This window comes from Salvelinus namaycush, chromosome 16 (genome assembly GCF_016432855.1).
Source record: "Salvelinus namaycush isolate Seneca chromosome 16, SaNama_1.0, whole genome shotgun sequence".
Lineage (NCBI taxonomy): Eukaryota > Metazoa > Chordata > Actinopteri > Salmoniformes > Salmonidae > Salvelinus > Salvelinus namaycush.
Genome location: NC_052322.1, coordinates 21475755 through 21547843, shown reverse-complemented (window position 1 = coordinate 21547843; position 72089 = coordinate 21475755). Strand labels below are relative to the sequence as shown.

At 42.3% G+C, this 72089-nt stretch overlaps 3 protein-coding genes and 1 pseudogene across 3 annotated transcripts; 3 read left to right on the top strand and 1 right to left on the bottom strand.

Annotated features, from left to right (window-relative positions):
- Window positions 1-100: 100 nt before the first annotated feature.
- On the top strand, window positions 101-4073 carry LOC120060699 (annotated as a pseudogene).
- A 3620-nt stretch (window positions 4074-7693) lies between these two features.
- Window positions 7694-8859, top strand: LOC120061566 (myoD family inhibitor domain-containing protein 2-like). The gene is made up of 2 exons (XM_039011477.1): window positions 7694-7907; window positions 8600-8859. Exons 1-2 carry the CDS (start codon window positions 7694-7696, stop codon window positions 8857-8859), a joined length of 474 nt encoding a protein of 157 aa, XP_038867405.1.
- Window positions 8860-13513: 4654 nt separating this feature from the next.
- Window positions 13514-23800, top strand: LOC120061565 (2-epi-5-epi-valiolone synthase-like). Its single transcript, XM_039011476.1, has 5 exons — window positions 13514-13833; window positions 21512-22145; window positions 22571-22813; window positions 23010-23262; window positions 23414-23800. Exons 1-5 carry the CDS (start codon window positions 13514-13516, stop codon window positions 23488-23490), a joined length of 1527 nt encoding a protein of 508 aa, XP_038867404.1. The 3' UTR covers window positions 23491-23800.
- Window positions 23801-30198: 6398 nt separating this feature from the next.
- LOC120060698 (microphthalmia-associated transcription factor-like) lies at window positions 30199-69662 on the bottom strand. Its single transcript, XM_039010098.1, has 10 exons — window positions 69458-69662; window positions 48440-48707; window positions 34653-34856; window positions 32830-32925; window positions 32499-32613; window positions 32195-32284; window positions 31925-31981; window positions 31632-31707; window positions 31240-31387; window positions 30199-30721 (listed from the first exon to the last, which is right to left on the bottom strand). The coding sequence occupies exons 1-10, from the start codon at window positions 69562-69564 to the stop codon at window positions 30341-30343; spliced, it is 1542 nt and encodes a 513-aa protein (XP_038866026.1). The 5' UTR covers window positions 69565-69662; the 3' UTR covers window positions 30199-30340.
- Between the last annotated feature and the right edge of the window lie 2427 nt (window positions 69663-72089).

The window sequence follows — 72089 nt, the reverse complement described above, 5'->3', positions numbered from 1 at the left end:
TTTACATTGACCCCCCCCCCAATTTGTTTTACACTGCATCTACTCGCTGTTATTACCTATGCATAGTCACTTTACCTACCTACTTTACTGTGCTTCTCCTGTCTGTCCTGCCCTCCATGAGCCCCTCTACAGCTCAGGGTAAGTGTCTACCACCAAGCCCCTACCATTAATCTATTCTTAGCTTGTTGTTGTTGTTCTCCTCCACCATGGCTGCTTGCAGCTATACTTGTTGTTGTTGTTGTTGGGCTAACATATTTAATTTATTCGGCTGAATGAATTAATATGATATGTACTTGTGTATTTCTCCGAGGTTTAGTGAAAGGGTGTGAGTATAGTACTAGCCTGCCCTCTGGTGGTGAGTATCCAGCCACTTTTCAGAAGAACCTGCTCCACAGCCAGCAGTCCACCACTAATGGGAATCATAAATCACAGCCCCTAAAGAAGAAAGACAGGTGATTAGCCATTCTAGAACAGTGTTTATTCATTATCATCTGACCAACCTCTTCCTGAAGGGTAACATTGAAGATTTGTCTCTCTGCAGTGGTCCTGTGGATGATCACACACAAAACACTCACCCTCTATATGGACACGGCATGTGCAAATGGTCTGGCTGTGAGGCGGTCTTTGGAGACTTTCAGGCTTTTCTCAAGTGAGTTTCTCCTCATCTATTAATTTTGTCAGAGAGACAAATGAAAGTCCGTATCTTAATGTAATAACAACACTGCGTTGTAGTGGTTTTGATTAAGGCAGCTCTCCGCACCTCTGATTCAGAGGGGTTGGGTTAAATGTGGAAGACACATTTCAGTTGAATGTATTCAGTTGTACAACTGACGAGGTATCCCCCTTTTCCGTTCTGAATGTTATCTTGACTTATCATGGGAATGTGTTTTTCTCCCAGACATCTGAACAGTGAACATACACTGGATGACAAGAGTACAGCACAGTGTCGAGTGCAGATGCAGGTTGTTCAGCAGCTAGAACTGCAGGTACAGTTGACGTTTGCTTAAATAAAGCCCATTCATTGTACAGGATCGACTTTACATCTTTGTTTTTATATCTTCTCAATGCAGTTGAAAAAAGACAGAGAGCGTCTGCAAGCCATGATGTCTCACCTCAAATCCTCTGAGCAAATGTCAAAACCAGCAACACCAACAGTAAGTCTGTGGAGTATTAGTGGCCATGTATTTAATTCAAATCAGGTTACCAACAGTCAGACAAGTATTAGCCACAATGGTAGAATAATCACTTTAAATGTTGCATTCCCTACAGCTGTGTTCTTCTTACTGAGTTTAAATTAATCATTGCTTTTGATTTTCAGGTGGATCTTATGCCCAACGTTGCCTTCTCCCAGGTGACATTTCCCAAGGTGCTTCCTCCCATGAGCTTGTCTCAAAGTGCCACTGCTCCTTCCACACCCCTGACACCTCCCCCGACCTCCTCTATCATCACTCCCAACACCCTGCTCACTGTGAGCCCTGGGAGGAGACGGTACTCAGACAAGTACAGCAAGAACATGAATCAAGGTGAGTTAGCAGTGGGAGGCTGAATCTAATGAGGGTGGTGGGCTACATATTCTTTGAACTACTGTTATGCCTTTAATGGTTTATCTATTTGTTTGGCTTTAAGCATTGATTTTATTCAAATACGTTTCTAATTCCTTTTAACAGATATTGTTCAGAATAAAGAGTTCTACATCAGTACGGAAGTTAGACCACCATTTACATATGCAGCTCTAATAGACAGGTAAGGAAAACATGTATTTTATTTCACCCTGGTTTACCCTCTGACTAAATGTTAGCTATACCAGTTGTTTTGTTCCTCAAATACCATAAGTAGTGATGATTATCATTTGCTAATTGTATTTCTTTGTGTTTGCATAATTTAGGCAATATTTGAATCACCCTATAAGCAGCTGACACTAAATGAAATCTACAATTGGTTCACACAAACGTTTGCATATTTCAGACGCAATGCAGCAACATGGAAGGTATTTGGCTATGCCAATTTATGGGGTTATTTACATGTATAAGAATATCCTTGTGCTATGTTTAGTTGCTATGCCATCAGTGGAGGCTGCTGAAGGGAGGACGACTCCTAAGAATGGCTGGAATGGAGTCAATGAAATGGTATCAAACGCATCAAAGATGTGGTTTCCATGTGGTTGATACCACTCCATTGACTCCATGACAGCCATTATTATGAGCTGTCCTCCCCTCAGCAGCCTCCACTGTATGCCATATTCATGAGTCTTTAGAAATGTTTAATGGTATTAGAACAACTCTTATGGAAGAATGTTCTTGTCCTTACCTTGAAGCTGTGTGTGGTGTTAATACTGTATGTTCTTCTTCGTGACTCTGCAGAATGCAGTGAGACACAACCTCAGCCTCCACAAGTGTTTTGTGCGAGTGGAGAATGTAAAAGGAGCTGTGTGGACAGTTGATGAGATGGAGTTTCAGAGGAGAAGGCCCCAGAAGCCTGCCGGTGAAGGGTACATTTAACATGCTCGGTCTCTTCAGTATAGCTCCCTGTATGTCTCTTAACATGTTAAACCGGCATTTCTGTTGGTGTTATACTTGTAGAAACCATGTAATTAATATAACAATGTGTTGTGAGGATATTATGTTTTTCCTCTATTTCCCAGTCAGTGTTTTTGTTAAATTAAATAAAGTGTGTTTGTGTAACTGCAGATCTTTCAGAAGAGAGAACACTGGCCATGGTCACAGCTCAGCTTCCCTTACACCTAAGGTAAGTACACGCAATACTCTTCAGATTACTTTAATTGAGTGCTAAACCTTTATTTTTGTCATTATGCTATAAACCTATGGCGTGTGTCTTTTCAGGCTGAATGGCTAGATAGTAGTATACCTCCATTCAACCCAGCTTCCATAGGCGCTCCCTCTCTGAGCTCTCTGCCCTATATGTTCCAGCAGGAGGAGATGAATACAACTCTCTGGTATGGGAATGGATCCTACAGTGACAGCAGTGAAGAGCAGTACCCTATGCACCCCCTGTGAGTGTTTCATCACCATTTAAAAACTAGATCTGGTAAAGGAGAAATGGTTTCTCAGTTTCAGAAGTCACCATAAGTATCTTTTTTCCTCATCATGACTTTTCTTCTCAGCGTAAAAGAAGAGCTAATGGACGAGGAGGCATATGAGAATGTGCCCCATGACTGTTCTGAGACTGAGAGCTCTGATGAGCACAGCTCAGATGTGGACCAAGACGAAGATGGCGGTAGCCCAGAAAGACCCAACCTGCAGCTGGCTCATGTGCCTTCGCAATGAAAGAGAGAATGCATTCCAAACTGTCAATTTCCACTGCACTCCCACATTGGAAAACTATGAAATATACCAAATGACTTGGTAGAACTATTTCATATCAAGTGACTATTTATTGAGGATATTTTATGCTCTGTTGTACTGGCATCGTTTGTACTGGGTATTATCCACCCGAGCTCACACTGAAGACAACAGAACCTATTATTGTAACACCGCTTGTCCTCAAATAATGTATTCGTATTGGCTTATTGTGAGGCAGTACAACCAATGATGAAGCCCTATGGGGAGCTGGTTCAGTGATGCAGAGTTATGTTTTTTCTTCAATGTCTTTTGTTTCACTCTTTCATGAATGTGTATATTTAATAACCAGAGCATTGGCAATATTTATGGACAGCACTTCATGAAGATGAATGTTTGTTTTCTCCCACAAACGTGTTTATTTTTTACCTATGTGAGTACCAGACAACCTCCAGATAGTAATCCTGTGTTCCGTTGTGACATGACATCATTGATAATTGGTTACTTTTACACTGCCAAAAATATGATTTACACTACCGTTCAAAAGTTTGGGATCACTTAGAAATGTCCTTTTTTACATTTGAAATAACATCAAATTGATCAGAAATACAGTGTAAACCTTGTTAATGTTGGTAATGACTATTGTGGATGGAAAGGGCAGATTTTTAAGTGAAAATCTACATAGGCCCATTATCAGCAACCATCACTCCTGTGTTCCAATGGCACGTTGTGTTAGCTAATCCAAGTTTATAATTTTAAAAGGCTAATTGATCATTAGAAAACCCTTTTGCAATTATGTTAGCACAGCTGAAAACTGTTGTTCTGGTAAAGAAGCAATAAAACTGGCCTTCTTTAGACTAGTTGAGCATCAGCATTTGTGTGTTCGATTACAGGCCCAAAATGGCTAGAAACAAACCTTTCTTCTGAAACTCAGTCTATTCTTGTTCTGAGAAATGAAGGCTATTCCATGTGAGAAATTGCCAAGAAACTAAAGATCTTGTACTAATCCCTTCACAGAACAGTGCAAACTGGCTCTATCCAGAATAGAAAGAGGAGTGGGAGGCCCCAGTGCACAACGGAGCAAGAGGACAAGTACATTAGAGTGTCTAGTTTGAGAAACAGACGCCTCACAAGTCCTCAACTGGCAGCTTCATTAAATAGTACCCTCAAAACACCAGTCTCAATGTTAGCCTTCTAGGCAGAGTTGCAAAGAAAAAGCCATACCTCAGTTTGGCCAATAAAAAGGAAAGCATTCCGGAGTCGCCTCTTCACTGTTGACGTTGAGACTGGTGTTTTGCGGGTACCATTTAATGAAGCTGCCAGTTGAGGACTTGAGGCGTCTGTTTCTCAAACTAGACACTCTAATGTACATGTCCTCTTGATAAATGATACACTTGAATTAACACAACGTGCCATTGGAACACAGGAGTGATGGTTGATGATAATGGGCCTCTGTAGATATTCCATTACAAATCAGCCATTTACAACGTCTACACTGTATTTATGATCAATTTGATGTTATTTTAATGGACAAAAAATTAGCTTTTTCTTTCAAAAACAAGGACATTTCTAAGGGGTCCAAACTTTTGAACGGTAGTGTATGTATAACCTCTGTTGGGATATAATTATTTGTGTAGCCTACTAATCTTATTTTTCCCCACTGGCCCAAACATTGCTTTTTGGTCTTATTTACCATTGTATTTGTACATTGCCAGATTTGTGCACTAAAAGCTGTCTGTAATAAAAGCTGTATATAAAGTGTGTGTGTGGTGAATATACAGTTTGTAGTATGCATGTGCAGGTTTGAGTTATGACCTGAGTTTGTTTTAACAGTGTGGTAATGGCCATACTTCAGTGGTCAATATGTGTATATCTAATGGATGACAGGCAATGTGAAGAAGAAGCCAACTCTGTCAGGAGAAGCATCTACTGTATAAATGAATGAATTTGCCAGTTGGAAACCCATCCCTTACTGGATTAATTGACACAAACAAACAGTATTATAATTCTTTCAGCGTACAGTCTGCACCGCATAAAGACAAATCAATACATAATAGTAATAAGGTTATCCAAGCAATAATAACCCTAGAAGTAAAAATACAGATACAACCAGAGAAATGAATCTGAAGGGTGTTTGAACCTGGTCTGGCACAAAGATAAGATTCAAGTGTGAGACAGGCCTACACAAAATCTATATACACATGCCCTTTGCTCTATATCTGGAATATTTTTTATAATTGAATAACTGAATGTACTCGCCTCATTCAGTTCAGACCATATCATCAACCAGCCTGTATGTGTAAACACTGCACAGAGATGGGTATCCTATAAATGGCATCTATGTAGGCTATCATGGTATAATGCTATCTGGCTCACTAGACTGAGGTCGTTGGAGTGATAAAATATGATTATACTTGACCAAAGATCATCCTGTCAAACGTTTTTGCGCTGCCTGATTGGCTATGGCCCGGATCAATATGGGGTGTGTCTTGTCCTGCAAGTTTACAGAGCACTGAAATGCAAGCTGTGCTCCATCCACACAGGAGGGTCCAGAGGCTTTACAAGTATTGGATGGTTCTTTCTATTTGTGAACAAAGGGAAATACATTTTTTGTCGGCCTTCCAGAAGTTTGTTTCAGGTAAAGTTTATAATTTAGAATAAGTATTATCTTACCACTATTATGCATACGTGTAAGGAATGGAATATGATTAGCAAATATTATTTAGGCGTATAAGTTATATCATTAGGTTGCATAGGCATGTGGTAATTTTATTAAACTCTTCAGATGACCACACAACCAAGGACCTCTAAAAATGAACCAGATCATGTCAAGACGGGAAGGGACCAGAGTCCTTTTCTGGAGGGTAAGTCGTTTCAACATTTGTTTTTGTTTATGGGCTGACTAATCTATTTGTGAAAGCTTGTGTATAGAAAAAGAGCAGAGGTTTTAAAGATCTATTTGTCTGGTGAGGGTCATCTTTGTATTTACCGGGTAATGGTAGTGCCAGGTATCATAGAGTGGAATACACTGAGTGTATAAAACATTAGGAACACCTGCTCTTTACATGACATAGATTGACCAGGTGAAATCAGGTGAAAGCTATAATCCCTATTAAATCCACTTCAGTCAGTGTAGATGAAGGGTGAATCCGAAGGAGGTTAAAGAATGATCTTGAGACAATTGAGACATGAATTGTGTATGTGTGCCATTTAGAGAGTGAATGGGCAAGAAAAAAGATTTAAGTGCCTTTGAACGGGGTATGTTAGTAGGTGCCAAGTGCACCGGTTTGAGTGTGTCAAGAACTGCACCGCTGCTGGGTTTTTCACGCTCAACAGTTTCCTGTGTTTTTATATTTTTATTTTATTATATATATTTTTTTCTAACCCTTATTTTACCAGGTAAGTTGACTGAGAACACATTCTCATTTACACCAATGACATGGGGAATAGTTACAGGGAAGAGGAGGGGGATGAATGAGCCAATAGTAAACTGCGGATGATGAGGTGGCCATGATGGTATGAGGGCCAGATTGGGAATTTAGCCAGGACACCGGGGTTAACACCCCTACTCTTACGATAAGTGCCATGGGATCTTTAGTGACCACAGAGAGTTAGGACACCCGTTTACCGTCCCATCCGAAAGACGGTCCCATCCGAAAGACTGTGTATCAAGAATGGTCGACCACCCAAAGGACATCCAGCCAACTTGATACAACTGTGGGAAGCATTGGGGTCAATATGGGCCAGCATCCCTGTGGAACGCTTTCGACACCTTGTAGAGTCCATGCCCCTGACGAATTGAGGCTGTTCTGAGGACAAAAGTGGGTGCAACTCAATATTAGGAAGGTGTTCCTAATGTTTTGTACACTCAGTGTATATCCAAATTGCCAGAGTGCTAAAGCTAAGAAAACGCGGTCCCATTCTACCTTGAATGCTGCAGACTTGTATTATTTAAAGGTCTATCTGTACATTTCCTTATGGTCATGTTCAAGGGAGGAAAGTGGATCCCAATAAAAGCTAAAAATCAATAGTTTCCCCTCATTAAACTGGGACTTTCAGCCTGTATACACGCCCTGCTTTGTGAGTCTCGCCTCTGAGAGACATGTTGAATAATTAACATATGTTTTGATAATGTTGCCAAGTATCTCTACTGATCAGCACACATGCCGGGGTGTTACAGCTACATATCCGCATCTACAATATTGGCCTACAGTAGCCAAATACATTCACTTAACATGTTTACTCACCTGGTTGCTCAGATTTATGAGTCCCCTAATTTCAGAGTGACCTAAGGTTTTTGGAGCTATATTTGTAGGGAATCATGAAGATGAGGTATTGACTTTATGTACTATACTGTATTTAAAGGAGACGTGTCTCGGCCTACAAATTCTGGGGTGATGAGCAGCAACACGGTTGTGGTGAGTGGAGTGCGGAGGCTGAGCACCATCTCAGAGCACGAACCAGACAAGGTAGATACTGACCTCAGCTCTCAGGATCCCATGGGAGGCCGGGAGTGGGGCGGATCCAGTTTCTCACTGTGTTCCAACAAGCACATCAACAACAGTAGCGACCGCTTCTCCTCCTTCGAATCCCATCAGCCTGACGCCGGGGGTATTGTTGCTCCTCCTTTCTGGAAACTAAGCTTCAATGGTGGATTTTGTCTAGAGTGTAATTCAATTATCGTAACGATTTCAAGTCTGACAAGTTGAAAAGCCAGAAATATAACAACCATTGTTGATAATGCAGTATCATCTGTATAGTCATAAAAACATTTGGGCTCTACTAGTACTTACATCTGCAGCCTTCCTCTAGGGTGATGTAACATCAAATCAAATTGTATTTGTCACATGCGCCGAATACAACAGGACCTTACTGTGAAATGCTTACATACAAGCACTTAACCCACAACGCAGTTCAAGAAATAGTATTTAGAAAATGTTTACTAAATAAACTAAAGTATAAAATAAAAATTAACACGATAAAATAACAATAACGAGGCTATATACAGGGGGTACCGGTACTGAGTCAATGTGGAGGAGTACAGGTTAGTCACAGTAAAGTAGGTAGGGGTAAAGTGACTATGCATAGGTAATAAACAGCGAGTAGATGCAGTGTAAAAACAAATTGGGGGGGGGGTCAATGTAAATAGTCCAGGTGGCCATTTGATTAATTGTTCAGCAGTCTTATGGCTTGGGTGTAGAAGCTGCCAAGGAGCCTTTTGGACCTAGACTTAACGATCCGGTACCGCCTGCCGTGTGGTAGCAACTGTTTCACTGATTTAATATTTCTCTCCCTGTCCCCAGATGATTGTGCTGCCATTCTGCTGGCCTGCCTTTACTGCCGGTTCTATGACATCGTAGTCATGGTGCCAGACACATGTGAGAGAGCTGTAAGCCGCTGTTTCCCCTCGTTCAAATACCTCAACGCGTCCAGGGAGCAGGAGCGGGGCAGTGGCTGGTGCAACTGCAACGTAGAACTGGACTGCAGCTGCTGCAACTCCTGTCAAGAGGGAGCCGAGTTACTGGAACTCGCCATGGAGATCTCTGAAGTCTGCTACCGATGAAAAGATCCCCTCAATCAAATTACTCCTTTTGATATGAAGGCCTAAAAGGACTAAAAATACACCTTGTCAATGTTTGTTCTATCAAAATATCAGTAACTAGAGTTGTCCCATTTCTTAGTTTCAGAGGGAACATGAATATGTTTACAAAGATGGACAGTATGGCTAAAGAGAGTGTTAACAGGTGTAGAGTGCTTAATAATGATCCCCCTATTGAGCCCCATTAAATATTAACCACCAAAACGCTCCATTCCGCAAACGCTTCAGTTCTGTAACCATGAACAGAAATAAACAGATTGTGCCTAAAAACACCTGCTTCTTTCATGATTGATTTTTCAGCCTTAAACCTGTCACATAAACAGCCAACAACATTGATGACTATATTTGGTTTCATTCCCACCCCCCTAGTTACAAGGGGAGGAGTGACCGAGTGCACACTACAGGAGAAAGGTAGAGAATTGGGACGCACTGCATATCCTTCCAAAATGACAGAACCAACTGTATCCCACTCAGTAAATACTCAGGTCATAAAATCACATGAAAACTCTGATAGTGACACGAGCCAACAAACAGAGTACAGCCTGCTGCAAGTGAACGGGGCATGGAGCAGACAGACTGGTGGACAGACTCAGAAGGAGGGACGGTTATCAGCTGCTAAAATGTGAGTAGTAGGTTATACTTTGTATTTACATTTTGTATATTTTTTGAGGAAAGATTTAACACGTCTCATAAGCATGACAGATCATCTTGCTGAATGGCAGTGTAAAAAAAAGGGGAGTATACTTCTGGTTCCAAATCTTAGGAATCAAATTAGTTAATACTTTGATTAATGTTGATTTAAACAATATATGTTATTTTAGAAGAGGGAATATTTTCATCTCATAAGATTTTTTATATTTGTTGCCTCAATGTGGGTCAGAGGTCCTTTTCATAAATGACTCAGTTAACTGGAAGACATGGGATATCTTTCTATTTTGGGCACAGCTGACATTTCAGCTTGTTTAACCGTTGGTGTACAGTAGACTAGTAGACCACATTTCAGCTTGTTTAACCGTCGGTGTACAGTAGACTAGTAGACCACATTTCAGCTTGTTTAACCGTCGGTGTACAGTAGACTAGTAGACCACCAGTAGAAAAGCTGTTTAACAGTTTGTAATTTTGTCTGTACACTTTACTTTGCATCCCAACTAACCTACTGGGAGTCTATGTTCTTGTTGACAGTGTAAGTGTCATAAGTGTGCATTAAAGACTTTAGATGTTAAGTGCGTATTTATAGAAAAGTTTGTGGTCATACGCACATCTTTAACTTAGGTGCTGGGCTAAGGAAGGCCCGCTCACTGTTTATGCCCCCAATTCACTACTTTATTAACAACAATCTTCGACCAAGGTAAAGACAGTTTCAGGTGGATATTCAAGGGATATTCGCGCTTTCAAACCTCAATAGCTTTCAAATCACTTGAGCCACACACTCCAAATAACTGTCATGACGTTGGAAAAATTGCGCACAACATTGCACATGTCTTATTTTACGATTTGGACAATAATTCGCTTTGCAAAGCTAATAAACATGTGGAAATGTGAGCAGCATTTTGTATTCCTAGTTTAATTAGTTAGGGAGCATAAACAAATACAAACTTGTTTTACATTTGAATTTCAATAGCTCCTTGGTCATGTGACCTACTGACTTCAAACAAGGTTCAGAATGTACGCTCATTGGGCCTACACATTAAACACCCTTTAGTTTGTCCATTTCCATCTCAAACATTTTTTACGTGAAATCTTCCAAATTTCAAATGTCAATAGCTCCTTGGTCATTTGACCTACTGGACTCAAACAAGATTCAGAATGTCCACTAACTCCCCTTCTATATTGCGCACCCTTTAGTTTGTCCATTTCCATCTCAAACGTTTTTACATGATGAGCTTTGAGGGTACTATGGTGTTGAACGCTGAGATGTAGTCAATGAATAGCATTCTCACATAGGTGTTCCTTTTGTCCAGGTGGGAAAGGGCAGTGTGGAGTGCAATGGAGATTGCATCATCTGTGGATCTGTTTGGGCGGTATGCAAATTGGAGTGGGTCTAGGGTTTCTGGGATAATGGTGTTGATGTGAGCCATTACCAACCTTTCAAAGCACTTCATGGCTACGGACGTGAGTGCTATGGGTCTGTAGTCATTTAGGCACGTTGCCTTAGTGTTCTTGGGCACAGGGACTATGGTGGTCTGCTTGAAACATGTTGGTATTGTAGACTCAATCAGGGACATGTTGAAAATGTCAGTGAAGACACCTGCCAGTTGGTCAGCACATGCCCGGAGCACACGTCCTGGTAATCCGTCTGGCCCCGCAGCCTTGTGTATGTTGACCTGTTTAAAGGTCTTACTCACGTCGGCTACGGAGAGCGTGATCACACAGTCATCCGGAACAGCTGATGCTCTCATGCATGCCTCAGTGTTGCTTGCCTCGAAGCGAGCATAGAAATTATTTAGCTCGTCTGGTAGGCTTGTGTCACTGGGCAGCTCGCAGCTGTGCTTCCCTTTGTAGTCTGTAATAGTTTGCAAGCCCTGCCACATCCGACGAGCATCGGAGCCGGTGTAGTATGATTCAATCTTAGCCCTGTATTGACGCTTTGCCTGTTTGATGGTTCGTCGCAGGGCATAGCGAGATTTCTTGTAAGCTTCCGGGTTATAGAGTCCCGCACCTTGAAAGCGGCAGCTCTACCCTTTAGCTCATTGCGAATGTTGCCTGTAATCCATGGCTTCTGGTTGGGGTATGTACGTACAGTCACTGTGGGGACGACATCCTCGATGCACTTATTGATAAAGCCAGTGACTGATGTGGTGTATTCCTCAATGTCATCGGAAGAATCGCGGAACATGTTCCATTCTGTGATAGCAAACAGTCCTGTAGTTTAGCATCTGCTTCATCTGAACACTTTTTTATAGACTGAGTCACTGGTGCTTCCTGCTTTCATTTTTGCTTGTAAGCAGGAATCAGGAGGATAGAGTTGTGGTCGTATTTACCAAATGGAGGGCGAGGGAGAGCTTTGTACGCGTCTCTGTGTGTGGAGTACAGGTGATCTAGAATTTTTCCCCCTCTGGTTGCACATTTAACAGAGAGATTTGGTAGAACTGATTTAAGTTTCTCTGCATTAAAGTCTCCGGCCATTAAGAGCGCCGCCTCTGGGTGAGTGGTTTCCTGTTTGCTTATTTCCCTATACAGTTGACTGAGTGCGGTCTTAGTGCCAGCATCTGTTTGTGGTGGTAAATAAACAAAGTATAGCTGAGAACTCTCTAGGCAACTAGTGTGGCCTGCAATTTATCACAATATACTCTACTTCAGGCGAGCAAAATCTAGAGACTTCCTTAGATTTCGTGCACCAGTTGTTTACAAATATGCACAGACCGCCCCCCCTCGTCTTACCGGAGTGTGCTGTTCTATCCTGCCGGTGCAGCGTATATCCCGCTAGCTGAATATCCATGTCGTGATTCAGCCATGATTCCATGAAACATAGGATATTATAGTTTTTGATGTCCTGTTGGTAGGATATTCGTGATCGTACCTCGTCTAATTTATTGTCCAATGATTGCACGTTGGCGAGTAATATTGACGGTAACGGAAGCATTCCTACTCGCCTTCTGCGGGTCCTGACGAGGCATCCGTCCTCTGTACCTGCGTCGCTTCCTCTTGCGAATAACTGGGATGTTGGCCCTGCTGGGTGTTTGGAGAATATCATGTGAGTCTTGCTAGTGGTTGAAAAAATCTTTGTCTAATCCGAGGTGAGTGATCGCTGTCCTGATATCCAGAAGCTCTTTTCTGCCGTAAGATACGGTTGCAGAAACATTATGTACAAAATAATTTACAAATATCTGTGCAAGATACCTCAAGAGACTATTAATTATGTCCCGCCGTTTACCCCCGCTTCATCGACTTTCCTCACTTTGACATGAGGAGGTCAAAGCCACCCTAAAGGTGGTTTGAGTGCGACCGCGAAGGGTAGCATGCTACGGTCAGATATCATCAAATTGACATCCATTAGAGTCACGCCCAGTGGTATCATCAGAGGCTTTTTTGTTCAACAAACTGGACATCAGTTGCCGCTACTAACCTTCAGCGGACTTTAACTGGGTTTTTACACCCAATCAACATCAAGTGCCAGCGCAATATTTATAGGCTTGAGAACCAAATACCCATTGCAGTATCTAGCGGCACCATCGACCGGGTGTCGGAAGAAGCAACAGAAAATAATCATCCCCTTTCAATCATTTGCTTGCACAGTCAGCCCTCCGGGACAGAGCCATAGGAACCATGCTTTACCAGCGCTTCATCAATATTCCTCACTTTGACATGAGGGGGTCACAGTCACCCCACGGGTGATTTGAGTGCGACCGCGACAGGTCATCAAGTTGACATTCAGTGATCCGTGCCCAGTGGGAACCTAGGCTTCTTCCGTCCATTTTATGGTTCCGCAGCAAATCAATGGGTGTGGATGGTACTACCCACATCAGATGTAGGACTCCCTCCCCAGACAAGCTGGAGATACCTCTCCCCATTTCGTAAGGCATGAGCCAGATCCATGCAATACCCTATCACTGCGGGGCCAATGGGTTTAGTCTCCGCCTCAAGTCTAGTGAGCGTAGGGGAGACCTCCCCACCTACAATGTGTGGGGCCGGCGAACGCCATAGCTGGGGAGATCCGCAGGAAGGGCGCGTCCAGAGTTGCCACCGCGAACCGCCGGACCCAACCCCCCCACCGGTCCGCGTTCGGCCCACTGACAGACACCACCCCAACGAATCCCCACACGCAGCCCCTTGCGAGACCACACACGAGAGACCGCGAGATGGGCCGCACAACAAACTTCCAACGGTGGCGAGAGGAGGGCTACGGAGCGACTGCTCCCCCAGCCGCGGCTCGAGCCCAGCCCCGCTTCGCACCCCAGCCCAACCGACCCAGCCCTTAGAGCCAATCCTTATCCCGAAGTTCCGGATCTTTTTTGCCAACTTCCCTTACCTACATTGTTAGAACATGCCAGATGCTGTTCACCTTGGAGACCTGCCACGGATATGGGTACAGCCCGGCGTGAGATTTACACCCTCTCCCCCAGATTTTCAAAGGCCAGGGAGAGCTCACCGGATGCCGCCGAAACCGCAATGCTTTCCAGGGCTTGGGCCCCTCTCTCGGGGAGAACCCATTCCAGGGCGCCCTGCCCTTCAAGAAAAGAGAACTCTCCCCAGGGCTCCCGCCAGCTTCTCTGGGATCGGCCGCGTTACCGCACTGGATGCCATGCTGCGCCCATCTCCGCCAGTCCATGGACATTCTGAAAGTAGTTTGAGGTCAGTAGGTTACATTACCAAGGAGCTATTGAAATTAGAAAGTTTGAAAAATTCATGTAAAAACGTGTGAGATGAAAATGGACAAACTAAAGTGTGTGCGTTCTAGAAGGGTAGTCAGTGGACATTCTGAACCATCTTTAAGGTCAGTAGGTCTCATGATTAAGGAGCTATTGAAATTTGAACGTTTGAAAAAGTAATGTAAAACGTGTGAGATGAAAATGGACAAACTAAAGGGTGTGCAATGTGTAGGCCCACTGAGCGTACATTCTGAACCTTGTTTGTGTCCAGTAGGTCACATGACCAAGGAGCTATTGAAATTAGAAAGTTTGAAAAATTCATGTAAAAACGTGTGAGATGAAAATGGACAAACTAAAGTGTGTGCGTTCTAGAAGGGTAGTCAGTGGACATTCTGAACCATCTTTAAGGTCAGTAGGTCTCATGATTAAGGAGCTATTGAAATTTGAACGTTTGAAAAAGTAATGTAAAACGTGTGAGATGAAAATGGACAAACTAAAGGGTGTGCAATGTGTAGGCCCACTGAGCGTACATTCTGAACCTTGTTTGTGTCCAGTAGGTCACATGACCAAGGAGCTATTGAAATGTGAAAATGTAAATTAATATTTTAAAATAGTGCGAGATGTAAATCTACAAAAAATCTAAAAAAATCATCCATGGTGGATGTGGAAACAATTGAATTTACTTTTGCGCATAGTCAATCATAATCACAGAGGTACATATAGACATGAATGATTATATACATACAAATTGGTAGTTCAAACCTAGGCAACAGTAAAAAAAAAAGTACGATATATATTATGTTGGAAAGTGTTGGAATATCCTCCCATGCAGGATGCACGGTGGCCGTAGATATAATTACAGAGACCTATTTCAAAAACAATTTATGTTTTTAATTTTTTTAATTTAGCCTTTATTTAACCAGGTAGGCAGTTGAGAACAAGTTCTCATTTACAACTGCGACCTGGCCAAGATAAAGGAAAGCAGTGTGACAAAAACAACAACACAGAGTGCCACATAAACAAACGTACAGTCAATAACACAATAGAAACATCTATGTACAGTGTGTGCAAATGTAGTAAGGTTAGGGAGGTAAGGCAATAAATAGGCCATAGTGGTGAAATAGTTACAATTTAGCATTAACACTGGAGTGATGGATGTGCAGATGATGATGTGCAAGTAGAGATACTGGGGTCCAAAAGAGCAAAAACAAAAATGGAGATGAGGTAGTTGGTGTGCTATTTACAGATGGGCTGTGTACAGGTACAGTGATCGGTAAGCTGCATGTACCTCTAATAATTTGATATCAAGGAGATGGGTACATATACTGAAGTAGTTACAGAAAATATAATATATACGTATGTACAAAATGACCAAGTGGAGCCCTGGATGGCAGGACAAATCCAGTGTTGTAGAGGTGCCTGGAGAAATGGGAATACTCTAATTTTGCCAAAATGTTTCCGAATGGCCCACCCAAGAAGGAAAGGCGCCCTATATGAAAAATTCTATGAGAAACAGTGACATACACTCACTCCCCTTATAAAAAAAGATTGCAGTTTTGAAATTGCAGTAAAAGTGCAGTAACTGCAGTCGACAGTGGTGTGTTGGATGCAGTAATTGCAGAATAATTGCTGTATAACTGCAGCTATACTGCAAAATTACTGCAGTAAAAAACACTGTTATTTTGGATGCAGTATTTGCAGATATAGTGCAATCCAACTACAGTTATACTACAGTGTACTGCAGTAATCCTGCACTCTGACTACAATCTTTTTTCGTAAGGGTCAGAATGATCTAAAATGATAAATCCCATATTGATCTTTCATTCAGGCCAACCCAAGCTGTGCTGTGTAGTAGACTAATAGTAGGCCTACTATTAAAACATAAACTGAGTCAGAAATTCACAGGTTTCGGATTTTCCCCTATTTTTCCAGGTTCTCGTTATTTTCAGAAAAACAACAACATTGTATGTTCTAAGTCCATAACAATGCTTAAACCATATCAGGATACCACTTTTGAGGTCTGGGGAAAATCTAAGACATTTAATTCAGGCACCTAGCACCATTGTTTGATTAGCAGTGTTTCTGTAGCACATGAGATGGAGTTTGCAAAAGAAATGGCCACTGGATTGATGGAAATAATCATCATGATATCATTCTGATAGGTAGGCATAGGCTACTTTGTAGCTAGTTAACATTTAATTGAGGTTTTAGGAAAGACTTTCCATCTACCGGAAGACTTTACACTTGTGTGTATAAGGTAATTGTTGTGAAATTGTTAGGTTAGATTACTCGTTGGATATTACTGCATTGTCGGAACTAGAAGCACAAGCATTTCGCTACACTCACATTAATATCTGCTAACCATGTGTATGTGACAAATAAAATTTGATTTGATTTGAGACGCTTAGGCCTATCATTAGCATCACTATGTGTCCTGTTACTTAAGAACCTCTCTGGGAAATGTGGGACGCTAGCGTCCCACCTCAACAACAGCCAGTGAAATTTCAGGGCGCCAAATTCAAAACAACAGAAATCCTCAAACATACAAGTATTATACACCATTTTAAAGATAAACTTCTTGTAAATCCAGCCACAGTGTCCGATTTCAAATAGGCTTTATGGCGAAAGCACACCAAACGATTACGTTAGGTCAGCACTAGTCACAGAAAACCATACAGCCATTTTCCAGCCAAGGAGAGGGCTCACAAATGTCAGAAATAGCAATTAAATTAATCACTAACCTTTGATGATCTTCATCAGATTGCACTCACAGGACTTCATGTTACACAATACATTTGTGTTTTGTTCGATAAAGTTAATCTTTATGTCCAAAAACCTCATTTGATATTGGTGTTTTATGTTCAGAAATGCATTGTCTCAAACAAACATCCGGTGAAAGTGCAGAGAGCCACATCAAATTACAGAAATACTCATAATAAACAATGATAAAAGATACAAGTGTTATGCATGGAATTATAGATAAACTTCTCCTTAATGCAACCGATGTGTCAGATTTCAAAAAGGCTTTACGGCGAAAGCACACCTTGCGATTATGTTTGGTCAGCGCCAAGTCACAGAAAAATATACAGCCATTTTCCAAAGAAGGAGAGGTGTCACAAAACTCAGAAATAGCGTTATAAATATTCACTTAGCTTTGATGATCTTCATCGGAATGCACTCCCAGGAATCCCAGTTCCACAATAAATGTTTGTTTTGTTCGATAAAGTCCATAATTTATGTCCAAATACCTTCTTTTTGTTCGCGCGTTTAGCCCAGTAATCCAAATGCATAATGCGCGATCGCTTAGTTCAGACGAAAAGCGCAAAAAGTTATATTACAGTTCGTATAAACATGTCAAACGATGTACAGAATCAATCTTTAGGATATTTTTATCATAAATCTTCAATAATGTTTCAACCGGACAATTCCTTTGTCTTTAGAAAGGAAAAGGAACGCAGCTACCTCTCACGGGCGTGCGCCTGACTGAGCTCATGGTATTCTGCCAGACATCTGGTTCAAACAGCTCTTATTCTCTCCCCCTTCACAGTAGAAGCCTGAAACAAGATTCTAAAGACAGTTGACATCTAGTGGAAGCCTTAGGAAGTGCAATATGACGCCATATACTGTATATTCGATAGGCAATGACTTGAAAAACTACAAACCTCAGATTTCTCACTTCCTGGTTGGATTTTTTCTCAGGTTTTTGCCTGCCATATGAGTTCTTTCTTTCATTGTCTAGCAGCCAAAGGCATTATCCTAATTATATTAGCAACCCATGATAGTTGTTGTATCTTTAAATCCCCGCTTTTTCTTACTAATATTTCCATTTCTGTCAATGAAACCGCTTGCATGTGCGGTGCGCATTTTAGAACGGTGTTTTGGTTCAGACCTTTAGGAGACATGGCGGACAAACTGTGAATCAAATACAGTTCTCTTCTCGGTAATAGATTATCGGTATCTCCCCCCATCCTTTGAGTCTTAACATGATTGATTCCAATGTATCTCAGAGAGCTGATGATGTGACGAGCCTCCATGAAATGTGCAGCCACAGGGTTTCTCTGGTCAAAAGTCCTGATATTACTCATGTGTTCTGCTTTCCTTGTTTTGAGAGCTTGTTTCGTTTTTCCTACATAGCATAGACCACCAATACACTTGATCAGGTATACCACATATTTTGTGGAAGACGTAATGATGCCCTTAATCTTAATGCCCTTGCCCGTGACAGGATGATTGAACATTGTGCATTTGTTCGTAATGTTACACTGGGTAGACCTACATCTACCACATATGTAATTACCGTCCAGCACATTGTCTCGGAAGGTGCTACGTGGCACCGGTGGAAGATCAGACCCCCCCACCAGTTGGCTGATGTTTGGGGCGCGTTTGAAGACTACTCGTGAGGGTTCTTTAAACGTCTTTTCCAGTTGTGGATCAGTGCTCAAGATGTGCCAGTGTTTTTTAATGATGTGGTCGAACTGTTTGCGAAGTGGGGAGTATTGAAGAAGGCATTGAACTCATTGGTCAGGGGCAGGGGCGCCGCCAGGGATTTTGGGCCCCATGAAAAGACACCCCACCACCACATCAACTGCGCAATTGCTGTAACCACACACCAACAGAACCCAATTGACCCATTCAAAGCTTTAAATAACTCCACCTTTGCAGGCTTGCAACTCTCTTGTAGTCCAATATTTACTGTCCGATATTTACTGACAGTGAGCTGTGAATATATAACACTGTGCAGACATGCATGCAACATTCTGCATACAGTGGAATTCACTATTTGATGCAAGACTGATACCCTCTATAAGAAATGTGCTAAAGGCCATCTTTTACAGTCTAAATGTAATTTAAATGGTAAAAATCTTGAATGGAAAATTCTCTTAACATTAATGAATAACTTTAAATAAATAAAACTTAAATATACATTAACCTCTTCAATTAAAATAAATTATCATTATCATCTATAGAATGATATAACAAACAAAATAATAAAATCAGCAGCAGATTTTTTAAACTAAGTATACATACCAAATAGAAAATAATCAGCTGTAAAAGTGGAAATGGAAAATGGAAAACAAAATGGAAATGAAAAGGCCTGATGGTGGCGCTAGAGGAAAGGTCAAGTGGTCACCAAATCAATAGGTTTCTTCCACTTGGGGTCTTGATTGTGCACAACACATTTTATGGCAATCCAGCCATTACTTTGAGATATATATTGTTCTCAGTCTGTTCTCAGCCTTGTTCTCAGCCTGTGGGCATCATGTGTGTAGTGATCCAATATCCATAGCCATGCCATTTAACAGTTATCATTGGCCCTTACCCACCAAGAGCCCAGCGCCGAGCCTTCTTACTAGCAAAGTCACTGATCAAGTCTTTAAAGTCCAGCTTTCTAGCTAACTGACTTTCAATGGACAGCATGGTAAGACTGCAAAGCTTGTCCTGGGACATAGCAGACATCAAATTGTTTTTTTGAATCAGTTTTAGCTTACTGAAAGCTCTCTCGCCACCAGCAACAGTCACAGGCAGTGTGCAAAATATACGTAAAGCAAAGCACACTTCTCCAAAAATGCTTTGCAGCTGCATCTTACAAATTGCATTCAGGAGACCAAGAGGAGACAAGTTAGGGGGGAAAGTAGCAGCATATACAGTGTTCAGGTGTCTTACTTCATTTTGAAACTCAGGTGTAAGATCTCTGGAATTCATGATCAGTGGTTGGCACAAAGAAGGGACTTTATCCTCACTAATCTGCCCAACTATCAGAACAGCAGAAAATTATTCAACAATTTTTGCAGTGGTGTGGAACCTAGTGTCCAAGTCACTTATGATGTTGTCCATAGCAGTAAAAAAACACTGTGTTCCGAAACACCATTGCTGCACATGACCTGTCCCGTTGCTGCACTGTCCTGACCTCTTGAGAGGTCTCATCATGGAATCTCTTCCTTTTCCTCTGGCGGCTGTGTTCCTTGCTAAATGGAGGTGCAACATCTATTTGCGTAGCAATCAGTGTTGCCTCAGACAGGAGAGACTTCCATCTCTAAGAGTCTGCGTCTCTTCCTTTAAGGCTCTGATATTGGCTGCCTCTGTGTCAAGTGAGATTTTTCCTAAATGGAGAATCACATTCCTGTCCTCAATGCATTGCAGTACATGTAATCATGCCAACTGACATTTCCTTCAACACAATGCTGCTCACCTCCTTCTTCAGTTGGGAGTAGGGCTGGTTCAGGGGGATGGGGATGGGGAGACAGGGCTGCGGAGCCTGAAGCTGCATCTGTTGGGCCTGGCTCCAGGCAGGGGCAGCGGCAACTGATTTAGTATAAATAGCTTGCTAAAAGTTTGCCTGCATTGATTAAATGTCGGCTAAAAGAGGAGCGAAATGTAAACAATTTTCTGTGAAGATATTAAGTAACTAATGTTAGAGGAGCAAAAGTAGCCTATTTCACTATGGACTAAGCTAACAGGTTAATTTCCACCACTCACGGACTACACCCACTTTCCTTTGTGAGAAATGTCCCTTGCATCATGCAGCCATTCCTCTGGGTAACTCTGTTGCCTGAAATGCTCATCCAGACAGGCGGCTTGTTTGTCATAGTCACTCTGTGTACTACAGATCCTGCATATGCGACTGTATTAGCTGATAAGGAGGCTATTTATCAGGGGTGCAAGCTATCTCCGCGTAACAGTGAATTCCTGTCCGTCGGCTTTCTGTATAGGTCTGTGCTAAAGCCACCACACTCCCTCTTTATCAAAATGTCAAGAAAACTTGTTTAATTCGCATCAAAGGTGAAGGTGAATTGCAGATGTTTACTGCTTGTATTGATGGAATGGAATTGATGAAGTTCCTCTGCTGTACCCTGGAATAGAAGGAATAATGTCATCAATGAAGCGTTTCCAGAGCTTGATATGGCGAAATAATGGATTGTTAGGGCTGAAAATCACATTATTCTCAAACAACCCCCACATACAGATTAGCATAATTCGGTGTCATTTTACTGCCCATAGCAGTTCCCTTCTGTAGAATGAACATGTCATTTTCAAACATAAAAAAGTTCTTAGAACAATCTCAGCCAGTTTAACAATACATTTAGTGCTAGGGAGTGTACCAGTTGGTTGTTGACTAAGATAGTGTGCCCATAGCTCCTAGGCCTCACTGGTGGGGGACGTTTGTATACAGGGACTCAACATCAAAGCAGGGTTAGTATGTACAGTATTTATAGTCAAGCCAGATGAAAGCCTTTATAAATCCATTCAAACCTGCCACTATGACAGTTGTTGTGATCACTTACCATTTCTGCTGGCTCCTCATGCAGTTTCCAGAGCACCTCAGAACATGGCCTCTCCTGGACAGTGGTCAGCCCTATTGTGTTCACCTACAGAGTGATCCAATGCCACAACCTGCTGGATGTTGGGAATGACACACTGCTATGTGGTCATATAGAGGACCAGGATGAGCTCAAGGCTTTCAGAAGCAACACCAAGCCCATTAAACGCTTCATTGTCATTGATGAGACAGTCAATCAGCTCTATGGCTCCCAGGTCACCAGGTATTTTGAGGCCAGAAATGTTCTTTATAGGATCCTCCCACTGCCCACTACAGAGGAGAACAAGTCCATGGAGCTTGTGACCAGGATTCTGGAGGAGGTCCACAAGTTTGGCATAGACAGGCGCTCTGAGCCCATCATTGCTATTGGAGGAGGGGTGTGTCTGGATGTGGTGGGCCTAGCTGCTTCTCTCTACCGGAGGCGAACCCCCTATATCCGTGTCCCGACCACCCTGCTTTCCTACATTGATGCCAGTGTGGGGGCCAAAACTGGAGTCAACTTTGCCAATGGTAAGAACAAGCTGGGGAGTTACATACCTCCGGTCGCAACATTTTTAGACCGGACCTTCATCCGAACTGTTCCTCGCAGGCAGGTTTCTAATGGAATGGCAGAAATGTTAAAGGTACTCATCATTGCAGCATGGGTACAGTATGCATGTGGGTTGAATACGTGAAAGCACCCTAACACATGACACTGAGCATGTCATCTTTCTAAAAGGACAGACTGTTGCTGTGCATTTCGAGGCATATCTGGACAACAGTTGTTTTGGACAAACATCCCTTAACAGCAAGGTGTGGTTGTATTTGTTTGCTGTCTTAACAGCAAGGTGTGGTTGTATTTGTTTGCTGTCTTAACAGCAAGGTGTGGTTGTATTTGTTTGCTGTCTATTACATGTCTAATACACTATACTAATCACTATTACTAATTAACACATATGAAGGAATAAAGTTAAGCACTTTTTACAAGCCTAAATCACCCCATTGATAGTGGCTTACTTCCAAACTCTGTATGGAGCTAATAAATCAGCCATCATTCATTGTGTTCTAGATGGCTCTGATGAAACACAAGGGCCTGTTTGAGCTCCTGGAGACTAAAGGCAGGTACCTGTTGGACTCCAGTTTCCAATCCCATGACAAGATCAGTGGCTGCTGTGACCTGGAAGATGCTGCCTCTTCGTCCACACGGATTGCCATAGAAACCATGCTAGAGGAGTTGGCTCCCAATCTGTGGGAGGATGACCTGGACAGACTGGTGGACTTTGGCCATCTAGTCAGCCCTGAGCTAGAAATGGTAAAGATTTGATCACTGAGTTGATACTAGTGAATGATAAAAAAAGGTGTATGGAGGGGATATGAAAGGATGGGGAGAAAGATTTCAGGGAAGGTGTGAATGATCAGATATATTTTTGGCAAGTGAAGACAATTCGACAAATGTGCATACAGTATAACTTTACCTTTGGAATGAACCTTTTTATGCTCCTTTGCAGAAAGTGCTGCCTGCGCTGCTCCACGGGGAGGCGGTGAACATTGACATGTCCTTCATGGTGTACGTGGCCCACCAGAAAGGGCTCCTGACAGGAGAGGAGAAGGCCCGGATCAGCCACTGCATGGTGGGGCTGGAGCTGCCTGTGTGGCACCAGGACTGCACTCTGGCCCTGGTGCAGAAGTCTCTGAGCGAACGACTGAAGCACTCTGCAGGGTCCCTGAGGATGCCTCTTCCCACAGGACTGGGATGTGCAGGTCTGGACATCTTTCCTTTAGGAACACCATCAGGCTGCCTTTTTATATCACTCTCATAACATTCCTAGATATTCCATACAGTATGTGTTTTGTAATAACCTAAACAAGCAAGCTCATTGACTATACTGTAGATTCTGTCTCATCTCTACAGAAATCTTCCATGAAATCAGTGATGAAATCCTGTGCCAGGCTTTCAAGATCTGGTGTGATGAACTTGGTTCTTCTTGACATCTGGAGATAACAATATCCAGACGGAATACACTGACGCCATGATGAGCTGATGAAGATGAAATACTGTGTTTCATATTCAATATGTTTCAGTCAACACACATTTACTTGAAGTCTAAATATGAATAATATACAGCGCCTTCGGAAAGTGTTCACATCCGTTGACTTTTCCTAAATTTGTTGTTACTGGCCGAATTTAAAATAGATTCAATTGAGATTTTTTGGGTAATTGGCCTACACACAATACCCCATAATGTCAAAATGGAACTATATTTTTCGAAATGTTTACAAATTAATAAAAAATGAAAAGCTGAAATGTCTCGAGTCAATAAGCGTTCAACCTTTTTGTTATGGCAAGCCTAAATAAGTTCAGGAGTAAAAATGTGCGTAACAAGTCACATAAGTTCCATGGACTCACTGTGTGCAATAAGTGTTTAACATGATTTTACATCTCTGTACCACACAGATACAATTATCTAAACGTCCGTCAGTCGAAAAGCAAATTTCAAACACAGATTCAACCACAAAGACCAGGGTTTTCCAATGCCTCACAAAGAAAGGCACCTATTGGTAAAAAAGCATACATTGAATGTCTACTTGAGCATGGTGAAGTTATTAATTGCACTTTGGACGGTGTATCAATACACCCAGTCACAACAAAGATACAGGCATTCTTCATAACTCAGTTGCCGGAGAGGAAGGAAACTGCTCAACGATTCCACCATGAGGACAATGGTGACTTTAAAACAGTTAGAGTTTAATGGCCGTGACAGGAGAAAACTGAGGATGGATCAACAACATTGTACTTACTCCACAATACGAACCTCATTGACAGAGTGAAATAAAGGAAGCCTGTGCAGAATAAAAAATATTCCAAAACATGTCCTGAATACAAAGTGTTATGTTTGAGGCAAAACACATTACTGAGTACTACTTTCCATATTTTCAAGTATAGTGGTGGCTGCATCATGTTATGTGTATGCTTGTAATCGTTAAGGGCGGGGCTTTTCAGGATAAAAATAAATGCAATGGTGCTAAGCACAGGCAAATTCCTAGAGGAAAACCTGGTTCAGTCTGCTTTCTACCAGAAACTGGGAGATAAATTCACCTTTCAGTAGGACAATAACCTAAAACACAAAGCCAAAACTACAGTGGAGATGCTTACCAAGAAGACAGTGAATGTTCCTGAGTGGCCAAGTTACAGTTTTGTCTTAAATATTCTTTAAAATCTATGGCAAGCCCTGAAAATGGTTGTCTAGCAATGATCAATGACCAATTTGATAGAGTTTGAATATTTCTTTAAAGAATAATGGCCAAATGTGGGAAGCTCTTAAAGACTTAAAGAAGGATTTTTAAGCCTTGAGACAATTGAGACATGGATTGTATATGTGTGCCATTCAGAGGGTGAATGGGCAAGACAAAAGATTTAAGTGCCTTTGAATGGGGTTTGGGGCACCGGTTTAAGTGTGTAAAGAACTGCAACGCTGCTGGGTTTTTCATGCTCAACAGTTTCCTGTGTGTATCAAGAATGGTCCACCACGCAAATGACATCCAACCAACTTAACACAACTGTGGGAAGCATTGACGTCAACATGGGCCATCATCCCTGTGGAGCACTTTTGACACCTTAGAGTCCATTTCCCAACAAATTGAGGCTGTTCTGAAGGCAAACGGGGGGGCAACACAATATTAGGAAGGTGTCCATAATGTTTTTTACACTCAGTGTATATTAGTGTTTTATTCCCATGAATGTTTTTTACAAATGTAAAAAAAAAACATCCACTTTGACAGAGTATTTTGTGTATATCATTGACCAAAAATTACAATTCAATCAATTTTAATCCCACATTGTAACACAATAAAATGTGGAAAAAGTCAAGGGGTGTGAATATTTTCTGAAAGCACTGTATATATTAATTATATTGGTGTGTCTTTGAACATTATATACTGTATTCTCATTAACCTCATTGTATACAGTATAATTTCCCCATCATTCGTGTTTAGAGACAATCAGGGAAATACTTAAATAGAAAGAAAACATAGAAAGACCGGTAACAATATTTTATTGACTTTCATATTTGTCACTAGTTTTCACACTCAGTTCCAATGAATGAGCTTGACATCACTGATCCATCCCTAACCAGTTTATGACCATCACTACCTCCATCTCCCCTGGCAACAGAGTCATTATCAGATTACAGTGGCAATCTCAGCAGAGGCGTCTATCTGAACTATATAAATAGAATGAGTAGAGCTGACAGTTTGTTCAATGTGTGAACAAACGTGGCTCTTTGAAATGTTAGTGGTATACCCAAACTGTGCCATGGTAGTGGGCCCGATCAAAATGAAGATGTGTATTTACAAATAATAAGCTTCAGATCAATTGTCACCATTCAGTTCTATGTATTCAGTGACATGCTGACCTGGGTTCAGTCAAAGGGCAGTGAGTGAATGACAGGCCTGTGTCTAGATATCAGCAGACAGACCTGGGTTCAGTTTGACCATGAGGGCCATTCTGCAGTGGATTGTTACTGCAGAGAATGCCCCTTTAAGTGCATGGGCTACTTTGTGCTTAGCTTAACCTTCTGCCTGATTGCCATTCTTCTTAAGTTATCGTTCTATAAATAAGGAAGAAACATCCGTACATAAAGCTACATCAGCTAAGCTGTCAAAAAACACATGTTAATTCTTTCTTTACATATTTTAGACTTTGAATTTGGAAACACATTTTGGCAGTCAACACTGAGGTACATTACATTCAGAAAAATTATTGCTCTTAAAAAATAAGCTGATAATTCAGTAAAACTACATTTTGATTATTGCCCTCTGAGTGGAATTCTGACATAAAAAAAATATAAATAAATCTAGCATCAAAAACATCCCAAACAAAACGGATGGCCTGGAGAGACATTATTACAGTCCAGTGTTAGAGACCATGTGGTCATGGGGGGCCCATAACATGGTCTTCTACTGTCTGACAAAATGCCCTTTCCTACTGCTTCCCTTAGGGACCTTGCAGCTCAACACTTCATACATGAAGCACCAAACACCAGAAACAACAACAACATACCAGTGTATAGTAGTCCTCATAGGTCTGTGGAAAATAAAACAACAACAACATACCAGTGTATAGTAGTCCTCATAGGTCTGTGGAAAATAAAACAACAACAACATACCAGTGTATAGTAGTCCTCATAGGTCTGTGGAAAATAAAACAACAACAATATACCAGTGTATAGTAGTCCTCATAGGTCTGTGGAAAATAAAACAACAACAACATACCAGTGTATAGTAGTCCTCATAGGTCTGTGGAAAATAAAACAACAACAACATACCAGTGTATAGTAGTCCTCATAGGTCTGTGGAAAATAAAACAACAACAACATACCAGTGTATAGTAGTCCTCATAGGTCTGTGGAAAATAAAACAACAACATACCAGTGTATAGTAGTCCTCATAGGTCTGTGGAAAATAAAACAACAACAACATACCAGTGTATAGTAGTCCTCATAGGTCTGTGGAAAATAAAACAACAACATACCAGTGTATAGTAGTCCTCATAGGTCTGTGGAAAATAAAACAACAACATACCAGTGTATAGTAGTCCTCATAGGTCTGTGGAAAATAAAACAACAACTGTAAGGCACTTCACTTCAATGTTAATCATTCTGCTGGCCGCTTCTTATTAATCGTTACAACATAATAGATGACCAGCCTAATGTGTCGAATGTCTTCTGGGCAAAACAGGCACAATACTGAGCTACAACTGTGATCATTGCATAGTTCCACAGACTTGAGGATGCACTGTAACCATGCTCTCAATACAGTGGTGTAATGTACAGTAGATAGTTATTATCAAAGGCATATTTTAGTATTTTGCTAAGTTGTTAAATAGTAGAAATATACATTAACAGTACAGTTTATAGTTATAACTACAATCAATCATACAATAAATTGTATGCATTTAAAAACCCTAAATATAATATTGTTAGTACAGTGGGGCAAAAAAGTATTTAGTCAGCCACCAATTGTGCAAGTTCTCCCACTTAAAAAGATGAGAGAGGCCTGTAATTTTCATCATAGGTACACTTCAACTATGACAGACAAAATGAGAAAAAAAATCCAGAAAATCACATTGGAGGATTTTTAATGAATTTATTTGCAAATTATGGTGGAAAATAAGTATTTGGTCACCTACAAACAAGCAAGATTTCTGGCTCTCACAGACCTGTAACTTCTTCTTTAAGAGGCTCCTCTGTCCTCCACTCGTTACCTGTATTAATGGCACCTGTTTGAACTTGTTATCAGTATAAAAGACACCTGTCCACAACCTCAAACAGTCACACTCCAAACTCCACTATGGCCAAGACCAAAGAGCTGTCAAAGGACACCAGAAACAAAATTGTAGACCTGCACCAGGCTGGGAAGACTGAATCTGCAATAGGTAAGCAGCTTGGTTTGAAGAAATCAACTGTGGGAGCAATTATTAGGAAATGGAAGACATACAAGACCACTGATAATCTCCCTCGATCTGGGGCTCCACGCAAGATCTCACCCCGTGGGGTCAAAATGATCACAAGAACGGTGAGCAAAAATCCCAGAACCACACGGGGGGACTTAGTGAATGACCTGCAGAGAGCTGGGACCAAAGTAACAAAGCCTACCATCAGTAACACACTACGCCGCCAGGGACTCAAATCCTGCAGTGCCAGACGTGTCCCCCTGCTTAAGCCAGTACATGTCCAGGCCCGTCTGAAGTTTGCTAGAGAGCATTTGGATGATCCAGAAGAAGATTGGGAGAATGTCATATGGTCAGATGAAACCAAAATATAACTTTTTGGTAAAAACTCAACTCGTCGTGTTTGGAGGACAAAGAATGCTGAGTTGCATCCAAAGAACACCATACCTACTGTGAAGCATGGGGGTGGAAACATCATGCTTTGGGGCTGTTTTTCTGCAAAGGGACCAGGACGACTGATCCGTGTAAAGGAAAGAATGAATGGGGCCATGTATCGTGAGATTTTGAGTGAAAACCTCCTTCCATCAGCAAGGGCATTGAAGATGAAACGTGGCTGGGTCTTTCAGCATGACAATGATCCCAAACACGCCGCCCGGGCAACGAAGGAGTGGCTTCGTAAGAAGCATTTCAAGGTCCTGGAGTGGCCTAGCCAGTCTCCAGATCTCAACCCCAAAGAAAATCTTTGGAGGGAGTTGAAAGTCCGTGTTGCCCAGCAACAGCCCCAAAACATCACTGCTCTAGAGGAGATCTGCATGGAGGAATGGGCCAAAATACCAGCAACAGTGTGTGAAAACCTTGTGAAGACTTATAGAAAACGTTTGACCTCTGTCATTGCCAACAAAGGGTATATAACAAAGTATTGAGAAACTTTTGTTATTGACCAAATACTTATTTTCCACCATAATTTGCAAATAAATTCATTAAAAATCCTACAATGTGATTTTCTGGATTTTTTTTCTCATTTTGTCTGTCATAGTTGAAGTGTACCTATGATGGAAATTACAGGCCTCTCTCATCTTTTTAAGTGGGAGAACTTGCACAATTGGTGGCTGACTAAATACTTTTTTGCCCCACTGTATATATTTAAAAAATGGTTACCAACCAAACCATTTTTCAATTTATGGATGTCATTCCAGTGTTTTGAGTGTGTCATACATTTTTTTTTATCCCACAGCAGTGTCCTTACATTCCTTGGCAATATAAACATTCACATAACTTTAAAAAATATCTTGAATATCTCAAAATGGATATTGGACAGGCAAATCCTAACAACGGTACAACAAAACAATAATAATTTAGGAAATAGACAATTTAAAAACAAAATATATTTTTCTTCCTAGGAGATACACTTCTTAGGGCTCAATTCAATCTGTATCGCAGAAGGTCCGTGTTATTGCTTGATTGTTATAGCAAGTCAATTCATTTCGCGGAAAATCCGTGTTATAGCTTGATTGAAATTTAAAAGTAATGTTCCCGCGTTCGCAGAGACTATATTCATGTTAAACGCTGCATATGTAGGCTCAATTGGAAATTACCTTTACATTTTAACATCCGTGATACGTCCACGATACGTATTGAATCCAGACCTTAGTGAGTATTTCTTGCAATACATTTCCATCATATTATCAGAAATATCTTCATAAAGCAAAATATGCTCGTATTGAACTCACTGTTGCATTTCTGACAACATTGGTAGACTGACTACATTCTGTACTATATGTGAAATGTTTACAAATCCTCTGACTAAGGCATTGTCACATTCAAGTTCAATCTAAGATGATGGTAAAGCACAAAAGTAATTAAAATAATCTATTATCGCTTCTGTCAAATTGCTCTGAACGGACTTGCTAAAAAGCAAGTAGTGTGTATCTCACCAAAAATATATTTAACCACAATTTTTAGCTTTCATTCCGAGGGAATTACATTGTTTCAAATTTAAAAGCAATAAGCTCATCAATCAGGGTTTTATAACTATTATAAGCCTGTCCTATACAGTACCATGATAACTATACACAGGTACGTGTCAGATATTGCTCCCTGACTCATTGTCATCAAAGTATTATAAAAATCAGATCATGATCGATTAAAATGAACTATACATTTTTTATTTAAAATCAATACATAAGAGAAACTTAAATAAATTCAGTTTGAACGCTTTCAGAACCCAATGATACCATAAAATAAACAAAACAAAATATAGGGCTGAAAAATTAAATATGTGTCAACACCTGAAAACAATCAACCAGCAAACAAACCAACCAGCAGCTGGCTGAAGTAGGACAGGGTGGAGGGATGGAGATAAAGATGCAGGTGTGTGGGCAGCAGTGAGTGCTAACAGCCATGGTCGTTCTCTTCCATGCTTATGCTGCCTGAGCAGCTGCTGTCCTTAGAGGCCCCGGGCGAGACAGAGGAGAGCAGGGGGTCTCCCCCTCCCACCGGGGACAAGGTGTCGTCCATCCGGAGCTCGCCTGAGATTCCCCCGTGGCCCTCAGTGTAGGGAGAGGCTTCATCATTGAGCTCCAAGGTGGTGGACTGAACCTGGTCTGGAGTGCAGGCTGGGTGGTGTTGGTGCTGGGGGTCGACAGGGTACAGATCCTGGTGGAAATCTCCCAGGGCTGGCTCCTGCTTGATGCCTCGGGCTGAGAGCTCCGCTGAGCAGAGGGCAGACGAGTCTGTGGTCAGACCATGGGCACGAGCCTGCATCTCCAACTCCTGAACCCATCAAGAAAGAAAGAAAGATAGAAACAAACAGAAAGCGAGAGTGTTATCAACATGGTCTGTCTGTCAGCTGCATAACTAAAACCATCCAGAGGATAGAAGAGCCCATCTCAATTCAAGAGGCTTTATTGGCATGGGAAACATATGTTAACATTGCCAAAGCAAGTGAAGTAGATTATATACAAAAGTGAAATAAACAATAAAAATGAACAGTAAACATTACACTCACAGAAGTTCCAAAAGAATAAAGACATTACAAATGTCATATTATGTATATATACAGTGTTGTAACGATGTGCAAATGGTTAAAGTACAAAAGGGAAAATAAATAAGCATAAATATGGGTTGTACTTACAATGGTGTTTGTTCTTCACTGGTTGACCTTTTCTTGTGGCAACAGGTCACAAATCTTGCTATCCTACTTTGATTGGCTAATACAATATGTGACCTTTTGAAGGCATAGCTAGTAGTTTTCCATCTTTCCCAGTGTGCCACGGCCTACAGTGCTGTACCTGTATCCGCATCATCAGGTGTCTATTGATGTGCTCCAGCTTCTTCTGCCTGTTCTCCAGCTCTTTGGCCCCCTGTTGCTCCCGCTGTAGCTTCCTGATGTAGTCCACCGACGCCTTGAGAATGGTGCCTTTGTTCCAACGCATATCCCTGAGGACCAGAAAGAGGCCCGGCAGGCCAGCAACATTTTATCAGACTGAACTGTTTGCATTCTAGAGTCAACTGACAATGTTCTAACTCACAAAATTCTCAAGGGTATGGATGTACTGGGAATAGACTGAGGCACTGATCTATAATTATCATCTTGTCTAGCCTAGGGTCAATGAACTGTCTGAGCCATGATATATATCTGATAGAAAGACTTCAAATCGACGTCAACATTTAGGCAACTTACGGATCACTTGATTTTGGAATCATGGTTCCCAATTCTTTGATCCGGTCATTGATGTTAAACCTCCGTCTTCTCTCAACTACAGGAAATAGGGGCAAGAAGAGAACAATTAGAAACAATGAATCATGATACATTTTATAATGAACAGCTAATGTCACAGCATTAAACTTATGTTATGGAATGTGATATTACAGATTATATCTAAATAACCCACATTGTATTTTTTTTTTTACCTTTATTTAACTAGGCAAGTCATATTACTAGATAGGTGAGAATTATAGTTGAACAAAACTCACTCAAATTATGGTTATCCTTCTTCTGTCTTTCCTTTGCCATTGCCCTGACCTCTGCTTCTGAAACAAAGCAGTTAGCGTTAATGATTCATCAAAACGAATGGCAAAACATTGATGTTGACACACAACAAAACAGTTATTCCAGAAATATTTTAGTTAGTCGGGAAGAAAATAAATGAAACTGTGCTGAGCACACTATAGGCTTAGCAAAGTGCACCAGTGTAACCTAACTGAAATGAGTTAGCTAAGGTAAATATGAATACGCAGACGTACCTACAGGATACCCTTCAGGCCTCTGATAGTTCTCAAACTTGCCACATGATTCTGACTTGTCCATGTGCATAATGGCCGGAGATTGGGAAACTATTTGGCACATAAAATGTTCAATGCATTTCTCCTTATTTTGAATGACAAAATACCCAAGTTTACAATAATCAAAAACAATAGTAATGCAAAGCACATGCATAGAAATGTTTCTGACCCTTTTAGCATATTTCTCAATCACAAAGGCCTGGAGAATAATTTGCAACACCATGTATGAATCTGAATGTTTTTCATGTCATGGGGTTTTGCTCACCTGAGTATTCCCTTTTGATGTTGGGCAAGTTGGCAGGGCAGGAGTTGATGGCCAGTCCTGGAGGGGGCATGCCCTGGTTACCATACAGTTCCAAGAGGTTAGTGTTGACAGTGATCTGATTAGACAAGATAACCATAGAAATGATTAACATTAGCATGTCAAATAAACCAGGCACAGGTGGTGCTTAAATATGAGTAGGTAACCCTTAAAAATGTTTTTACACCATGATCTGTAAGCAAACACTGCTGTCTTTGTAGACCCATCTACTGTGAAAAGGCTATCTGGGTTTTCAATGAGCAGGTACGCAGACAGTAAATGAAGACAATCATACCATATTGGCCATCTGAAGCCGTGGGTCCATTAATCCAAGGATATCATCGTTATAACTAGATTCCAGACTAATTATGTCATCAATGACATCATCCATCTAGAATAAAAAAAGTTAAATTCAAGATTAAACATTTTCTAACAGAGACAGTCATTTAATTAGCGGTTAACACCTTACACTTGTAGGAATTGGCCTGTATGGATAGGGCTAAATTGAAATGTTTCTTACATAAGAAATATGGAAAGCATATGCATAAACATGATAGCAATTAAAAGGGTACAGTTTGGAGATTATAGGAAACTAAAAAGGTAAGGACACAACAGTTCACCACAAGACTGAATCCAAACCTTACACTGTTGGTTTAATGTGCATTTTACATTTACTGTACTTTTCGCCACATTTGTTGATTACAAAATCTGAAAATTCTCTAGATGAATTCAGTCACATTTTATGAATATTCTTGGACAATTTGGGGCAGTTGCAACATAAGATGGTCCCGTGTGGCTCAGTTGGTAGAGCATGGCGCTTGCAACGCCAGGGTTGTGGGTTCATTCCCCATGGGGGGACCAGGATGAATATGTATGAACTTTCCAATTTGTAAGTCGCTCTGGATAAGAGCATCTGCTAAATGACTTAAATGTAAATGTAAATGTAAGACAAAAAAAGTGACAATGGTTTGAGTGAGAGGTCTAACTGGTGTTTCCATGTGGCCAAACACCTCTCCAAAGTGTGCACGGTTTGAAAAGTAATTTCAATGCATTTCAATGACTCAAAGAAGAGTCTTCAACTATAAGGTGCTTTTTAGAGCTCTCCTAGCTGTGCCGTTGAGGAACTAGAGCAAGCACACTTGTAGTTGTTTTGTTGGAACACAGCCCTGCATTCCCACTTTTACACAATTACTGTTGTTATTTACGCGATCCAAAAACAGTCCATTATAAATCGCAATCTGGGTCAGGTGGGCATAATTTAAAAGCGTATTCTATTGTCAACATGACTAGCTAAATTATAAAATACGATCTTACAATGTTAGGCTTTAACAAGGCAATTCAGAGATGCAGATGGTAATTTTGGTGTGAATAGAATAGAGTCATGAGTGCATTCAGATGAGTGGTCCGTGGCAAATCTTCTTCACAATACAATAGGCTCATTCTGTTCATGCCATGTCATCTTGTAATTGTACATCAAACATAGTGATCATAAACTTTGACACTGTATATTACATAGTTTTATGATATGGAAATGTGAATTGCCCATTTGGACACACAGGTGTTTGGCTTGATGGTATGACATCACAGCGGTATTTATTATAATCCTCAACGTCTTATCTTTCATAATATGCAGTCCTTGTAATTTACAGCATTTCCCTCACTTAGACAACAAAATCATTTTAGAAGTTGCCAAATTAGCGGGAGGGATGGTGGCAACTTCTTGTCATGTGCTGTGCTCAAGTTCAGACCGGCTGTCAGTCAAAACCCATACAGAGCTGTGAAGCGCAGAGCCTGAGCTCTGAGGTCATGTATAGCATGTTACTGTACAGCCACAGCATTCAAATTTAGGTGTGTATCAGTGTCCAAATATATATAGGTATGAGTGTAAAGGGCTACTCAACAGACAATCACATTTACTTCTCAATGAATATTCATGGTGTTACTACATCCATGGTGTTACTACATTCATTAGTTGAATACACATTGCTATGAAGCAGAATTAATGGAAAATTGGCAGAGATCATGGAGTGAAAAGCTCACAGAATTTACACACACTGCATTGTAGCTTGGTGTCTATGGCCATGTTGCAGCCAGGTCTGTGAGAGAAAGAAGCTTTACCTCTTTCTCGCAGTTGATGTTGAGGGTGAGTAAGGCCATGGGGCTGTTGGGGGCACTGTTGCCCGGCCCCGGAGGCATGCCCCCGTGGTCAGCGGGCTGGTTAGGGCAGGGCAGGGAGCCAATCTTGCCCAGGTAGCGCTTCACCTGCTGCTGCTGGGCCTGCTGGATGTGGTACTTGGTGGGGTTCTCCAGGTGAGTTTGCACCTGGAAGAGGGAGAGAGTAAAGAGAGGAGAGGGAGAGATGTAAGTGTGAGAGTTAGAATCCTTAAACTCTGATACGATGGGTTGATGATCGTGGGTTGATGATCGTGGGTTGATGATCGTGGGTCATGTTTCAGTTGTGCTGTGCATTCAATAAAGGAGCCTTCAAGTATTATATCTCACTGATTAATAATAAACAGTCTTGGAACACATTTTCCCACAGAGATAATAACGATCATAAAGAAATTGCATAGTAAAAGAATAAAGAAGCAGAGCAATTAGTTCAAATAAAAGGAGTCGAGTGACAGTATCTTCTCCTTTGACAAAGGCAGCGGACCTGGGTTACTGAATAAAATGTCAGCTCAACTAGTGATACTGTAGTTGACTTGACCAGGGGAAGTCAACTATGGGTTTAAATGTTATAAAGCATCACTATGAAGATCCCTTTATTGATCAACAAAATAGTGATCAGATTTGTGCTTTTATTCATATTTTTGCTGTACAATTTGGATCTGCGTCATTGCATCCTCTATTGCTTAATAAAAGATCCCTTGTTATAAATACATGGATAACATTTCACACTACTCTATCCTTTTATACCCTAGAACTTAAAGCCACAAAAATGGACAGAAGGGACTTCTCACGTGCTTATAATACAACCTGTCCCAAAAGAAAATAGATTTCAATAAACATATTATTGCACCTACCTGATAATTATGGTATTCAAGCATCTCCAACATATTGCACAATTGATATTCCAACTCCAAATTAGATGATTAAAACTTCTATATTTATATTCCCTTTGACTACGCAGCAGGACCAGAGAGACTGTGCCTGTGATGCTCCACTTTCAATACTGATAGTATGGGGAGGAACACTTTCAGCTCAGCTTTTAAAAGGTGGAGAAAATGTCATTAGCTACACATGTTAACACATCTGAGTAAGATACAATGAACCTTTTTAAGTTTGTGTTATTTTATGTAAAATATTAATGCATGCCTTTATGTTGCTTGTTTGACGTCAGAATGGGAGTCTTACAAAGAGGATCTTTCCACAGCCAGGCCACCCTGTCTACTGACACTTGCCCTGGGCCAGATAACTCATCTCTTTTTTTAAACACCATGCATGGCTACTAGCCAGTTCCTCTGTAATCTCTTTGGATGATCAAATGATCGATCACTGAGATAAAACATTTCATGGAAACTACAGGCTACATAATATATAAATTTTTTGTCTAAATTAATTTAAACAGAATAAAATACAAATATTTTTATTAAAATAAAGCTAAAAGAAAGGTTTACTTCATTCATCCGTTACTCACAGGAGCCTGGCGTGCTACTAACTGTACTAACATGACAAGATGTCACAGTTTCTTAACAGGAGCCTACAGCGATCTGTAACAATTTCTCTAACATCAAGTTGCTACCAACGGATATCCTTCGACAGTTCACTCAATACATTCAAGGGTTCCAACAATGGCAAAGATGACCAACCGATAAATAAACAATAATAAACCAGCAATGAAAACAAAGCTATCTTCTTAAGACAAATCTAATTCAGAGTTAACAATCAGTTGTGTTGCTAAACATGTGTTTATCCACATTAATTGACTGTAGCAAGTCTGGCCTCTAGTCTAGACAAAGACAGTCTGTCTGTCTTACCACCAAATGTGCAAGTCTGTAATTATACTGAACTAAAACATAAACGCAACATGTAAAGTGTTGGTGCCATGTTTCATGAGATGAAATAAAAGATCCCAGACATTTTCCATATACAGAAAAAGCTTATTTCTCTTAGATTTTGTGCAAAACATTTTTTACATCCTTGTTAGTGAGCATTTCTCCTTTGCCAGGATAATCCAACCACCTGACAGATGTGGCATATCAAGAAGATGATTAAACAGCATGATCATTACACAGGTGCACCTTGTGCTGGGGACAATAAAAGGCCACTCTAAAATGTGCAGTTTTGTTACACAACACAATGACACAAATGTCTCAAGTTTTGAGGGAGCGTGCAATTGGCATGCTGACTGCAGGAATGTCCATCAAAGCTGTTGCCAGAGAATTCTATGTTAATGTCTCGACCATAAGCCACCTCCAACGTTATTTTTGCTAATTTGGCAGTACATCCAACCGGCCTCACAACTGCAGACACGTGTAACAACGCCAGCCCAGGACTTCCACATCTGGCTTCTTCACCTGCGGGATCGTCTGAGACCAGACATCTGGACAGCTGATGAAACTGTGGGTTTGCACAAACTGTCAGAAACTGTCTCAGGGAAGCTCATCTGTGTGCTTGTCATCCTCACCAGGGTCTTGACCTGACTGCAGGTCAGCATTGTAACCGACTTCAGTGGGCAAATGCTCACCTTCAATGCCAACTTGCACACTGGAGAAGTGTGCTCTTCATGGATGAATTCTGGTTTCAACTATACCGCACAGAAGGCAGACAGCATGTATGGTGTCGTGTGGGCGAGCGGTTTGCAGATTTCAATGTTGTGAACAGAGTGCCCCATGGTGGCGGTGGGGTTATGGTATGGGCAGGCATAAGCTACCGACAACGAACACAACAGCGTTTTATCATGGAAATTTGAATGCACAGAGAATCAGAGACTAGATCCTGAGGCCCATTGTCACGCCATTCATCCACTGCCATCACCTCATGTTTCAGCATGATAATGCACTGCCCCATGTCGCAAGGATCTGTACACAATTCCTAGAAGCTGAAAATGTCCCAGTTCTACCTTGGCCTGCATATTCAACAGACGTCACCCATTAAGCCTGTTTGGGATGCTCTGGATTGACGTGTACGACAGCATGTTCCAGTTCCCGCCAATATCCAGCAACTTTTTAAATTGTTTTTATTTAACCTTTATTTAACTAGGCAAGTCAGTTAAGAACAAATTCTTATTTACAATGACGGCCTACCAAAAGGCCTCCTGCATGGACGGGGGCCTGGGATTAAAAATATATACAAATAAATACAATATAAATATAGAACAAAACACATATCACAACAAGAGAGACACAACACAACATAAAGAGAGACCTAATACAACAACATAACAGCAAAACATGACAACACAGCATGGTAGCAACACAACATGGTAGCAGCACAAAAACATGGTACAAACATTATTGGGCACAGACAACAGCACAAATGGCAAGGTAGAGACAACAATACATCACAAAGCAGCCACAACTGTCAGTAAGTGTCCATGATTGAGTCTTTGAGATAAAACTGTTCAGTTTGAGTGTTTGTTGCAGCTCGTTCCAGTCGCTAGCTGTAGCGAACTGAAAAGAGGAGCGACCCAGGGATGTGTGTGCTTAGGGGACCTTTAACAGAATGTGACTTGCAGAACGGGTGTTGTATGTGGAGAATGAGGGCTGCAGTGGATATCTCAGATAGGGGGGAGTGAGGCCTAAGAGGGTTTTATAAATAAGCATCAACCAGTGGTTGTTGATGGTTAATAAGCATCAACTTTGCACAGCCATTGAAGAAGAGTGGGACAACATTCCACAGGACACATTCAACAGCCTGATCAACTCTATGCGAAGGAGATGTGTCGCGCTACAAGAGGCAAAAGGTGGTCACACCAGAGACTGACTGGTTTTCTGATCCATGCCCTAACTTTTTTTAAAGGTATCTCTGACCAACAGATGCATATTTGTATTCCCAGTCATTTTACATCTATAGATTCGGGACAAATTAATTTATTTCAATTGACTGATTTCCTTACATGAACTGTAACTCAGTAAAATCTTTTTTAAATTGTTGCACGTTGTGTTAATATTTTTGTTCAGTGTATGTTATCTTTCAAAACATGCTTTAGGTTTATTTTTCAAGATATTTAGAAGAACACACATCCTTGGTTAGGGTCAAACACGAAACCATAACAAAACCGGGTGAAATGTAATACATTTATACTGAACAAAAATATAAATGAACATGCAAGTATTTTCAGAAAAATGTAGCCTATTAGTGTATAACCATTTTTAATGGTTATTTTAAGCATTATCATTATATAGTCAAAAAAGTGAATTGTTAAAACTTTCCTTATATTTTAAGAAATCAATGCCAAACTTAACATGGTTCATCATGGTAATGTCTTTGATGACCTGTACATACAACGTTTAAAGACTAGGTTAAACATGGTGAAGGATATGAGGGTTTAAGTGAGGTTGCTTTTAACAGCGCCACATATAGGCCAATTGGTGCCATTCTTTTTGACCAAGTTACTCAAGGCCGTTAGTTTCTGTGTGCCAAATTCAAAAACAATTAACAGGTGTGCCTTGTTAAAAGTTAATCTGTGGAATGTCTTTCATTCTTAATGCATTTGAGCCAATCAGTTGTGTTGTGACAAGGTAGGGGTGGTATACAAAAGATAGCCTTATTTGGTAAAACACCAAGTACATATTATGGCAAGAACAGCTCAAATAAGCAAAGAGAAACAACAGTCCATCATTACTTTAAGACATGAAGGTCAGTCAATCACTTTGAAAGTTTCTTTAAGAGCAGTCGCCAAAAACCATCAAGCGCTATGATGAAACTGGCCCTCATGAGGACCGCCACAGGAAAGGATGACCCAAAGTTACCTCTGCTGCAGAGGATAAGCTCATTAGAGTTAACTGCACCTCAGATTGCAGCCCACATAAATGCTTCACAGAGTTCAAGTAACAGACACATCTCAACATCAACTGTTCAGAGGAGACTGCATCAATCAGGCCTTCATGGTCGAATTTCTTCAAAGAAACCATTACTAAACGACACCAATAAGAATCTTGGTTCCAACCGCCGTGTCTTTGTGATACGCAGAGTAGGTGAACAGATGATCTCTGCATGTGTGGTTCACATCGTGAAGCATGGAAAAGGTGGTGTGATGGTGTGGGGGTGCTTTGCTGGTGACACTGTCAGTGATTTATCTAGAATTCAAGGCACACTTAACCAGCATGGCTTCCACAGCATTCTGCAGTGATATGCCATCCCATCTGGTTTGCGCTTAGTGGGACTATCATTTGTTTTTCAACAGGACAATGACCCAACACACCTCCAGGCTGTGTAAGGGCTATTTGATCAAGAAGGAGAGTGATGGAGTGCTGCATCAGATGACTTGGTCTCCACAATCACACGACCTCATCCCAATTGAAATGGTTTGGGATGAGTTGGACCGCGGAGTGAAGGAAAAGCAGCCAACAAGTGCTCAACATATGTGGGAACCTTCAAGACTGTTGGAAACACATTCCAGGTGAAGCTGGTTGAAATAATGCCAAGAGTGTGCAAAGCTGTCGTCAAGGCAAAGGGTGGCTACTTTGAAGAACCTAAAATCTAAAATATATTTTGATTTGTTTAACACTTTTTTGGTTACTACATGATTCCATGTGTTATTTCATAGTTTTGATGTCTTCACTATTATTCTACAATGTAGAAAATAGTAAAAATAAAGAAAAACCCTTGAATGAGTAGGCGTGTCCAAACTTTTGACTGGTACTGTATGTACAAGTGTGTATTAATACACACATGTGAATTGGAAATGTGTTTTTTGCATATCCCAACTCTCCCTGAGACGCCCTCGGAGACTGGGGTCACGGCCAGGGTCTGACAATATCAACGGCAACCCTGGAACAATTAGGGTAAAGTGCCTTGCTCAAGGGCACATCGACCAATTGTTCACCTTCTCGGAGATTCGAACTAGCGACCGTTCAGTTATTGGGCCAACGCTCTAACCGCTAGACTACTTGCCAAGTGTGTATATGTGTTTGTGCACTTGTGTGTTTTAATGTTTTAATGAATTTGTGCAGTTCATTAGCATTGAGATTCTCTTAGAAAGTGCCACTCACACATCTTCTTGGATCATAACAACATGCCGAACAATCTGATAACAAGGTCATTTAGAGTCTCTTTACATCATCACATGCAGTTCAACACTCATTTTCCTGTACTAGTATGACTACTACATGCATGTACTACCTCTCATGGTAATATCATTCTGCAAGGTAGTGAGTGACCAGGCAAATGTTATTGCAAATCTGACATGAAGTTACACTATGAATACAATACATTTTTTACATTTCAGAGTTTCTTCATCATACGGCAATCTTTCTGACATCGTTCCCACTGCAGTCCTACATCTGTTCCCACCAGGGAATACCAATTCATACTCCAAGCCAATCTCCCTCAGTATTTTCTTGACCTGGTCAAATTCCTTCTGCTAATGTTGAATATCTCCACAGTGGAGAGGAGGGGGTGTAAATACCGCTTTTGTCATGATGAATTGCATTGAGTTGATATAGCGACATCTATTTACCAGGGTGCAATTGAGACAATGGAACAAGGCCAGCAATGAATATAAATAATTTTCTTACACACATATATATATATATATGGGGAGAACAAGTATTTGATACACTGCCGATTTTGCAGGTTTTCCTACTTACAAAGCATGTAGAGGTCTGTAATTTTTATCATAGGTACACTTCAACTGTGAGAGACGGAATCTAAAACAAAAATCCAGAAAATCACATTGTATGATTTTTAAGTAATTATTTTGCATTTTATTGCATGACATAAGTATTTGATACATCAGAAAAGCAGAACTTAATATTTGGTACAGAAACCTTTGGTTGCAATTACAGAGATCATACGTTTCCTGTAGTTCTTGACCAGGTTTGCACACACTGCAGCAGGGATTTTGGCCCACTCCTCCATACAGACCTTCTCCAGATACTTCAGGTTTCGGGGCTGTCGCTGGTCAATACGGACTTTCAGCTCCCTCCAAAGATTTTCTATTGGGTTCAGGTCTGGAGACTGGCTAGGCCACTCCAGGACCTTGAGATGCTTCTTACGGAGCCACTCCTTAGTTGCCCTGGCTGTGTGTTTCGGGTCGTTGTCATGCTGGAAGACCCAGCCACGACCCATCTTCAACGCTCTTACTGAGGGAAGGAGGTTGTTGGCCAAGATCTCGCGATACATGGCCCCATCCATCCTCCCCTCAATACGGTGCAGTCGTCCTGTCCCCTTTGCAGAAAAGCATCCCCAAAGAATGATGTTTCCACCTCCATGCTTCACGGTTGGGATGGTGTTCTTGGGGTTGTACTCATCCTTCTTCTTCCTCCAAACACCACATGACCACATGACCTTCTCCCATTCCTCCTCTGGATCATCCAGATGGTCATTGGCAAACTTCAGACGGGCCTGGACATGCGCTGGCTTGAGCAGGGGGACCTTGCGTGCGCTGCAGGATTTTAATCCATGACGGCGTAGTGTGTTACTAATGGTTTTCTTTGAGACTGTGGTCCCAGCTCTCTTCAGGTCATTGACCAGGTCCTGCCGTGTAGTTCTGGGCTGATCCCTCACCTTCCTCATGATCATTGATGCCTCACGAGGTGAGATCTTGCATGGAGCCCCAGACCGAGGGTGATTGACCGTCATCTTGAACTTTTTCCATTTTCTAATAATTGCGCCAACAGTTGTTGCCTTCTCACCAAGCTGCTTGCCTATTGTCCTGTAGCCGATCCCAGCTTTGTGCAGGTCTACAATTTTATCCCTGATGTCCTTACACAGCTCTCTGGTCTTGGCCATTGTGGAGAGGTTGGAGTCTGTTTGATTGAGTGTGTGGACAGGTGTCTTTTATACAGGTAACGAGTTCAAACAGGTGCAGTTAATACAGGTAATGAGTGGAGAACAGGAGGGCTTCTTAAAGAAAAACTAACAGGTCTGTGAGAGCCGGAATTCTTACTGGTTGGTAGGTGATCAAATACTTATGTCATGCAATAAAATGCAAATTAATTACTTAAAAATCATACAATGTGATTTTCTGGATTTTTGTTTTAGATTCCGTCTCTCACAGTTGAAGTGTACCTATGATAACAATTACAGACTTCTACATGCTTTGTAAGTAGGAAAACCTGCAAAATCGGCAGTGTATCAAATACTTGTTCTCCCCACTGTATATACACACACATACACACACACACATATATATACACACACATTGATTGGCATTGAAATAATAATGTAGATTATAACACTGGATATCCCAAAATAGTAAACCAAGAAGCAGGTAACAAAAATCTGCACTATTTGTACATTACCTAAAACATGTATTAGTATTGGCCGGAATGGCAGAATGCAGGCGTGATAAAAATGGATTTCACTCTTCATACCGATTGAACGTTAAGCCTCCAGTAACTGAACTTGAAATCACACCATAAGCTATTGAAATCACACTTCATGTTCTTTGCCTTACGGTTCTTATTTGATGTCATATAATATAACTTCCACGAAATAAACACTACTAACTTTGTCTTAGATCAAACTTGATTAACAGGACATTACTAGAATAAAAGACACATGAAATAATCTATCCACCAAAACAAGACATGGCTCTGTTCTGCAGCCCATGTGCTACAGCCATCAATACAGTCCTTAGGCCACAAGCAGCTCCTCCCTAGTAAAAGTCAATGACATCTTGAAAAGAACAGCACTCACACACATTATACCGGCATCTCAGTTTGGGGATGGGTGGATGGGGAGGCGGAGGAAGGAGCGACAAACAAAGATTCTATTTTTTATTTATTTTTTTACTTGTGTGCTTTGGACATTCAGCGATGCCCCAAGTTAGATACATTAACAGGAATGTTCCATACCCTCTTCCAGACAAACAGAAAAGGATATACTGTCTGATGGTTTTAAGACATTAACATTCAGCCACTTGTCAACAGGAACTGTGATACTAGCAGCTGGAGATGAGGATGGCACTCTCCAGGAATGTCCGTGGACCCAAAAATCACCTTGTCTAAGGGATCTTAAGATAGTCCTCCAGTAAGCTACAGGGTAATAATACACTAGTAAATACACAGTGAGGTCACAACAATAAAGTACATGTACACACTCACTGACTTCTCTAAATAAAAAAGGTCACTTTTGTACAACTATGTGTGTGATGAGGAGCCTTTAGGGAGCTAATGATGAGGCCTTAATGTTCATGACCAAAGAGTCATGTTAACTTTGTAGCTTTAGCCATAGGCAAACTGACGAGTTCAAAGAAAAGCTAGCTAAGGCAAACGTCTCTCTGTTAAAAAAACATCTAAACAAACACCCTTTTTGTCAATGTTAGTTTTTAAAAACAGGCATCGTACTAAAACAATTCTGGTCCAGGATTCTTTCTTTCCTACAGATGAGTAGAGTGACACAGCATTATCCATGCATGCAGTTGTAACTGTATATGAAACCATAAAACCATCACCTAGAGCAGTGGTTCCCAACCTTTTTTGGTTACTGTACCACCAACCAGGAGCGGTGCGTGATTAAAAATCACTGGGGACCCCCTCCCACAATTTTTTTCTCTACATTGTAGAATAATAGTGAAGACATCAAAATGATGAAATAACACATATGGAATCATGTAGTAACCAAAAAAGTTCTAAACCCTGGAATGAGTAGGTGTGTCCAAACCGAGACAATAAGAAGACAGGGGCAGAATAAATTCAACCACACCTGTTTCATCACAAAACCAGATAGCAACCTCTGTCCAGTGAAGTCCACAAAGCATATTGCATGTACAGTAACAGACAGTTAGTTACATGCCATATAGCATGGTCAAGTTCATGTTTCCGACATTTTTGGACCACTAAACAACTATTGATTTAGAACCACAGAGAGTTACCGCAAGTCGCAAAGAAAACAGGAGCTGCCTCCACTATTCCAGCACCATTTCAACTTCAACATTATCAACTCCCCTATGCTTAGTGTAATAAAATGACAACTTAAAGATACTAAAACTATTTAGTCCAATCAACGTAAGCTAAATATGATGTGGCTGTCCATGGTTCTCATTTCTGTGAGTGTGTGTGTGTGTGCTTTCATGCAAGTAGAAAAACATGTTGACTCATCCTACTTGTCGAGAAACGCCAAAGCCATCCTCCTCTCTTCCATGTTGACAAAACATCTATCACTCTGTAATACAGTACACACTTTTATATTTTGTTGTCCTAGGCTACCTGGCTAAAATGCTTGCTCGCTAGCCTAACTTCTATTCATGACCAGCCTTAGCTAGTTAACATTAACCTTCTACATCTTGCTACATATTGAACTTCCATCCTCTCTGGCCAGGGGCACAACAATGTATGAATTAATGGTTGGATCAGAATCGCCATTATAATCATTGGCCAGTACAGAAAATTAAGTAAAACCACAAGTCCAAATCCCTATCTCCATCCATGGCTAATTTAGGAAAGGGACAATTTTAGCTAGCTAGCCACCGGAGGACAACAACACAACGAGATGCAAGAATTAAAGTTTTTCTGTCAATGACGTATGCACTTAATGGGATTTGATAGTAGTGACGCCAAAATCCAAGCTGGCATCCCTTGACCATTTTTTGGTTGCGCCAGGACCATTCACAGTTGAGCTTGCTCAGTTTAGCTGATTGACAAATGTTTTACATTTTTATCAAGGGAGGCCAAATGCTCAATGGCTTCCCTTCAATGCTAGGGGCGGCAACAATGTCATACTCGTTTGGACCAGACAGCATCAGATAGATGGCCTACACGTAGAGAGACAGAGGGGTGCTGTCTCGCTCACTCGGATGCTTTCTCCTGTGAGATACAGTACATTCAGCCTCTTGTGATTTTGAAGGAAAATTCTGAAACAGAGAGAGACAAAAGATAAATTATTTTTACTGGTCAATTTTGGGGGGAAGCCTGGCTTCCCTTGGCATCCAAGAATACACACCACTGCCATCAACTGAATTCTGCTCTGCCCGCAATACTCCTGAAGTACCCCCTCTTGTGCATTTTACCAGTAGGCCTATGGTATTATGAGTCTTCTCACGTACCCACTGTGGAAAGGCCTAGTACCCCCAGCGGTCATAGTACCCCTGGTTGGGAACCACTGACCTCGAGTGTGTATTTGTTCAAGGAAAAACAAGGAACGTGTCTTTCCTCATCCAATAGTGTACCAGATTGTACAACACACAATGGTTCCCTATGAAGCTGATGGTCTGTGCATGTCCTTGTTGTAAGAGATAGAGAAGGTGACCTTATGAAAATCTTATCAATGAGAGCAAACCTAAATTAAATAATTTCCTGAGCTTAATAATTCTTAACAACATTTCCTTTTAAAAATTATATCTATTATAACATTTGTCTCAAAGGGTTTAATAATATTGCATTGGATGGATTAACTGTTGCTTTAAAATGGACCAAAGTGACCGGCTGTAAACTAGTAAATACGAGAATTACAGTATGTGACATCCATGGATAAATACATAATGCTTCATTAAATCCATAACTTTGATCTAAAAAGAACACATCCTGTCATTTTCAGAGCTGAACACTATGCACAGTACTTTGTTCTTCTCTTAATATGCTAATTCATTTTCAATAAATTTCAACGCTAGTGTTTTTTTCACCTTAAATATGCCATGGAATGAAAGCAGTGGGGCTAATTACGAGCATTCTTAGCTGAATTAGCATTGGGGTGTTTGGTAAGACTGTGCTTGCCTTTGTCCTGATCCCCAAACTGATCCCGTACTTATTCCTCCAAAGGTCAGGGGTCACTTGGTTAATTAAGGGCCCAAATCGGTCTTTAGACAAACCTATCTGAGCTTAATGCTTTCCCTTTTAAAGGTCCAGCTGCTCCACCTGGTACCCCTAAGCTAATTTTGTGTAGCTTTGTGTAGACTGTGCTAATCTAGTCACAGACATGCAAGCTGGTTAACCCTGCTCTGCAGTGCTCAGTGCTAGGCAGGAACAGGCCTTTCATTTGTGGAATTTCAGTCAATGAAGAATGCCGTAAGCTCAGACCCCGAATCACAGAATCGTCTTCCAGCTTGTCATATCAAACACTTTAATGGGGGATATCCTAAACCTCTCAAATAGCTAAATAATATACAGAGTATAGGCTAAGCAACGTTTATGTTGTATGTGGAGGGCAATACTTTCAATGGTTGTATTATCTTGCAAGTGTGGACCCATGCCACACGTTCAGTATCAGGACAAGAGGGGGGCACTACTTCTATACCCACTGCTCTTTGTACTATTCGAACTAATCCATTACTTTAAACTGTATTAAATGTTATTTTACATAATGGGATGAAGGCTTTAACACATTAGGAAGGTAACACATTTTTCTTTCAAAGAATCAATCCTCTATGAATAATCTATATAATCTATGTCAGATTTCCACAAACAGCTGTCGCAATCAAAACAATATTATTGACATAATCAAATATTACAGTGATATGAAACACTTGCACAGATACAACTAACTTTCACAAACAGAGATGGTTGACTTCCCAGATGGCAAAATCCTACATGCGTACACTTCAATCACAACAATCATACGAATTCCAGTAAAACGTGGACTAGGGCTTTTCTACTGCTAAATTATTACAATGCTTCCAGTAAATCTGCAGTAAATCTTCATGTTCAGAGTGTTTCCAGATAATCCAGAGCCAAATCAGTCACCATGAATCAGTCTCGCCTGATCTCCTTAGAATGAGGTTCTGCCTCAGAAAAGTGTGAACACGTTGGTAAAACAATTGTAAAATAATTCCCTCGCTGTTTTGTTAATGGGTGGCAGTATGCTCTTTAGAAAAGCATGTCAGGCAGTTCATGTTATAATAATACCATGTACTGTATCATTGTGTTCATATCTTTATCCTTTATGATTCTCATTCTCAAATAAATTTCACTTTAGAAATGAAAATTGTAGATATTGTACAGTGATAACAATCAATCAATCAAGACGATTGTAGTGACAATGTTGGAAACAACAGGAAAATTGTAATATTTTAAGGAAAAGACAAAGGAGAAATATCTATCCAGTCATGCAAACTGTTTGAGATATGAAGTTTCGGATAGTTCTTCAATATAGAACACTTTCCATTTACATCTGGAACGTTTACATTTACATCTGGAACGTTTTTTTTTTTTTTTTTTTTTAAATATGCACATTTTGATATTAGTAATACCATTTCTAAAAGAAAGACAAATAAATGTAATGCAATCTAAAACACTTACCAAATTATCTTTATTTTGCTGGGTGTACTCTCATTAAGTATTGTATAGTAGTGTGTTGTGGTAGTTATCACACTGTCTCCATTAGTTCAGAAAATGTACAACAGTCTTGAGTCCCCAAGAGCAGACTAACAATGAATCAAAGCTATGAAAATATGTGAATTTAGCTCAGCAAATAGGATTAAAGATGGCTATGTCCAAATGGCTGGAAGCACAGCATGCATTACAGAGGAATTCTTTCAGGAAAGATAATCCCCATGTGCGTTTTAACACACTTCACTCATCCCCACGTTTTTACACCCTATCATAGTAAACCATGTTTGATCGACTGTCCAGAAGACTTATGATCAAGTTGTCAATATAGAGTCATCAAACCCACAGTACCTTCTACAAACAAAACATCTGATGATGTATGCCTGCATCTATAGGCGACAGTGAGAGCTCTGGAAGTCAGAGTGAGGAGTGGCATTGTTGTCACGGTTGTCAGATCACAGAGAAGCAGCCAGTCAGGAAGTGGGTGTGTCATCTGTGTCATTAGGTGTGAGGATGATACTAATTGCTTACCTTCAGCACCTCCATGGGCAGCTGGGATGCAGGGGGAAGACTGGGAAGACTGACATTGATGGCCGGTGTCTGGCCGTGCGTGTGATTGTGGGCGGCGGTGATCTGGGGGTACTGCGAGGTGGAGGAGGCCTGGCGTCTCTGCTGCTCCCGCCGCTCCTGCTCCTGGAGCTGCTCTCGCATCAACTGCTGCCGCAGCAGGATCCGTGATGTCGTGGTCGAGGAGCCCAATGGGGGCTTGGAAGATGAGCATGGCTGTTCTGAAGGATTACTGCAGGACGTGGAGACAGACACCAGGCAGGGCATCAGGAAAGAAGAGGGTGAGGAGGGGGGTAAGACAATGAGGGGTAAGGAGTGGAAGAAAGGTCAGAGAAAAGAGAGGGGCATTGAACAGTTATGATCTACAGTACTGGGATCAGGAAGAAGCCACATCACAGTGAGAAAAGATACAAATGTCTTCTAAATGTGTCCTAGATGTTACACGGAACTGCTGGTCTGCAAGCTAGAGTGTCCTTTCTGCAGCAGAATACGGCACACCCTCCATCCTCACTAGCCCAAATCACTCAGTCATATACAGTTGAAGTCGGAAGTTTACATACACCGTAGCCAAATATTTAAACTCAGTTAAAAAAAAATCCTGACATTTAATCCAAGAAAAATTCCCTGTTTTAGGTCAGTTAGGATCACCACTTTATTTTAAGAATGTGAAATGTCAGAGTAATAGTAGAGAGAAGGATTTATTTCAGCTTTTATTTCTTTCATCACATTCCCAGTGGGTCAGACATTTACATACACTCAATTAGTATTTGGTAGCATTGCCTTTAAATTGTTTAACTTGGGTTAAACGTTTTGGGAAGCTTCCCACAATAAGTTGGGTGAATTTTGGCCCATTCCTCCTGACAGAGCTGATGTAACTGAGTCAGGTTTGTAGGCCTCCTTGCTCGCACACACTTTTTCAGTTCTGCCCACAAATGTTCTATACTCCAATACCTTGACTTTGTTGTCCTTAAGCCATTTGCCACAACTTTGGAAGTATGCTTGGGGTCATTGTCCATTTGGAAGACCCATTTGCGACCATGCTTTAACTTCCTGACTGATGTCTTGAGATGTTGCTTCAATATATCCACATAATTTCCCTTCCTCATGATGCCATCTATTTTGTGAAGTGCACCAGTCCCTCCTGCAGCAAAGCACCCCCACAGTATGATGCTGCCACACCCGTGCTTCACGGTTGGGATGGTGATCTTTGGCTTGTAAGCCTCCCCCTTTTTCCTCCAAACATAACGCTGGTCATTATGGCCAAACAGTTCTATTTTTGTTTCATCAGACCAGAGGACATTTCTCCAAAAAGTACGATTTTTGTCCCCATGTGCAGTTGCAAACTGTAGTCTGGCTTTTTTATGGCGGTTTTGGAGAGTGGCTTCTTCCTTGCTGAGGTGCCTTTCAGGTTATGTCGATATAGGACTCGTTTTACTGTGGATATAGATACTTTTGTACCTGTTTCCTCCAGCATCTTCACAAGGTCCTTTGCTGTTGTTCTGGGATTGATTTGCACTTTTCGCACCAAAGTACGTTCATCTCTAGGAGACAGAACGCGTCTCCTTCCTGAGCGGTATGACGGCTACGTGGTCCCATGGTGTTTATACTTGCGTACTATTGTTTGTGCAGATGAACGTGGTACCTTCAGGCCTTGGTAAATTGCTCCCAAGGATGAACCAGGTCTTTTTGAGGTCTTGGCTGATTTCTTTTGATTTTCTCATGATGTCAAGCAAAGAGGCACTGAGTTTGAAGGTAGGCTTGAAATACATCCACAGGTACACCTCCAATTGACTCAAATGATGTCAATTAGCCTATCAGAGGCTTCTAAAGCCATGACATAATTTTCTGGAAATTTCCAAGCTGTTTAAAGGCACAGTCAACTTAGTGTCTGTAAACTTCTGACCCACTGGAATTGTGATACAGTGAATTATAAGTGAAATAATCTGTCTGTAAACAATTTTTGGAAAAATGACTTGTGTCATGCACAAAGTAGATGTCCTAACCGACTTGCCAAAACTATAGGTTTGTTAACAAGAAATGTATGGAGTGGTTGAAAAACGAGTTTTAATGACTCCAACCTAAATGTATGTAAACTTCTGACTTCAACTGTATATATATATATAATTCCTGAAACCCCCCCTCTCTGCCTTCTCTCCCACTCCATGTCCAACCTCGGGTCAGCCACGGCCAGCCCTATAAGGGACTGTGTTGTGGGGGCCAGCCCTATAAGGGATTGTGTTGTGGGGGCCTGCCCTATAAGGGACTGTGTTGTGGGGGCCAGCCCTATAAAGGGACTGTGTTGTGGGGGCCAGCCCTATAAAGGGACTGTGTTGTGGGGGCCAGCCCTACAAGGGACTGCGTTGTGGGGGCCAGCCCTACAAGGGACTGTGTTGTGGGGGCCAGCCCTACAAGGGACTGTGTTGTGGGGGCCAGCCCTACAAGGGACTGTGTTGTGGGGGCCAGCCCTACAAGGGACTGTGTTGTGGGGGCCAGCCCTACAAGGGACTGTGTTGTGGGGGCCAGCCCTACAAGGGACTGTGTTGTGGGGGCCAGCCCTACAAGGGACTGTGTTGTGGGGGCCAGCCCTACAAGGGACTGTGTTGTGGGGGCCAGCCCTACAAGGGACTGTGTTGTGGGGGCCAGCCCTACAAGGGACTGTGTTGTGGGGGCCAGCCCTACAAGGGACTGTGTTGTGGGGGCCAGCCCTACAAGGGACTGTGTTGTGGGGGCCAGCCCTACAAGGGACTGTGTTGTGGGGGCCAGCCCTACAAGGGACTGTGTTGTGGGGGCCAGCCCTACAAGGGACTGTGTTGTGGGGGCCAGCCCTACAAGGGACTGTGTTGTGGGGGCCAGCCCTACAAGGGACTGTGTTGTGGGGGCCAGCCCTATAAGGGACTGTGTTGTGGGGGCCAGCCCTATAAGGGACTGTGTTGTGGGGGCCAGCCCTATAAGGGACTGTGTTGTGGGGGCCAGCCCTATAAGGGACTGTGTTGTGGGGGCCAGCCCTATAAGGGACTGTGTTGTGGGGGCCAGCCCTATAAGGGACTGTGTTGTGGGGGTATAAAGTTGTTTGATGCCAATGTCTCGCCATGCTCAGAATCACAATGGCTTGATCCTGCCTCCATTTATCACAGCAGCGCAGATATGCCATGATATTAGACAAATATTATTACAACTTTGAACCCCTCGCCTATAAATTAGGAGCCTAATTGCCTTGATGCCATTATGTGGGGAGAATGTATGGGCTTCCGTCACCTTCAAAGTAATTACACACTAAACGGGAAGCGTGGATGGGCATTCTGCAATGAGGGAAGTAGCTGAGAAGCAGAGGGGGGGGGGGGGGGGGGGAGAACGGAGGGAATAGGGGAGGTGAAAGGAAGAGAGCGAAAGATTTGCGATCGGTGATATGTGCTTGTTACAGTTTCCATTTTTTTTTGCGCAGCACATTATTCATTCATCAAGTCAAGCAAACCTGAGTATGGACCCATTAGCATGCCTAGAGAGACCTAACATCTGTTGTTAAATTCAAGCAGGCCATGTACAGTGCCAATACAGTGCCATGTTTGCAATCTTGTCCTCTTCAGATGTTTGGCCTACAGTTATACACTTCAAACACTTGGCCAGCGCTGCTTTTTTCACTCTCTCCAACTCTCCCTCTCTTTCCCTTCTCTCTCTGGTTCTCTCTCTCTCAGCTGAACTGCACCGATACCCTCTTCACATTGACTTAATTATTTTCTCTGGCATGTGCTGCTTGTCTCATCTCTCGCTCTCAGTTTCTCCTATGTATTAGTATCCATCGACGTGCGTGCTAACCAATTATGAGATTTGACTTCCTTTCAATGGATCATACTCATCCTAGGTCTACCGTATCGCATGTCACGCAGACAGGTAGATCCCTAAGCAGGTTAGCATCTCACCATCTCACAGGCTGAAAGGACACCATGTTAACGCACGCACACACACACACACACACACACCACACACACACACACACACACACACACACACACACACACACACACACACACACTGTAGAAGGCATCTCATGTCATAAACAGATATGGACTAGTAGTGTATTCTGTGTTGTGTTGTAGGGCCATTGTCAGTATTTTGATACAGAATAGGTGGGAGATAAGAAGCAGGTGTATTTTGATGGCTGATGCCTCCTTCAGGCAACGTGCATCAGTTACATCCACTCACCTGATGGGCTAGGCCCACATGGGGACTGGGTATGGGGCTGGGTATGGGGCTGAGACTGGGTATGGGGCTGAGACTGGGTATGGGGCTGGGACTGGGTATGGGGCTGGGACTGGGTATGGGGCTGGGTATGGGACTGGGACTGGGTATGGGACTGGGACTGGGACTGGGACTGGGACTGGGACTGGGTATGGGTATGGGGCTGGAACTGGGGATGGGGCTGGAACTGGGGCATGTGGCTGGGTATGGGTGTGGGGATGGGGCTGGAACTGGAACTGGGTATGGGGCTGGAACTGGAGCTGGGTGTGGGGCATGTGGCTGGGTATATGGCTGGGACTGGGTATGTGACTGGAACTGGGTATGGTGCTGGGTATGGGGCTGGAACTGGGTATGTGGCTGGGTATGGGGCTGGAACTGGGTATGTGGCTGGATATGGGGCTGGAACTGGGTATGGGACTGGGTATGGTGCTGGGTATGGGACTGGGTATGAGGCTGGGGTGTTGGTGGGGCTGGGGTGGTGGTGGTGGGGCTGGGTATGGGGCTGGGGTGGTGGTGGGGCTGGGTATGGGGCTGGGTATGGGTGTGGGGCTGGTACTGGGTATGGGTGTGGGGCTGGAACTGGGGATGGGGCTGAAACTGGGTATTGGGCTGGGTATGTGGCTGGTACTGGGTATGGTGCTGGGTATGGGGCTGGAACTGGGTATGGGACTGGGTATGGGACTGGGTATGTGGCTGGGTATGTGGCTGGGGTGTTGGTGGGGCTGGGGTTGTGGTGGTGGTGGGGCTGGGTATGGGGCTGGGACTGGGTATGGGGCTGGGACTGGGTATGGGGCTGGGTATGTGGCTGGGTATGGGTATGGGACTGGGTATGTTGCTGGGTATGGGACTGGGTATGTTGCTGGGTATGGGACTGGGTATGTTGCTGGGTATGGGACTGGATATGGGGCTGGGGTGTTGGTGGGGCTGGGGTGTTGGTGGGGCTGGGGTGTTGGTGGGGCTGGGTATGGGGCTGGGGTGGTGGTGGTGGGGCTGGGTATGGTGCTGGGTATGGGTGTGGGGCTGGAACTGGGTATGGATGTGGGGCTGGAACTGGGGATGGGGCTGGAACTGGGGATGGGGCTGGAACTGGGGATGGGTATGTGGCTGGTACTGGGTATGGGACTGGGTATGGTGCTGGGGATGGGGCTGAAACTGGGTATTGGGCTGGGTATGTGGCTGGTACTGGGTATGGTGCTGGGTATGGGGCTGGAACTGGGTATGGGACTGGGTATGGGACTGGGTATGTGGCTGGGGTGTTGGTGGGGCTGGGGTTGTGGTGGTGGTGGGGCTGGGTATGGGGCTGGGACTGGGTATGGGGCTGGGACTGGGTATGAGACTGGGTATGGGGCTGGAACTGGGTATGTGGCTGGGTATGGGTATGGGACTGGGTATGTTGCTGGGTATGGGACTGGGTATGGGGCTGGGGTGTTGGTGGGGCTGGGGTGTTGGTGGGGCTGGGGTGTTGGTGGGGCTGGGGTGTTGGTGGGGCTGGGTATGGGGCTGGGGTGGTGGTGGTGGGGCTGGGTATGGTGCTGGGTATGGGTGTGGGGCTGGAACTGGGGATGGGGCTGGAACTGGGGATGGGGCTGGAACTGGGGATGGGTATGGGTATGGGACTGGGTATGGTGCTGGGTATGGGGCTGGAACTGGGTATGGGACTGGGTAATGGACTGGGTAATGGACTGGGTATGGGGCTGGAACTGGGTATGGGACTGGGTATGGGACTGGGTATGGTGCTGGGTGATGGACTGGGTATGGGGCTGGGACTGGGTATGGGGCTGGGGTGTTGGTGGGGCTGGGGTGTTGGTGGGGCTGGGGTTGTGGTGGTGGTGGGGCTGGGTATGAGACTGGGTATGGGGCTGGGGTGTTGGTGGGGCTGGGGTGTTGGTGGGGCTGGGGTGTTGGTGGGGCTGGGGCTGGGGTGTTGGTGGGGCTGGGTATGGGGCTGGGGTGGTGGGACTGGGTATGGGGCTGGGGTGTTGGTGGGGCTGGGGTGTTGGTGGGGCTGGGGTGTTGGTGGGGCTGGGGCTGGGGTGTTGGTGGGGCTGGGTATGGGGCTAGGGTGGTGGGACTGGGTATGGGGCTCAGGTGGTGGTGGGGCTGGGGTGTTGGTGGGGCTGGGGTTGTGGTGGTGGGGCTGGGGTTGTGGTGGTGGGGCTGGGTATGGGACTGGGTATGGGGCTGGGTGTTGGTGGGGCTGGGACTGGGTATGTGGCTGGGGTGTTGGTGGGGCTGGGGTGGTGGTGGTGGGGCTGGGACTGGGTATGGGGCTGGGTGTGGTGGTGGGGCTGGGTGTGGTGGTGGGGCTGGGTATGGGGCTGGGGTGGTGGTGGGGCTGGGTATGGGGCTGGGTGTGGTGGTGGGGCTGGGTATGGGGCTGGGGTGGTGGGGGATAGGAGCAAGGTAGTGATAATGGATGGAACATCTGCTGAGCTGCAAGTGTCTTTTCCTCCTCTTCTTGTCAATGTGTTAACTGATGATCTCACCCTTCTACATCACTGATCATAGCCCTCCTTCATTCACAGCCACCCTCCCTCCCCACTAAACAAGTGACTGACAGACATGTCCCTGGAGCATAACAAATGACACATACTGTATGTGTAGGCTGAAGCCTAAATCCTAGTCTGAATAGTGTCTAAATGTAGCCAAAATCCTATACTTGGATTAAAACAATGACTATCACAGAAAGGGGAACTTTTCTTCACACACAGTTTCAGTTCTCAATGTGTTTTCAAATTTAGACACTTGCTGTTTTCCAGACAGAATCCTGCTGCAGGCCTAAAATAGAGAGGGTGTGCTGGAGCAGAAGCTGCCGGGATGGAGCCTTCCCAGAGTGAGTGATCCTTTTGATGAAAACCTCAGCAAAAAGTCTTGCCAATCCAGCTGTGCAGTAATCGGACTAATTAGCCAGTCCAGTCAAACGCAGCCTTGGTCAAAGCCATCCCTCCGCACTGCGCTCTAGACATACCATCATTCCTCTTTATTTTGTATAAGCTAACATGTCAACCCCTCATAAACTGAAAGATACATTCATAGGTGTTTTTATATCTGACCAATTTTCTGACAACTGAAGTGTATTACAAATACACATTTTATTTTAAGTTTGAATTGGATCACACACACCAATAAATGCAATAATGTTAGGCCCAAAAAGGTTAATAGACCTGAAGAAGCCTGCTACAAAAAGCCATTTTCTACACTGTAACTACACTGAGAGAGGTTAATACAGTATCTACATCTGAGGTCTCGGACATGGAGGAAATGCAGTCTGTGTCTTTTCCCCATTTTTACAAACTGATTATGGCATGTCTGGGGCAAGCGAATCATCTCCTTGAAAAACTGTGACCGGGAGACCTCATGACTGACTTAAACAAGACCAAAATGTTTCCTGTGGTGGATCCTTTTCATCCGCACATTATATTTAAATGATAATGATCTGTGGCGGTGCTATGCCCCATTATTACGTGAATGTTGGAAATCCCCTCACAAGCATTAAGAAGACACAAAGGTCAGTAAAACTTGATTCTCAACTCTTGTACTTATAAAATGCATCCCAAAAAGTTTTATAACCAGGAATCGTATCATCTTACATAGTTGTATTGAGGCAGGCTCAAGATTACAACCAGTGACCACTGTGTGTGTAGGTTCTGCCCTCACTAACACATTAACCGACTGCCAGATGGCTTTTCGCCCAGTTGTTTCTAAGCAGAATACTGAAACCCATAAAAAGACCCTTTGTCTGGTTTAACTTTCCACTATTGTGTCCACACACCTCCTCTCTGTGTATGTGTATCAGGAAACACAATGGCTGCACAGTCTTGCATGGCCACACCCCCTGGCTGAGAGGTTTTTAGGAGAGAAAGAGAGAGAGAGAGCTCCTGGACTAGAGGTGGTTCAATGGCTAGGAGAGGAGGCTGCAGCCCACCCTCACACACCTTAATGACGTGCTGGATATAGAATGGCTTGGTCTAGTCAGTGGGAGAGCAGTCAATCAAACCTCACAATGGACAATGGCACAATAACAGCTCTATAACAATACTAACACCTGTTAAAAAACCAAGAGTGATAATGACGACACAATAAACAACACATGTTAGCATATCGATGTGCTTTCTATTCTGTCTGCCAACATAATAAACAATGCTATTAGCCGAAACACGTTTGGTTTTCATATACAAAAGTATTTCTCTAGTCAACTTCTAATTGTCCTTCAAATCGTGGCTGAATGAATATCTTTCAAACGTTGTATTTGCATATCTGTATAATAACAGATATGAGTTCCAAACAAAGCTTGACTAGTCTTGATTAGTCGGCTCTGGAAGGTCATGCCAGCGTGCTTATGGGGAGAAAATGCTCCGTCAGAACAAAAACCAGAGCAACCGTCCAACTCCACTGCAGACCTACCCAGAACATCTGAATGTGCAATAGACCACAGACAATCACCTGCAAAGTTCCTTGTGTCGAAATCACTAAGGAATTAACATGGTCCACACATTTGTGAAGAGGGCACGACAACACCTCTTCTACCTCAAGAGGCTGAAAAGATTTGGCATGGGCCCTCAGATCTTCAAAGTTCTTTTAAAATGTATTTTACCAGATAAGTTGACTGAGAAAACATTCTCATTTACAGCAACAACCTGGGAAATAATTACAGGAGTGAGGAGGGGGGATGAATGAAACAATTGGAAGCTGGGGATGATTAGGTGGCTATGATGGTATGAGGGCCAGATTGGGAATTTAGCCAGGACACCAGGGTTAACACCCCTACTCTAACGATAAGTGACCTGTGATCTTTAGTGACCATAGAGTGTCAGGACACCCGTTTAATGTTCCATCTGAAAGACAGCACCCTACACAGGGCAATGTCCCTAATCACTGCCCTGGCACATTTGCCCTGGCACACTGCCCTGAATCTTTTTTTAGACCAGAGGAAAGAGTGCCTCCTACTGGCCCTCCAAAACCACTTTCAGCAGCATCTGGTCTCCCATCCAGGGACGGATCAGGACCAACACTGCTTAGCTTTAGAGGCAAGCCAGCAGTGGGATGCAGGCCTACAGCGGCACAATTTAGAGCATATTGACTGGCTGCATCATCGCTTGGTACGGCAACTGCAAAGCACCCAACCACAAGGTGCTACAGACAGTGGTGAATACGTCGCTGGGGCCGAGCTCCCTGCCATCCAGGACCTCTATATCAGGCAGTGTCAGAGGAAGGCCCAAAAAGTTGTCAGACTCCAGCCACCCAAGTCATAGACTGTTCTCTCTGCTACCGCACGGCAAGCAGTACCAGTGCACCAAGTCTAGAACCAACAGGACCCTGAACAGCCATAAGATTACTGAACAAGACTGCTAAATAGCTTATCAAATGGCTACCCAGAAGACCTGAATTGACCCTTTTTTGCACTAACTCTCTTGCACTGACTCTATGCACACACCCGGACTCTACCCACACTTACACCCCAACACACACACAACACGCGCACAAATGCATACTGAAGCCACTCACACACGCTTTCACTCACCATATAGACTGCTGCTGCTGTCTATTATCTATCTTGTTGCCTAGTTACTTTACACCTACACTACATGGCCAAAAGTATGTGGACACCACTTAAAATTAGTGGATTCGGCTATTTCAGCCACACCCGTTGCTGACAGGTGTATAAAAATCAAGCACACAGCCATGCAACCTCCATAAATAAACATTGGCAGCTCGTCTTACTGACGAGCTCAGTGACTTACAACGTGGCATAGGATGCCACCTTTCCAACGTGGCATAGGATGCCACCTTTCCAACGTGGCATAGGATGCCACCTTTCCAACAACTCAGTTAGTCAAATTATTGCCCTGCTAAAGCTACCCCAGTCAACTGTAAGTGCTGTTCTTGTGAAGTGGAAACGTCTAGGAGAAACAACGGCTCAGCGGAAAAGTGGTAGGCCACACAGAACGGAACCACCGAGTGCTGAAGCGCCTAAAAACCGTCTGTCCTCGGTTGCAACACTCACTACCGAGTTCCAAACTGCCTCTGGAAGCAACGTCAGCACAAGAAATGTTCGTCGGGAGCTTCATGAAATGGGTTTCCATAGCCGAGCAGCCACACACAAGCCTAAGATCACCATGCGGAATGCCAAGCATCGGCTGGAGGGGTGTAAAGCTCGCCGCCATTGGACTCTGGAGCCCTATAAAGGTGTTCTCTGGAGTGATGAATCACGCTTCACCATCTGGCAGTCCGACGGACAAATCTGGGTTTGGTGGATTCCAGGATAACACTACCTGCCCAAATGCATAGTGCCAACTGAAACATTTTGTGGAGGAGGAATAATGGTCTGGGGCTGTTTTTCATGGTTCGGGCTAGGCCCCTTAGTTCCAGTGAAGGGAAATCTTAACGCTACAGCATACAATGACATTCTAAACAATTTTATGCTTCCAACGTTGTGGCCACATTTTAGGGAAGGCCCTTTCCTGTTTCAGCATGCACAAAGCGAGGTCCATACAGAAATGATTTGTTGAGATCGGTGTGGAAGAACTTGACTGGTCTGCACAGAGCCCTGACCTCAACCCCATCGAACACCCCATCGGCCTGACTCGACTGCGAGTCAGGCCTAATCGCCCAACATCAGTGCCCGACCTCTCGAATGCTCTTGTGGCTGAATGGAAGCAAGTCCCCGCAGCAATGTTCCAACATCTAGTGGAAAGCCTTCCCAGAAGAGTGGTGGCTGTTATGGCAGCAAAGGGGGGACCAACTCCATATTAATGCCTATGATTTTGGAAATTAGATGTTCGACTAACAGGTGTCCACATACCTTTGGCCATGTAGTGTATATGTACATAGCTACCTCAATTACCTCATACCCCTGCGCATCGACTCGGTATTGGTACTCCCTGTATATAGGAATGTTATTTTTACCAGTTATTGTTATTCACTGTGTATTTACCCCTTGTGTCTCAATTTTAAAAAAAACATGTTTTATCTTTAACTCTGCATTGTTGGAAAAGGACCTGTAAGAAAGCATTTCACTGTTAGTCTACACCTGTTGTCTACAAAGCATGTGACAAATACAATTGTATTTTTTTTGACCAGAGATTTTTCACAAACTCTCCTCGAAACTTTTTGCACCGACTCCCACTCACCCACCGTTAAATACAGACACACACACAAAGAACATTACCCTCTTATTTTTACTACCCTTTATGACTTATCCATTTTTATTAAATTCTTCACATTGTTTTGTTTTTTATCAATGTGTATTGCACTGTTAGAGCGTGCAATTCTGTTTGTTTTTTCATTACTTTTTTACTGGGGGTTTGGCAGTCAGGGTCTCTAGTCCCCACTGAGTGTCGTTAGCACCCCATGGTTTCCCTTATCCAACTGTCGGCAGAGATAATAGAAATTTCTTCCGTCTGGCATGGAAGTGGCTAGAGTCTTCAGAGGTGTAAGGATAATTAGGAGTCTGAAAATAAGGTATTTGGTGCAGTGCTACTTTTTCCTAAATTGCACATACGTTTCTTGAATTCCAATGCAAAAGCTTCCAACCGATCTGTCCAAAACGTTTCACTCTGTACATGCATATACCTTCTCACTCTTCCTCACACACACACACACACACACACACACACACACACCACACACCACACACCACACACACACACACATGACTTCCCAGTCTGCCATACAGTAATGGCTAAATTGATTGGTTATCTAAATAATGGCTAAATTGATTGGTTAACAGCATGGAGGTGCAGCTACTCACCGGTGGTTAGTGTAGGGGTGAAAGTGACTAGGTAATCAGGATATATAATAAACAGAGTAGCAGCAGCATTTGTGAAGTGTTAAAATGTGTCTATGTGTAAGTGTGTGTGGGATCATCTTCTGAGACACACAGAGCCCAGTGCCTGCAGTATGCAGGTGCCTTGGTTCCTGGTTGGGATCAGGTGTACTACACAGTCTCCCTGCTGGAGGTGAAGGTAGAGCAGCACTAATGACATGCTTGGCTGCACTACTGCACACTGTTCTGCTCAGAACCTCCCCCTACCCAACCCCCACTGCCAGGGTTGGGTAGGTTACCTTCTAAATCTAATCCGTTAGTTACCTGTTGAAAACTGTAATCAGTAACATCACTTTTGGATTACTCAAACTCAGTAATGTGATGACTTTCAGTTACGTTTAGATTACTTTCCCCTTAAGAGGCATTAGAAGAAGACAAAAATTAATATTACCAATTGAATGACATCTACTGCAAGATAAATCAATGTTAGAGTTTACGTCGCAGGCCATAAATGGAATATATCAGGCAGTGTCAGAAGAAGACCCAAAGTTGTCAGACTCCAGCCACCCAAGCCATAGACTGTTCTCTCTGCTACCGCACGGCAAGCGGTACCAGTGCACCAAGTCTAACCAACAGGACCCTGAACCAACAGGACCCTGAACAGACGCCTCACAAGTCCTCAACTGGCAGCTTCATTAAATAGTACCCCCCAAAACACCAGTCTCAACATCAACAGTGAAGAGGTGACTCCAGGATGCTGGCCTTCTAGGCAGAGTTGCAAAGAAAAAGCCATATCTCAGACTGGCCAATAAAAAGAAAAGATTCAGATGGGCAAAAGAGTAGCCTCTTCAATGTTGACATTGAGAGTGGTGTTTTGCTGGTACTATTTAATGAAGCTGCCAGTTGAGGACTTGTGAGGTGTCTGTTTCTCAAACTAGACACTAATGTACTTGTCCTCTTGCTCAGTTGTGCACTGGGGCCTCCCACTCCTCTTTCTATTCTGGTTAGAGCCAGTTTGCGCTGATCTGTGAAGGGAGTAGTACACAGCGTTGTACGAGATCTTCAGTTTCTTGGCAATTTCTCGCATGGAATAGCATTCATTTCTCAGAACAAGAATAGACTGACGAGTTTCTGGCAATTTTGAGCCTGTAATCGAACCCACAAATACTGATGCTCCAGATACTCAACTAGTCTAAAGAAGGCCAGTTTTATTGCTTCTTTAAATCAGAACAACAGTTTTCAGCTGTGCTAACATAATTGCAAAAGGGTTTTCTAATGATTAATTAGCCTTTTAAAATGATAAACTTGGATTAGCTAACACAACGTGCGATTGAAACACATGAGTGATGGTTGCTGATAATGGGCCTCTGTACGCCTATGTAGATATTCCATAAAACAAAACTGCAGTTTCCAGCTACAATAGTCATTTACAACATTAACAATGTCTACAATGTATTTATGATCAATTTGATGTTATTTTAAATGGACAGAAAAATGTACTTTTCTTTCAAAAACAAGAACATTTCTAAGTGACCCCATACTTTTGAACGGTAGTGTATTTATATTTCTAAATATAAATATGGCTCAGGCCTACTCTGTTGTTTATGTTTTTGTCATGGAGGACTGGCTGAGCTCATTGCTTCAAAACATGGTTAAAAAAAATCTGATCTCCTGGAATGGCATCGCTTTGAGCACTACCTGCCGAAAAGTGCTATTTGCCTGATGTGAAAAATGAATGCCACATGATGCATTTGCTATAGGCCTTTTGTTTCAATTTTTGTTGGTGACACCATAGAATTGGGAATTAGAATACTTAATTAATTGAATAGGATCTCTATGGGTGACACTTTTAAATCTCAATCATTTGCAGCTGTTAAAATCTAAAGTGTGCGAGTTTGTGTCCATTAAGCATTAGGACTTAAACAATTTTTAAAAATCAGAACGGATTACAATTAGGTCGGTCTTCTTAAATTAAACTTGTTTTTGACAGTACAGTACCTTCGGAAAGTATTCAGAACCCTTGACTTTTTCCACATTTTGTTACGTTAGTCTTATTCTAAAATGGATTAAATAAATAAAAAATCCTCAGCAATCTACACCCAATACCCCATAATGACAAAGCGAAAACACTTTTTGCAAATGTATACAAAATAAAAAACAGAAATACCTTATTTACATAAGTATTCAGACCCTTTGCTATGAGACTCGAAATTGCCTATATAAGGTCCCACAGTTGACAGTGCATGTCAGAGCAAAAACAAAGCCATGAGGTCGAAGGAATTGTCCGAAGAGCTCTGAGACAGGATTGTGTCGAGGCACAGATCTGGGGAAGGGTACCGAAAAATGTCTGCAGCATTGAAAGTCCCCAAGAACACAGTGGCCTCCATCATTCTTAAGTGGAAGAAGTTTGGAACCACCAAGACTCTTCCTAGAGCTTCCCGCCCGGCCAAACTGAGCAATCGGGGGAGAAGGGCCTTGGTCAGGGAGGTGACCAAGAACCCGATGATCACTCTAACAGAGCTTGAGAATTCCACTGTGGAGATGGGAGAACCTTCCAGAAGGACAACCATCTCTGCAGCATTTCACCAATCAGGCCTTTATGGTAGAGTGGCCAGACGAAAGCCACTCCTCAGTAAAAGTCACATGACAGCCCGCTTTGAGTTTGCCAAAAGGCACCTAAAGACTCTCAGACCATGATAAACAAGATTCTCTGTTGATGAAACCAAGATTGAACTCTTTGGCCTGAATGCCAAGAGTCATGTCTGGAGGAAACCTGGCACCATCCCTACGGTGAAGCACGGTGGTGGCAGCATCATGCTGTGGGGATGTTTCTCAGCGGCAGGGACTGGGAGACTAGTCAGGATCAAGGCAAAACCCGGACATGAACCCGATCCAACATCTCTGGAGACCTGAAAATACCTGACAGAGCTTGACAGGATCTGAAGAGAAGAATGGGAGAAACTCCCCAAATACAGGTGTGCCAAGCTTGTAGCGTCATACCTAAGAAGAAATTGCTGCCAAAGGTGCTTCAACAAAGTACTGAGTAAAGGGTCTGAATACTTATGTAAATGTGATATTTCTGTTTGTTTTTTATACATGTATGTGAAGTACATTACCATGGAAGAGTTTACAAGGGAGGTGCTCCCTCAAACTTTATTATCTAGGCTGTGATACACACTATGCAGCTATTGCAGGACCATATTTTTCTCTCTGGCTGTCCACGGGTCTCAAAAACAATGATTGACAGGCAGCTTAGCCTACACTTCCTCAATTCAACCATTATTGGGTTAAAATGCACCTATACATTGGTGAACAGCCATCCACAAACAACCACAATCCGTAAGGTGTGAATAATTGAGAGAGCAGCAGCGTGATTCACATAATTGCTATGCAGATATCAATAATGGACCTAAATTATATCAGTATCGCTAGTAGGCTACACCACAGCTGTCATCCTTACCTCTAAGCGTTTATTCAGGTTGGTTGTATAATCTTTGACGCCGACAGCAGTCGCACCATTGGAAGACATACCGTAGCTTTGACTGCAGTTTACAAAAACATATTCCTGCTCTTTTACCGCAATCCATAAAACGCATTTGGTGAGTCATCATAATGGTCTCTGACTTGTGGTCAGGCGGAAACAAATGTACATTTGCGCCTTTTTTCAATTTTGATTTGAATGTCATTGAGAAAACAGAAAAGGTGTCAAAGTATTTTTTAGCTGGTAACAGATTACAGTTTTTTTGTAAACAGTTAGGTGTAATCCGTTACTCCCCAAGCCTGCCCACTGTTCAGAACACTGATGTAGCTCTATCCTTGAGCTGTTCTTGTCTTTTAATGTTCTGTATTATGTAATGCTTCATGTTTTGTGTGGACCCCAGGAAGAGTAGCTGCTGCTTTCAAAACAGCTAATGGGGATCCTAATAAAATACCAAATACTGCCGCCTGCTGCCTCTAGCCAGTACATATTTCTCTGTTTGTGGAGTCCATACCACTACTATACAAATCTCTGACAATATAAATTACAAGGTCTGCAGTTCCAATGTACAGACTGGCTAAAGGGTACTGTACACAAAAACACTGACTACAGTAAGGAAAGATTCAAAACTAATAAAACTGACCTTGACATAACTGTGAAGAACACTCACAGCAAAGGAAAGTCTATGCAGTTGTATACAGTGCTTTGGTTAAGTAAGAAAAGTCAAAAGAGTACTACAGTTACAGATAAATAAAGTTGATGTATAAATTGTCAGGAAAACAAAACAGCGAGTTGACAAATATTACAACTGATAATGGGGTTCTTTGTTGTCGTAGTTACGGGACAGGAAGGGCCGGTTGGGATCATTTGAACTTGCCGGGTCCTATTTCTGTAATTAGGTTTCATGCCTTTCATGAGTCTTGTCACTTGTTTACAGTAGTATGGCCTACTATCCTACTCTAGTCCTGCTCGGCTTCCCCTCTCTGGGTGCTATGACTAGGACGGCACTCTCAAGGACAACAGAAAACAACAACTACATTCAGATGATCATTGTATTACTTTAATATTGCTGCTGCTGTGTACAGAATGGTGGGTTGCTATAAATAAGCAATAAGGCCCGAGGAGATGTGATATATGGCCAATATACCACAGCTAAGTGCTGTTCTTATGTGCGACACAACACGGAGTGCCTGGATACAGACGTTAGCCGTGATATATTAGCCATATACCACACACCCCAAAGGTGCCTTATTACTATTATAAACTGGTTACCAATGTAATTAGAGCAGTAAAACTAAATGTGTTGTCATAGCCGTGGTATACGGTCTGATATACCATGGCTTTCAGCCAATCAGAATTCAGGGCTCAAACCACCCAGTTTATAATGTGCGTTAAGTTATTATTACAGACACTCTTCAAATTATCCTGACAGCATCAAAGTGTTCTCTATTCGAAAATATGTTAGCTACCATACTGTACAGTATGTCTTCATTTAGAAATGGGAGAATGGTGAAAAATGACTCGCAGTTCCTGTACACAGACAGCTGCCTGAAAATATGACTCCATCCTCCACTCTTGAGGAAAAATAACTGACCACATCTGCCTGAGCCTGATGGTCACAAATATAGATGATGCAGACTGGAACATTGTGGTTTTACTCCTTTGATTATCTATTGTCATGAAAGGATACAGAAGGGCATGGGTTTATCCCTGTGTCCTGGAAGAGGAGTCAGACTGATAAAGAAAATGATTTGTCAGTCTTACATCTGTTTACTCTGACTGTCAGATCCAACTGGAATGATAGAGAAATTAAATGAACATGGTCGTTTTCCAGTGAATTTGTTTAGAGCCAACGTGAGAGTAAGGATGCGGTCAGAGTGATTACATAACCATTGGGTTGGGTAGTATCTCACTCCACTCCAGCACCTGTCTGTCACTCAGACGCAATCAGATCCCCATCCTGGATCAGGAGAGGAACACCCTGGTCCTAGCCTGCCCTCTTTGGCATGATATGGAACAGAACAGAGCACTCCTTGAGACCTTGACTGTCCCTTAATCACCATGTTTCAGAGGCTGCATTGACACCCGCACTGGATGCCGATGCTCATGTAAAAACATAGAACCTAAAAGCAATGCAATACAGTATGAGCATCTGGCATCTCTGGTTCGGACTCCACTGAACAGAAAGCTTCCTGAGACTCTGAGCTACAATCCCCTTCTTATAGAGGCCACATTGAAACCAGCAATGGATACTAGATGCTCATGAAAAAACATACATCATAATGGAATACAGTATGTACTTTCTGTACATTTCTCTGTGTAACAGTATAACTTTAAACCGTCCCCTCGCCCCGACACGGGCGCGAACCAGGGACCCTCTGCACACATCAACAACTGACACCCACGAAGCATCGTTACCCATCGCTCCACAAAGGCCGCGGCCCTTGCAGAGCAAGGGGCAACACTACATCTAGGTTTCAGAGCAAGTGACGTAACTGATTGAAACGCTACTAGCGCGTACCCGCTAACTAGCTAGCCATTTCACATCCGTTACATCTGCTTTTGCCATTTGATGCCCTTGAGTGAACTTTTACACTATATGTATTTTCTGTTTATGTAATTTCTAGGCCAAGATGTAGCCTAGAAGACAATTGCATGGAAAGTTCATTGAAGGACAACTCTTTTTAAGGCAACCTCTGGTCAAATGAGGCTTGGAGGGAGCCTTTGAGTTTGGGTGCATGGAGTGCATGACCATTGGAGGACAACTCTTAGGGACATCTCTGCTCCTTGAAAGCGTAATATAGTATAGTCATGAACGTATTGTTTGAGTGCATGAATGGTGCATCCTTAACTGCTCAATTACTGTAGTCATCATATCACACAAACAGGAAGATCCAGAATGGAAAAACATTGACAATGTGACTTACAGACATGTCCCATGCTTTGACAGAGGTTTAATGCTGCATTGACACCTCACCTCTTATCCACATCTGCGACAGATGAAAGATAATGTGACAGGTATAGTAGGTGACGATTGGACACCAGTGACGTTACATACTATTTCATTCATAATGTCATGACATGAAATATCTCTCCAAAATGTATCTCAATTTTATTTTCATATGTCCATTTCATTATTTAGTGATGGGGCCTAAAAAATGGTGTAGCACATATTTTGACCAGTCCTGACTTTGGGCCTACCAGAAGCTATGCTGCAAATTAAAACTGAGACATTAACAAATTCTTTCAAGAAACTTGCAGAATAAATGACAGTCTAATTATAATCTCTAACATGTGCAGCTGGCTCCATGGGTTGCCCTGCTAAATATCTCAGCAACAAACAACACCAGGCCCGCTTTGCATTGAAGGTGTCATATACATAGCTAAATTTACATCGCTAATTTACACTGCATAGAAGACAAGTTTCACAGTCTGTCTCAAGTCTATATCAAGCACACACAGTCTGGCTCTGAGTCTGCATGGGGTTTGTTCGGCTGCTTGTGCCAAAAGCTTTCTGAGACAGCAAGAAAACAAACTAACTGTCAATAAAAGCAAGATAATTCATGATGTTATCACCGTATGATTTCAAATTTAGAAACACTGAACTTTAGGCCTATCATGCCAGTAAATCTATGCCTAAGCTTTGTCCTTGCTTTACTGTAGTTGTCAGGGTATACCGCATCAGTCAAACAAATGAACCACAGTGGGCTGTTAGTGTCATAACCACAAGTGTATGTGAGGATAAGCATGGTCAAAATTACTATACTCAATGTTTGGCTTTCTGTCATTGTTGCAAAGCCGTGCACTGCTTTTAGTAGGGCATTCTCACAGGAAACGCAGAAAATGAAATTAATTCATGCATGTCAGATAATTTTGGACACACACAAAAGTCACAAAAACTGACATTAAATCACAACTCAAAGCTAGACCTTTTTAGTTATACTAAGAATGCAACTGCTGCGATGAGGGCACAAAAATACCTTTCAGCTTATAACAATGTAATGAAATTTACTAATGAAGAAACAAGTTTAAAATTATGAATTAGGTTAGTCTCTCTCCACAGAAGTTTTGGAAAAAGAAAAAACTCCACAACAAACTCCACATAAAACTGGAAAAATATCCAACAAATTGCTGACAAAATGCCAAGATCCAGAATGCAAAAAATAGATTGGGTCGACCACAAGAATGCTATAAGAACTCTAGACACAGAAGAGCACTGTCATGTTCAGACAGTGTTTCAGACACACACCACCCTTCTATCTGGGGAACCTCTGTTTAGCAGAAAGGTCACATGTCTCCACCACTAAGGACAATAAGGAAATGATACAGAATTATCAGACGCAAAGAGACAATATTGCTTTAAACAACTTCCTGGCAATAGGCATGCATTGACAGGCGTTTTAGAACACTGCTGAATGTAAGGCATTCCCATACACTATGCCATTACACAGAAGGCAAGATTATGGTATAAAGACTTAAGTTAAATGTATAAGCCTTGAGAATAGAAAAGTCCCGGTTATTTGTTCAGTCTGATCTTACAAAGAGAGACATAACCAAAGTGACAACAATTCAGCTGAGGCCTGGACCCCAGGCAGCAGAGGGGTATAAGGTCATGTCCAGAGAACAGACCTGACTCAGCTCCCTGTTCTTTGTTCAGCGCTGGGGACACAGGACACAATATGGATACAAATAGCGCTCTAATAAGTTATTTGTCAACTGCTTAGGAAAGTATCTATACATTTTCCTTTATGTAGTTAAATAAGCTTTATTGGGAAGTAACATGGCTACAATATTTTAGGATCTTTTAGAATCTATAAGAAGTTCTTACTAGGTCTCTATTGATATTTATCATGTTCATTATTCTCTCCTAATAGGTCTACAACTGATGCACAAACTGATGAGTGATGCACCAGTGTAATGTGACACATATTTTAACATGTGTGAAAGACTGTACAACACCATTTAAGATGCCATTCTACCTTGACATTGTAACTACATTTGCAATGCATTAAATATATTTCTTCCAAAAGAAAATGCATTTAGACTATACATATAGTAGCCTAATATTTATGTTGTAAATAACGATGGGAATGGTATCACCAAGATCAACACCAGTATGAAGAAGACATCATAGTCTAATCCCTAGTCGGACTGTTCAAAATCCATGAACAAACTGTATAGGAGGCTATTCTTCACAGGCTAATATTTGAAGTTGCATGTTGACAAGACAACACCCAAGTGTTGCATAACTAACTGTGCAATAAAAGAGCCATAAGGAATAGGAGGCAAACAAATCCCTCCTAGAATGTACTCAACAGGATAGGACCGACTGCATATAGGATGACATCCTTGAAAGCGCGTCAATTGGAAATAATGTAATTATTATAATAACCCCCAAAACATATTTCAATGATAGCCTATTTAAAACTTTTGAAAACAACGCTGGGAAAACAAATTCCTCTTTACCGGAGGAAATAACTGTGCACACAGCCAAAGCACTGACCTGTTTTTTTTCAAGGGCTGACTCTTCAATTCGTAATACGTTTTTGGTTCCTCTTGAAACTCTTCTCCAACCTCGAAGTCAGGAACTATACCCGATTCCGCTTGCATACTTACGGCTGTCAACTCTTGACAATAACAAATTATAAAGAAACGAACGATGGTATGGCCACCTCTTTAAAACACTCGCAGTACAAGCCACTGAAATCGCAAACCCGTCTTGCTCCAAGAGCCAGCGCGCAAACAGCGCAAAAAAACATGTAGTTCTGTAGAGAAGGGAATAGTGGCCGTAGAAATAGTAGTGTATGGGATAGAGAACTACAAGCACCATGATACCGTAGCCCGCAAGTTTGTGTTTTGATCTGTCAATGTCAGCAGCTTTTTCATTGGTCCAACATCTGATGGTCTTTTATCACATTTTACCCTCAATTCTGCTGAATAGGTCAAATGCCGGAGCAGGCCATATAACTTTCTATATGCATTGTTTACATTTACAAATATCAATATCCGTTCATAAAATAATATCCTAAACAACATTTCCATAATTGTCACACAAGGCCTACATTTCTCACTACAATAGGCAGCTAGGCTACAGTGTTACAACACAATATAAAGCCTATTGTGCAACACAACTGCCATGTACAAATCACACTGAAAACCATCAGATGAGTGGACTATTCCTAAATGTAAGATACTACATAGCCATGTTAAAAGCACGTATCCAATATTGATAATGTTTGAATTTAATTAAATGTTTTATCTCCTGTTTTTTGATGGTCGTAGCAGAATAACATTGAGAAAATCTGTTCTATCTACAAATGTAGGTAGGATATTTATTCGGTAGATATTTTTTCTTATCCTCTGAGCTATCACCCTACCGCACACGAGCAACAGCTGTGAACATAATCACAGGGGTCTCTCCTATTTGTGACTTCCAATCTGCCCCTGTCCCTTTTAAAGTAATTTCTTCTCCACTGGGAGGCAGTGTAAAGCAAGGAAAATCAACATCCTCATTGAGCCTGCAGGCGACACCATGCAATAATTGCAAGTTCAATATTTGCATTTGTGTCATCCTGCTCACCTGGCGAAAAGACCTACATTTCACCATGCAAATACAGATAAAAACAAATGTTTCTAGGAAAGGAAGCAAGGCACACCTGTCAACATTGAACCTTCTCTAATAAGCCTCTGCTTATGTATCATTTTAATAAATATATTCTACACTGTTATTTTCTATTCCTTTCTATTTCTATAAAATCATGTAATCTCTAATGAATTATGTTCTGCTCACTGTCTCGTGCACATGCTCAGGTCTTTGTGGGAATGCTGTCCTCCTTGACCTACCTTTGCTGTACCTTATAGGTGCTTTCTATGACAATTTCCTATGCAGCCTGGATACTGTCACGGTATCTGTGGCAGACTACTACACTATATAAACACATTCAGTTCAAGGATGTGTCATGCTCCAACAATCTCAGTGTAACCACCCTAAATTGATGCAAGCTCTATTGATGGAATGGTCTAAGTCAGTAAACTACTTTGTTGATTTTTCCTAAAGTTTCCTATAGTCTTGCCTAGATTCTTATTGAAAAAGGGAATATCTGGATAAACCATTACACACAGGTACTGGGTTATTACTCAAAATTGGTCCTTTTTGCATCCTTTTGACATTGTAACTAGAAATTGTGCACCAATATTGAATTTAAAAATCCTGTTATATTAAATGAAGTACCATTTAATATAGATCACATGGACAATTAAGTAAATCAGATTTCTTACATAAATAAAGACTTGCTAAAGTGCCAAAATGCTGCATTTTGTCATTTTTAAATAATGTTTTCAAAAGAAACATTGAACATTGTCTAATGTTTTGTGGTGGAAAACTGTGTGGTTTGAGCATAACACATCAACACTGCTACCCATAGATAGACAGGTTAGAAATGTTTTAACAATAAAAAAAATTGTGAAGCTTGCATCCAATTTTAATCCACCCTCGTTGCACACAACAGGTGTCACGACTTCCGCCGAAGTCGGTCCCTCTCCTTGTTCGGGCGGTGTTCGGCGGTCGACGTCACCGATCTTCTAGCCATCACTGATCCATCTTTCATTTTCTATTGGTTTTGTCTTGTCTTCCTTCACACCTGGTTCCAATCCCATCAATTACATGTTGTGTATTTAACCCTCTGTTTCCCATCATGTCCTTGTCGAAGATTGTTTGTTTATATGTTCGTGTATTATGTATTGGTGCGCGACGGGTTCTTGTACCCACTTTTAGTTATCTTGTAATTTTGGTTACGGAGTTTTGTTAAGTCTATTAAACGACTCCATTTATACCAAGTTTGATTCTCCTGCGCCTGACTTCCCTGCCACCTACACACACGCTATTACAACAAGCTTCCAACAAGCTTCCACGTCGGGCCCTCATACCACCCTCATGGAGTCTGTTTCTGACCGTTTGAGCAGACATGCACATTTGTGGCCTGCTGGAGGTCATTTTGCAGGGCTCTGGCAGTGCTCCTCCTTGCACAAAGGCGGAGGTAGCGGTCCTGCTGCTGGGTTGTTGGCCTCCTACGGCCTCCTCCACGTCTCCTGATGTACTGGCCTGTCTCCTGGTAGCGCCTCCATGCTCTGGACAC

What these genes read in the sequence shown, in the direction of transcription:
- LOC120061566 (XM_039011477.1), top strand. Translation starts at nt 7,694, where the DNA reads ATGAGCAGCAACACGGTTGTGGTGAGTGGAGTGCGGAGGCTGAGCACC. An exon ending in CCATCAGCCTGACGCCGGGG is followed by an intron (nt 7,908 to 8,599) that starts GTATTGTTGCTC and finishes CCCTGTCCCCAG; the next exon opens with ATGATTGTGCTGCCATTCTG.
- LOC120061565 (XM_039011476.1), top strand. Translation starts at nt 13,514, where the DNA reads ATGTGTGGGGCCGGCGAACGCCATAGCTGGGGAGATCCGCAGGAAGGG. An exon ending in TCAGCCCTGAGCTAGAAATG is followed by an intron (nt 22,814 to 23,009) that starts GTAAAGATTTGA and finishes GCTCCTTTGCAG; the next exon opens with AAAGTGCTGCCTGCGCTGCT. An exon ending in CACAGGACTGGGATGTGCAG is followed by an intron (nt 23,263 to 23,413) that starts GTCTGGACATCT and finishes TCATCTCTACAG; the next exon opens with AAATCTTCCATGAAATCAGT.
- LOC120060698 (XM_039010098.1), bottom strand. Translation starts at nt 69,564, where the DNA reads ATGCAAGCGGAATCGGGTATAGTTCCTGACTTCGAGGTTGGAGAAGAG. An exon ending in ACATCAACTGCGAGAAAGAG is followed by an intron (nt 32,926 to 34,652) that starts GTAAAGCTTCTT and finishes TTTTTATTCTAG; the next exon opens with ATGGATGATGTCATTGATGA. An exon ending in GAAGGATAACCATAATTTGA is followed by an intron (nt 31,708 to 31,924) that starts GTGAGTTTTGTT and finishes TATTTCCTGTAG; the next exon opens with TTGAGAGAAGACGGAGGTTT.